This window comes from Diospyros lotus, chromosome 5 (assembly GCF_014633365.1).
Source record: "Diospyros lotus cultivar Yz01 chromosome 5, ASM1463336v1, whole genome shotgun sequence".
NCBI classification, from domain to species: Eukaryota; Viridiplantae; Streptophyta; class Magnoliopsida; order Ericales; family Ebenaceae; genus Diospyros; species Diospyros lotus.
The window spans coordinates 13,314,400-13,386,488 of record NC_068342.1 but is presented as its reverse complement, the minus strand read 5'-3'; the positions used below and the strand labels follow the sequence as shown (position 1 = coordinate 13,386,488).

The window sequence follows — 72,089 nt, the reverse complement described above, 5'->3', positions numbered from 1 at the left end:
CAAAGTGGGGAACCTCATGCATTGAAAATGCCCTTTTTCTATATATTTATATATGCTTGGGCAGAACAACTAATTATATCCAATCTGTTGGCGTGAACATTATTGTAAGCATTATTCGATTAAAACCAAATTTTTGAAACTGAAAAGATTAATTTTCGATTAACTCAGTTCAGGTTTTTAACAAATCCGGCCTGGTTTGGTTTTGTTATACCACAAATTTGGTTTTCAATTCAATTTTGTTATACAAAAAAAAAAAAAAAAAACATTTCTCAGTCTGATTTTACCCAAATAAACTAAAATATATACTACCTGATGAAGTCCCCCTAAAATTTAGCTTATTTACAAAATGCCATTGGCTATAGAGTCGCTTTTTAGTTAAAATCTTAATAATTCAGTTATTTTTTGCTAGTATAGTAAATCAGTTTTTCAAATTCCAGTTTGGTTTTATTTTATTATAGCTTAATTCAGTTCAGTCTTAAAACCCCTTCATAACCAACTAAAATAACCAACTGCACACCCTAGCAATCATCCAATCAGTTTCAAGGAGCTTCATTTTTCATGATTGCAGCATTTCCTTGCAGCATGCACTATGAAAAAAGGCTAACTAGAATCATGGGTCTGTACTTCCAAATTGAACTCAGTTAAGTGTTCATTCTTATTGATTGCAGCAAATGCCGACAGCCTCTATCATTGAGGGGGCAAAGAAGATCAATAGTACTAGAGAAAATTACTTCTATGCTTGCAGTGATTTATTCCTATATAAAAAAAGAAAACAAAAAGATAGAAATATCACAAAAAGTGGAACAAATGGAACCAAAATGTTCTGCAGAGTTAATATTACAACAAAGGAATTATCTTCTGCTTACTCTAACTTGGACTGGTCTGAATTCCCTGAAATATTTTGGACATCTATGATCATGCTCTCACTGCAGAGGCTTGCTGAAAGCCCCAAAGCCAGAGCAGAAGAAAAGTACCATAATTGGGTGTATAATTTTGTTTTGCTAGTTTAAATCCATTTTAGTGCTTCAGCAATCCACACAGTACATTTACAATTTTTGTGGGGAAAATTACCTTTATTTTTTTAAAGACAGTTGAACTGCCCTCTCGCTGTGCACCAGATAATAAACCATTGAATGCATGCTTAACTCATTTTTATGCATGTCTTTTCTCCCCTCTTCTTGTTTCTACTTGCTCAAACATTTTTGAAGAATTGTCACCTTAATTTTGCGTGTCCATCTAGTGATAAGCAGCATTTCTGTTACTTTTCTCAGTTTTTACTCCAAATTCAATCCTGCTAAAGAATGAAATGGCGACTGCAACTGCAATAGATTACCCATTCCATCACCAGGTTCTACTTTATAAACCTAATTACAATTTGGTTAATCAATTACTAGCTATCCCAAGAAAAAAGTGATTTCCTCACTAAGAAAGTTTAACCTGATGGACTCAATGTCAAAGTTTGCATGCACTGCATATATGATGGTTGAAATAAGGGAGTGTCCCAATGCATGAGACTTGCTGCTTTACAAGAGTTGGGGAAGGGACTTTTGGTATCAAACAAAAATGTTGAGTACTCCAAGCAAGGTTGTCAAGGCATAGCACCTCTGGGCATCCTCCAAGGTGCCTTCAATGAGGCGCTCACCTAGGCATGCCTGAGAGTGCCTCAAGGCAATAGAAAAGTTCTAAGGCAGTGGCTTGCTGAGAAGTCTTTTCAGATTCCTGTTTTACAGTTACATAATCTTAAATGTATTCTGGAAACTTTAAATATAATAAAGAGTTTAGATTTCCAAAAGACTAATTAATATAAACCTAAAAGAACCTCTTTTTCCAAGCTTGTAACTTAAAAAAGTTTCTGTTCCCAAGCAACTCCTGGAATTCTTAAAAATAATTCCTGCTCATCCATTTCTGCAATCTGTCCACTGCATTATTTACTAGCATGAAACTTCATTTGTTCTTGTCTTCAAAAATATATGTTTTATTTAAATTTCATTGTTGTACACATTTTTATATATATTTTTATAAAAGTCACCTTGGTTTGCTTAGGCAATTATTAGTGCCTAATGCCTCAGGCGATATAGGGTCTTAGAGCCTCCCTGTAAAAAGGTTTGGCATTCCAAGGTCCCTATGAAAGTGGCACATTCTTTTTTCCTGGTTGGCAATTCAAGAGACCATTTTGACAGCTAAAAGCTTGAAGAAGTGGAAGCACATGACTCTAAGTCTATCTTGAATTTGTAAGTAGGAACACGAGAGCGTTATTCACCTTCTACTGCATACTTGGTCATGTGATTTGTGCATAATTATTCCCTATTTTCAAAGTTCCTTGGTTGATGCCACCTACTGTTATATGTCCTAGTGGAGGTGGTAAGAATGTTTGGCTGACCGCCCCTTTGGATGTGATTTTATGTTGATACAAGAGGAAAAACAATCCTGTTGACAGTTGAGAGTTCTATTGTCACGAGCCTGAAAGCATTATTGTAATCATTCCTATAGAGGCAGTAGCATGTGTACTTAGTAGTTACCGCTTGAGTTGATTGTACCTATTCGGTTACGCCTAATAAGCCAAGGGTGATAGCCTATAAAAGGCATTGTAAAGAGGATGGGAACTATCAATGAAGCATTCGATTCTTTCCCTCTAAAATTCTTTCCCTCTCTTCTCTCTTTCTCTTTCTCTCTTCTTTCAAATTCTCACTCCAATTCTCTCTGATCTACGACTTTTCAAAATTGTCCAAGCCTATGATTCAAAACTTGACATTTTGATATCAGAGCCAGTAGTTCTCGGTTGTGATTCAGCGACGATAGGACGGAATTGAGTGGAATTACGGTCTGGACGGAGTCCGAGGATCGAATGGTGGAGGGCACTAAATTGAAGCAACTGGAGAACCAGATGGAGGCGATGGAGTTTGGGATGACTCAAACTCCGGAAGTAGTGCCACAAAATAGGGAGGAATTGCAAGAGGACATGGCGGCTTCCAAAGATGGAGTTTTGAGGGACCATGAAAGCCTAAGGCACCTACTACAACAAAGACTGCATACCCAGCTATAGAGGAAGGGGGTGTCAAAATTATTGGGCCTTGACTATGTGATACAGTACAGGAAAGGCAAAGAGAATGTAGTAGCAGATGCCTTATCGAGAAGAGAGGAAGAAGGGGCTTGTAAGGCTATTACAACAATGGTGCCCGATTGGGTAAAAGACCTGACTGATAGTTATGATAAATCAGAATGGATCAAGTCTTTGCAGGCTCAGCTAGCAGTTAATGCTCAAGGGTATTCAATCTCCAATGGTTTGATCAGATTTAAAGGAAGATTGGTGGTGGGGAACGACAGGGAATTGAAATCCAAGATACTACAAACACTACACAGCTCCCACATGGGAGAACATTTGGGGGTCAAGGTAACTTACTACAGAGTAAGGCAGTTGTTTTACTGGCCAGGGCTAAAAAAAGAGGTGATGGATTTTGTGGCAATGTGCATGACTTGCCAACGGTGCAAGCATGAACAAGTGGAATACTCGGGGTTGTTACAACCACTTGTTATCCCCCAACATGCCTGGGAGGAGATTTCTATGGACTTTATTGAAGGCCTTCCCAAGTCTGAAGGCAAGGACGTGATCCTAGTAGTGGTTGACAGGCTGACGGAGTTTGCTCACTTCATCAACCTCACACACCCCTTCACAGGCTAGGAAGTTGCTAGGGTGTTTCTGGACTCGGTGGCTAAAATACATGGAATCCCTAAATCTATCATATCATATCAAGATAAGATATTCACAAGTCATTTCTAATAGGAACTATTCAAGAGCCTAGGGGTAGGGCTACATATGTCAATCGCAAACCATCTTAAGACAGATGGGCAGACCGAGAGGGTCAACCAGTGCTTGAAATCATATTTGAGGTGTATGTGTTTTGCAATGCCTAAGAGATGGGGTAGATGGCTATCCCTAGCATAGTGGTGGTATAACACGAGCTACCACAACTCAATCAAGAAGACCCCCTTCGAAGCGTTGTTTGGGTATAAGATCCCCACATTACCAGTAGCAACAGATTGTCAGGAAGCACAGACCATTGTAGGGGAGTACTTAAAAAGTAGGCAGGAGATGTTGACTCTACTCAAGAAGGAATTGACTATAGCTAGAAACCGAATGAAACAAACTACCAATTGCAAGAGGAGTGACCGGAGTTTCAATGTAGGAGACCGAGTCTTTTTTAAGGTTAAGAGATTCCTTCAACATTCGTTTTTTGCAACACCCCCACCTAAGCTAAGTCCAAAATATTTTAGGCCTTATCCTATAACTAAAAGGGTAGGCAAAGTGGCCTACAAGCTGCAGTTGCCTAAAGGAGTTGAGAGCCACCATGTGTTCCATGTGTCCCTCCTAAAGAAGTATGTGGAACCTAATGCTATTGTCAGCCCTGACTTACCGCTAGTGGATGAAGATGTGGAAGTAGAGGTGGAACCACAAGCTATCGTAGATAGAAGGGTTATTCATCAGGGGCCCCTACCCCTCATTCAAGTTTTGGTGCAGTGGTCTCACTTGCACCTGAAGAATACCACATGGTACCTCCCATAACTGTTGAAATAGTTCCCATGGGCTACTCAACTACTTACCTTCCTTGGGAACAAGAAAGATTCTAAGGGGAGGGGATTGTCACGAGCCTGAGGGCATTATTGTAATAATTCCTATAGAGGTAGTAGCATGTGTACTTAGCAATTGCCGCTTGAGTTGATTGTACCTATTCGGTTACACTTAATAAGCTGAGGGTGATAGCCTATAAAAGGCATTGTAAAGAGGATGAGAACTATCAATGAAGTATTCGGTCCTTTTCCTCTAAAATTCTTTCCCTCTCTTCTCTCTTTCTCTTCTTTCAAATTCTCCCTCCAATTCTCTCTGACCTACCACTTTCCAGAATTGTCTAACCCTCAGATTCAAGGCTTGACATCTATCTTTTCTTACAAGGCTTCTACTGGCTTAGAAAGATGACTCCCTTTTATTTTTCCTCTATTATGATTTGTGGGATTTTGACACACTACTTTCATTTGCAATTTTCTACTTCATTTTTAAAACTTTGAAAACAAAAACAAATAAAATTGATGTTTGGTCACTCATTTTCATTTTCCCAGAGTGTCCAAAATTCTGAAAACTATGAAAAGAAAAATGGAGACATGATTTTCATTCTCTCCATTTTCTTTCTCATGAATCTTATCCTTTTATCCCATCCCCCCCCCCCCCCCCCCCCCCCAAAAAAAAAAAAAAACACACACACACACACACAACACAGCTCCTCTAAGCTCCCCCACAATTTCAAATCAGCCATCATTCTTCGATAACCACACTCTACCGACCTTCTCTAGTTAACACCCTTCAACATGTCACCTTCTTCTTCCTTTCTCTATTTCTTCTGACTTCCTCTCTCTTCTCCCTGTCGCTCTTCTCGTTTCTTCTTCTTTTTCCATTGAATCTAGGTCCTGGGTTCAGTAGCTGGGTTCACTAGCAATAACAAGGACTAAGAATTAACAGGTTCAAATTCTCACCAACGAACCCATTGGCTAATTGACTGGAAAAGAAGAAAAAGGATATAGCAACAACAACAATTACAAGGTAAAAATTAAGAGTGGGTGTAGTGAAAAAAGTTTGAAACAAAAAAAAAAAAGAGTAAAAAAACAAAAAGAAATAAAGAAAAATGTTTAGACATGACAAGAGAGTGACCTTATAGAAAATATGACCAACAACAACATATGAAGGCTTAATCCACTAAGTGAGGTCGGGTACAAATAAACATTTATAGAGCTAAAATTCATATAGTTGAAACCACCTACAAAGATTAAAGCTTGTGATGTTGTTGTAAGTGAAAACAAAGCATTTTTATCAATATCAATTGAATTATTACATACATTTTAACATCAAATAAAATAACAAAGTTTGTATCAAACATTATCTTCATTTTTTATTTTTAAAATTTAAAAGAAAAAACAAAATTATTTATAATAAAGTTGAGTTGCGTGAGACTAGATTAAAATAATTTGATCATGTAAGAAGAAGCCCAATAAAAGCTCCTGCGAAGAAAGCATATAGAATAGAGCCAATATTTTAGCAAAAGAGGTAGAGCAAGATCAAGAAAAACTTTGTGAGAGACACTTAAGTATATGAATTATAAGGGTGTTTTATAGAAAATAAGGACAAAAATAAAAATGACTAGTAAGCTAAAATTTATGTAGCCAACCCCACATAGTAGGTTAAATGCATGATATATTATTGTTGTTGTTTAAAATATAAAGTAAAAACGAAAACCAAAAACTGGAAGCTCTATTAAATAGAGCCTCAAATTTTGGTTCCTTTATACACCTCTATAGTTTACAGTTGTGCCCCTTGCTTTAACGAGCCACCAATGTTGCTTTTTCTTATTTATTAAACCAAATTTATCCTTCCATGAGTATACAATGATCAGCTCAAAATCACATCCATAGAAATGTTCATGCGATCCAATCACACAACTGGTTTATTTTCCATTGAGAAAACAGTTCAGTTTGTTCTCAGGAAAATTTTAGTCATTCCACCAGTGAAGGACATAACATGGGAAAAGAGCCCTTTGAGCAACCATTTTGCCAAAACCCACCATTTTCTATCTTTCTCTCCTATTTCCTTCTAATTAATTTTCCAATGCTAGTCTATTAAACACTTCATCCTCCTAAATAGCTAAACACTATAGCCTCATTCAATATCTAATTCTTACAAATATCATGGTACCAAAGCCTCTAAATATAGATGCAGATTTGTATAAGAATATAAAAATACCTATCACAAATAAGTGGGTATTATTATGAAACAAATAAATCATGAAAAATTTCTTCCTTTCAAAGTATATTATAAAAAGTTTCCCAATCACCATTTTGTGTATTAATATAGGGTTGTCCCACTTAAATTCTTCCTCTTACAATTACAATAAACCAAAGCACCAAGATACAGACACGGCTATATACATACATGTGTCCTTTTATTGTGAAAATTAGAAAAAAGAAAAACACTGAGGCTTTGTTCAGTTTCAAAAAATATTTTCTAGCTTTCTACTTCAATTTTATAACTAAAGATGTCTTAACATTTTATATTTTAAAAAGTCATAGCATTTATTTTCAAAAAATTAAAAATTACTAAAAGTGACGTTTTCTAAAGTTTTAAAAAAATTGAAATTTTAGTTTTTATTTTTAAGAGATTCAAATATTCAATAGAAAATTAAAACTAAGAAGAAGAAAATGTTTTCTACAACTGAACCAAGCCCTAAAATTTTCTTCCTCTTTCATTTTCTTGAAAGTAAAGTTAGCGGACAAACTAGTAATCAAGAGAATGAACATTTGTGCAAAAGAAAAGGGGTTAAGAAACTTAAAATTACATACTGAAGATGAGCCGGCTTGCCACATTGAGCACATGATAAGGTAGATACACTCGCATCTGATCCACCGCCTGCCATAAAAACAATCCCCTCTCTCTCTTTCCCCCTTTCTTTCTACTGCAAAAACCAATTATATTTGAATAGACGCACAAAGCAAAATATACAGCCTTATATATACATTGAGCTGAGTAAGAAGTGACAACAGAGGACTGACACTCAAATCTTGAATTGCGAAGAGTAGCATCTCAGATGGAAAGAAAGAGAGAGACTAGGGTTTGCAGAAGAACGAGTCCTTGAATAAAGAAATGCTTATGGGTGTCCTAGGGACGAATGGTGGTGGATGCATTAGTAAAGTCCCTGGGCACACGGAATTCCTATTGGATAACTTCAACAATTTTGGCCATGTGCCTTATGCTTCCTTTTTCTATTTTTAATATACAAGTAAAAATAAATTTAGTATTTTTAATAAATTTTAATATTTATCTAAATCAAATACAAGTCATTGAATTTTTTTTAACTTCATAAATTCTTGTAGCATTATCCCAAAGATATACTCTCCTGCAAGTACCTTAAATGTCGTGTCAAGAAATTTACAAGGTGTAATTTTATATTGATCTAGTTTTATTACCTTTTGCTTGCACAAATTTTTCTTAAACATAATGAGCAATCATTTAAATTTCATATAAAATATGACATTTGAACTTAAATTTCATAATGAGCAATCATTTAAATTTCTCAATTTAAATCTCGCTCCCGCTAGAATGTCAAACTGGGGGCACTTTATGACTAATTTACAATCAAATCATTGATTCATTCACTTTAAAACATGTAGAACATGTAACTAGTTATATACTAAAATTTGAAAAATATTTTCATGTGATTTACATTTAAATAATAAAGATTTTTGAAATTAAGTAAAACCTATAAAAATGTAATAATTATGTAGCCTATAAAAAATGCATGGCCAAGTAATTAGGAGTGACTTGACAATCCAAACAAATTAACCAAAATTATATAATAAAATAAAATCAAAATAAAAAATTTATCAAAATGGATGTAATCGTATTAGTTAAAATAAGTAGAATAAGCAAAAAATAACTAAATTTATTTAAAACAACATATGTTCTGAAAATTGAATCAAAATTTAAAATATTTTAGTATGTGAAATTATTGTATATATAAGTATAGGTTTATAAGACGGTGGGACCAGATAATATACCAATAGAAGCATGGAAATGCATAGGAGAAGAGAGCATCTCCTGGATAACGAAATTATTTAACGCGATCCTTAAATCAAAAAAGATGTCAGATAAGTGGAAGAAGAGTACTTTGGTTCTTATACAACAAAGGAGATATTTAAAACTGTGAAAATTACAGAGGAATTAAATTAATGAGCCATACCATTAAACTTTGAGAGAGAGTAATGGAGCAGAGGCTCAAAAAAGAAACAGATGTCTAGAAAAATCAGTTTGATTTCATGCCTGGTAGGTCAACAATGGAAGCTATATACCTACTGAGGCGCCTAATATAAATGTATTGGGATCATCAGAAAGACCTGCATATGGTGTTTATAGATCTAGAAAAGACCTATGATAGGGTCCCTAGAGAAGTATTATAGAGGGTTTTAGAGAAGAAATGAGTCCAAATAGCCTATATACAAGCTCTTAAGGACATGTATCACGGTACAGAGATAAGGGTCAGAATATGTGGAGGAGATACTAAACCGTTTAAAATTACAATGGGACTGCATCAAGGTTCTGCACTAAGTCCATACTTATTTGCTTTAGTAATGGATAAACTCACTAAACACATTCAGACAGATTTGCCATGGTGTATGCTATTTGTAGATGACATAGTGTTGGTGGATGAAACAAAAGAGGGTGTGAACACTAAGTTTGAGTTGTGGAGAAACAACTTAGAATATAAGGGATTTAAATTAAGTAGAAAGAAAACAGAATATATGGAATGTAAATTTAGTAAGAATGCAAGAGTGGAGGATGCTTTAATAAAATTGGAAGACCAAATTTTACAAAAAAAAGATCATTTTCGATATTTGGGATCAGTGATTTAAAAAGATGGAGAAATTCACGAGGATGTCATGCATAGAATTAAGGCAGGTTGGCTAAGATGGAGAAATGCATCAGGGGTGTTATGTGATGGTAAAATCCCATTAAAACTTAAAGGAAAATTCTATAGGATAGCCATAAGACTAGTCTTGTTGTATGGTTCAGAATGTTGGGTAATCAAATATTAGCATGAGTAAAAGACGAGTGTAGAGGAGATGAGGATGCTAAGATGGATGTGCGGCCATACAAGAAAAGATAAAATTAGAAATGAGGTTATTCGTAATAAGCTAGGAGTAGTGCCAATCAATGAGAAGATGAGAGACTAGACTAAGATGGTTTGGTCATGTGAGAAGGAGACCAAGAGATGAAATGGAACAACTAGTAAAAAAAAGAGGTAGAGATAGACCCCAAAAGACTTTAGGAAAGACATTAAAGTTTGATATGAAGTGTATGGATCTAAATGAAGATATGACAAAAGACAGAAATACATGAAAGTCTAGAATTCATGTAGCCGACCCCACATAATGGGATAAAGGCTGGATATGTTGTTGTTGTTGTTTTATAAGTATACGTTTATGGTAGTAACAATTTCATAAATAATCAAAATGTAGTGAAATATATATTTGTAAAATAATCATATATCTTGGTCAATTCACTTTATTTGATTAAAAATTGAAATTCTAGTGTTTAAAATCAAACAAAAATGAAATTTTTTATACCAAGAAATTGAACAAAATCAACTAAAATTAATTAATTTGGTTCAAATATGAGATTTTAACAAAATAATCCTTTAGTTTGGCCAAGCAAGTATAATCTTCATCTCCCATCCTAGTCCCCTTTCTACGATTCAAGGGTTTTTTGGTCATGCAACTATTTGTGTAGCCATCATAACCTCTCATTGGGAGTGCATTAACTTTCATTAGCTTTTTTCATCTTATTTTCGAGAGCCCCAAAGGTATCTTTTGTAGCTCCCGTCCATAAACTATAATCCAAACCTTTAAGGTTGTTAGGTGAAGTTATATGTGTTGTTCACTAGTTAATTTTCAATTTCATCATGCTTATAGTTAGACCGTTGGGCTTTTTTGGACTTTTTGGCTTGTGTTGTTCAATCTTTTGCTTTATATTAGGGATTATTTTGGTTGTGGTCATTTTTGTACTTCTTTTGTCAAATCCTTCACTTTATAGTCTCAATAATTGTTTTTTTACTTGTAATGTCACTTATTAAATTATCTTATTAAAATATTTACTTTTTATCATTAGGATGAAAGTTTAACTAGTAAGTTAATACTCTATAAAAGGGTTTCAATAATTTGATCGATTCCCCACAAGGACCTATGATACTCATCATATATATTTACATACACGTAAAATGATTGTTTTCACTTTAAGAAAGAAAAAAAAAAAAGGACCATTTTCTTTCCTTTTCCCTTGCTTTTTAAGTGTTGGGGAAATTCTACACAAATAATCAAGTTCACAACATCAAACAAATTTTCTTTTCTCTCTTGTGCAAATTAAATAGTAAACAATGATCAAAAGCAATATTAAACCAGAAATTCCAGCAATCAATATCACAACAAACATGAACATTTTTGAAGTGGAAAAACCCCTAAATTAACAGTAAAAACAACAAGATTGAAGTTGAATCAAACTTCCACTATAATCAACAATAAAAAATGTTATACTCACAAATAAGTTTGACAAATAATCCTCATAAATTGACGTGACGGGCACAAATTCATAATAGTGAGTAGATATATTGTTAATTTTAAGTATAACTATTATGAATTTAAATAGGATTATCATGGATTTGTGTGTCATGTCAGTTTGTAAGAGGTACAATCGATTTCTTCTCTAGTACACCTCTAGAGAATTAGAGAACATTAGAAATATAAAACTCCTGGCCCACAATTACAAAGATATTCATCACCCTACTACGAGGGATTTTAATATAAACTTGAGATTGAGAAAAATCTTACTAAAAACTAAGCTACTTTTAACAGTGATGAAACTGAGCGTTGGAAGGACAAAATTAACGATAAAAAACGATAGAAATCTTGTTTAGAATACTGAGAACAGCAACCTAAAAATTTAGGTAAATAGGCCAAAATCACCCACTCTTATCATAGCATCAAAGCTACTGTGCCCAGAACATATGCATTGTTTCTTAACTTCTTTATTCCAATTTCCTCACCCCACTCTCTCACGTCAATTTTACAGCCAGACACATTAAAGATGGAAATTTTTTTTTTTTCAGATAACCGGTTTTCCATTTGTTTTAAATGATTGGATCCTCCACGTAGGAGAGACCTATCCAACACTAAAAAGATCCTTGCTCCAAACAATATAGTGTTTTACAGATTAATTTATCAAGGTCGAAATGGCATCCACGCACGGAATTTATCGTTTTCCAACGACCAGGCAGGATCGTTCTGTTCACAACCTTCCCCTTGCGTTTTTATTTTCGAAGGGATTATTTCTAAAACTCAAAGTCAAACTTAAATAATCAAATCATCTGATAATATGAGATGCAACCATAAATTAAATAACATCGATATAGAAGAAAAGAGATTTCTTTGTATGAATGAAAAATTGGATTGAAGATTAATGTTCACACCAATGATTGGCAAACCATTTGCTAATTCAGGTAATTAAGGGCTCAAAACAAACACAAATGAGAAACAAGCCAGGGAAAAAATTTATATGGGTGTGTATTGCACTTCAAATGACTAAATCAACACTAGTTGAAGTAGAAACATGGAATAATAGAACTGGCAGACCAAAGTTTAGAATGAAGATATATAGAATTGGAAAGAAAGTATACCTGCAAAAAAGAAAAAGAAACAACAACGGCAGAAGGGGACAACAGCGGCGGAGCTAACGGCGGCGTCAACAGCAAGGGAGACGGACGGCGACAGCGGCGGCGGCGGCGGCGGCGAAGGCCAGGCAGACGGCTGAGATTTGAGGAAAATTGGAGAACAAGGGAAGAGGATAGGGATTAAACCCCAATACCGTGTAGAGGCAGAAATTTCTCCGTCTCTACGTGCGTCCCAGAGACGGAATCTTAATTAAAGTCTTTCCCCTTTACAAACGAAATATTTGCGTTCCAGAGACGGAAATATTTTTACCTAAGTGGGTCTCTTTTATAAGATTGTGTGGAATCGCCCTTTCCATTCTATTTTTTATTTATTATAAATAATTTATTTATTATTCTTTTTTACTCTCAAAAATTATATTTACTTTAACCACATTCCTCCATATTTCATTTGTTCATTAATAAAATTTATTTCTATTTTTTTTACATTACCTATAATTTTCACCTCTACAAAAATTTAATATTTATTTTATAATTTAATAATAAATATTACTGTATTAAATTTTAATAATATTTAATATATTTTAAAATTAATTTACTAATATTTTTTATATACAATTATTACAAAATTATTTAAAATAATTCCATAATAATAAACATAATATACAAAATCAATACACACATGCACAAAATAATCAAATACACACATATATAAAATCAATAATCAAATATACAAAACAATCAAATACACACAATAATCATGTAACATTCCGGTAATTTGGGAGCAAATAATAATTATTAGTTTTTGCATTTGAAGTGAACTATAATTTATTAGGGTTTTGTGGATTTGAATAATTTAGTGGAAGAAATAATTATTGTAATTAAGGTGATTATTGAATATTTGTGGATTTAAGAAAAATATTAATTTATTTTGTATTAAAGAGATGGGCAGATAATTGTTAAAAATTTGAAATATAAGAGTTATTATTAAATAGGGTGTGTGGTGATTTCAAGAACTTATGGAGTCTAAGTGTAAATTTCAAAAGTAGATCAAGGATCACTTTTAAGTTAATGTGGTGTGTACATATGTTAAGGAAGGCAGCTAGGGCGGGTAAGGTCATGGCGGGTCTTGGGTTCGAAAAGACGTCGTTTCAAGAAGAGGTGGGCAACCCTTAGTTGTCACGCGACTCACAGAGAGCCACCTATCTGTTGGTTTTTTTTATGCTCGGTTTTTGTCATTTTCTGGGCATATTTTGAACAGCAGTAACAACAAACGGGGGATATTAATTGAGGAGAAGTTGGGGACGAAAACAACAGTGAAGAGTGGGGAAATTCAAGATTAAACTTGGTTTAATCGAAATTTAAGTAGTCAGGTAAGTAAGAAAAAATTTATTAATAATTCCTTAAGGTTAGAATTTAATTTTGGGTGCGATTTTACTAATTTTGAGAGATTATATTATTTTGCACTATGTATTAATATAGCTGTCACGATCCGAGAATTTTTCTCATCTTTTAATTGCAATTCAACCAAAATCATACAACACACCACAACAGCGAAAGCTAGATAAATACGAGATAAACCACTTAGAGGCTTAATCATACATAACAACATAACGACTAGATAAATCAAACAAGCCACGCTATTCGAGCCCCTAATCACAACTCGCACCTCACGGATCTTTTAGTTGGGATTGCCCTGTACACACAGTTCTCTGCAACTAATACGCCAAATAGTCTAGCCACTGCGTCAGCTCCTACACCTGGAATGATGGTAAAATAAGATGAGCCACAAGGCTCAGCAAGCATAACAAAATAATGGAGGTAAGGCTGGACATAAATCTCCCACACTGGAGTGTATCCCATTAATACAGGCAAGACAAACCAAAACCCGAAATAGCCATACTCGACATACTCCTCACTAGACAAAGATAAATAAGAAATAAACTACAATCGAATTACACCTCGCAACTTAATAATAACAAAATTGGAAATACAAACCTCACCCAGAATATACCTGCACAAAGTGCAATGCAACATACGAAAATGCTACGCCATACCATGCAACAGGACATCCAGTGCTCAACAAAAATATAACGATGCACATAACAGTCCCTGGGGCCCACATAAGAAATGCACATCCTGGCACCCAAGTCCCAGCATACCAACCTGCCACAACCATGAACTGGCTGGCATAAAGTCCACAAGCCCGAAGCTCCACAACAAGATCCACACGAGTCCGAGGCTCCCATCACAATCACATATCGGAGTCCCCGAATCATCCCTATCTAGAGCCTAGCATCCACTCATAGCTATCAAGGGGTCAACTCCATACCAAAATCCTCAATCATAAACCAAATCAATGGTAACCACGCGATGCAACAGATAATAAATGCAATGGCTCTTGTAGCATTAACGTGATGACAAAACCCTATAAGCCAAGCATCAGGCCATGCTACGCCCATATAAGAACTCACACAGGCAGAATGCTCTAAATGCATATGCGCCCCTATCGTACCCAAATTGGCACTTAATAGGCCAACCGGGTTATGCCAATGAGCACACTTCCCCGTACATACAAAGCATGACCCCCAATGAATGTAAGTCCGATCCCATACAATGTAATGTTATGCAATATGCCATATAATGGCAGAGCCGGTCGACAGTGACCAGGTACATGTCGACAACCCGTGACTAGGAACAACCAGTCAACAGCCGCCCTCGGCCCGACGACGGTTCGCTCCAGTGTCACAAACAGTCAACACGTTACCTCATCGGTCAACAGCTCACGCCGCCTGTCATTACCACTCACACCTATAGGAAACCTTAACCACTTCATGATAGGTACAACACCAAGGGTAGGTGTCTGGAGGTACCAGCTTGCCCGACCTGTCTATAGTCTATCATAACAGCTGATAACTGACGCCCATACGTCCAGCTATTAACTGCCACGACCCAACGATCGACGGTCAGTACTTGTATATCCCACACCCTACAACTCACACAAATAAAACCCCAAGACTCCCAATTACCACAACTCATCCCAGAGGGTACTCATAGCTACAATTAGCTCACTAAAAACCTAGCCCAAACCAGGTTCGGTATCATTCCCAAGGAAGTAGGGGCAGTACAATACCCCGTAAGCCTTTACAGAATTAAACCCCAGAAGCCTCTTATTTAATTTAATTTAATAATTAACTATAGCGTACACAATTAATTTCTATAACCAAATCAGGTTAATGGAGGATATACAATTCACAAATCGAATGAGAATCACGAAGGGAGTAAAGCGCTTGCCTTAAATTAGCTGATTTTAGTGCTTATACGTCCACACGCAGTTAAAATAATACACGCTATAAAATAATAGTTTAATCAACTAAAAATTAATAAATTCTCACCTTAAATTAAATTTTAACCGTAAAAATTTATTCACATAACTAACACAACTTACTTAAATTTATAAACTTTAATTAAATTGAATTTCTTCTATTTTTTTCTTGATTTTTCCCCCTCATTTCCATGGTCGCGCACGACTTCATCTTCTCCAATTTTTCTCTTCACTGATGCTGTAAAAACTAACCAATTTGAGGCTAAAATCAGTTAAAAAAGAGAGCAAGAGAGGGGCTACCAGAAGTTGCCACGTGGCAGCTAGCAGACCCTACTGCCTTGCCCAAAACGTCGTTTTGGGCAAGGTTTGGCTGGAAAATTCCAGCCAAAATCCATCATAACGCGCACACTCGCAGGGGCTCGAACCCGCGACCTCACCCAGCACACGCGCACTCGCGATTGCCCGCGCTAGCCAGCTCCTTTAACATGTATGCGCACTCTATTATACTTAAAGTAATTCTTTGCTACTTCCAAAAATCGCATTTCAGCGCCCACAACTTCCGTCAATCACACACACACCCTAGAGCTCCCATTTCCATTTATTCCACTAACACTTCATATTTTCAGAAATTCACCCAAATCAACTTATTTTAATTTTTCTTTATTTCCATAAATACTCCTAGATCTTTAATAATTAATTGCCTCTTTCTTTAAATACAAAATAACTTAATATTTCCTCTAAATCATAAACACTCAATAATCACCGTAAACACAAACTAAATTAATCTTTCTTTAAACCTACAAATATTTAGTAATCACCTTAATTACAATAATTAATAATGATTAACCACTCCTATTTAAATTACTAAATATTTCCTATTTCCGATTAAATTAATAACTATTAATTATTCTCAAATTATCGGGATGTTACAATAGCGGCGTGTGAGCATAAAAAAACCTAAATCCACTACTTAAAGGCAAACTCTTTACTCCCTTTACGAGTCTCATTCGAATTATAGATTTCATCTCCTTTCTTAACATGATTTGATTCTAGAAATTATTTATATGCGTTATGGATATTTATTATATAAATTAAATTAAATTAAATATGACACTTATAGGGTTTAATTTGGTAATAGCTTGCGGGGTATTGTATCATCCTTATTTCCTTGGGAATGATGTTGAGCTAGTTTGGGACTAAATTCCTAGAGAGTTGGCAGAATTTGGTTGTGATTATGGTTTCCCGCAAGAATGAGCCGTGATAACAAGGACCTGTTGACCATTTGGAGACACTAGAGCAAATCATCGATCGGGCTGAGGACAGCTGTCGACTGGTTGTCCCTAGTCACGGATTATTGACTAGTGTCTAGTCATTGTCAATCGGCTCTGCCATTATATGACATACCATATAGCATTGCAGTGCATGAGATTGGACTTGCATTTATTGGGGGTCATGCTTGTATGTGTTAAGAGAATGAGCATTGACATGGCATAATTGGCTTGTTGAGTGCTAACTTGTGTATGTAGGCGAGCATATGCATTTAGAGCATTTGCTTGTGTGAATTCTTATGTGAGCGTAGCATAGCCCGATACTTGGCTTATGGGGGTCTTGTCATCACACGTTAATGTTGCAAAAGCCGTTGCATATATTATCTGTTGCATTACATGATTATAGTTTGATGTGGATTGTGGTTTGGAGTGGACCCTCGAAAGCTATGAGTGGAGCTAGGCTTCAGGTAGCTATGAGTCGAGAACTCTGACATATGGATTATGTTGTGGGAGTTTCGAGCTCATATAAACTATATTATGAGAGCCTCGGGCTCATGTAGATCATGTTGTAAAAGTCTCAGGTTCATGCGGATTATATTGTGAGAGGGCTCGTGTATCTTATGTTAGCCAGTCTGTGGCTGCTATAAGTTTGTATACTGGGACTTGGGTGCCAAGATGTGCATCTCTTGTGTGGGCCCCAAGGACTATTATATGTATTGGTATGTATATTTATGTTGTGCACTAGATATCTTAATGCATGATATGGTGTGGCATTATCATGTACTATACAACATTTGATAGGGAGTATTCAGTGTAAGAGGTCTGTCCCCAATCTTATCTTTATTATTCTATTATGCTTGCTGAGATTTGTGACTCAACTTATTTTTAACATCATTATGGGTGTATAGCATGCTGTCAAGATGGGATCATTTGGTGTATCGGTCCTAGATGACTATGTTTACAAGACAATCCCGACCGAAAAGATTTTTGGAGTATGAGTTGTGATCAGGGGCTCAGATAATGTATTTGTTTGATTGATGCCTGGTTATGTAAGGAAACGTCCTTGAAATGTGTATTTATAATTAATTTGCTATTGTTGTTGTATAATTATGGGACAAGATTTCAGCCCATGTATTTGAGTTGTTAGTTGATTGTAAATAGAAATTGAGGAATTTTTGAGTCGTCACAAATCAAATACACAAATACATAAAATCAATAATCAAATATATAAATCAATAACCAAATACACAATATCATTTATCAAATACACAAATCAATAAATAATTCTCCAAAATCAAATACAAACCCTATCACTTGAAGTTGCTGCTTCCGAGATTATTCCTTTCCTGTCGCTGTCTACTAGTCGTCGTTGCTACATCTTCTCACCTTCCGCTGCTAAGTGGTTGTCTTTTCCGGCCGTGTTCCTTTTTTGATTGTCGTCTCCAACTACTTGGACCTCCATCTCCAAATTTGCTGTAATCATTGGCCTTTTCTGACGGTAAATCGATTTGCATCAACGTTGAGATAGTCGTTGTGGGGAGAGATGACAAGGATTGCTTGGACGAGATGGATTGCCAAACCTAGCAAGGCAATTTTGGTTCGCCAAAAGTTTGGCGAAGGGATTTGGTGATGGCAAGTAGGGTTGGATGAGATGACATCAGCTTGCCTCACTAAAAATTGGCTTGGCAAGGGTTTTGGCGAAACGTTAGAGACAGACTAAAAAATGTAAACCTCTATCTTTACTTAAAAAATATAATATTAAAATAATTTAAATAATTTTTTACTCTTAAAGAGGGAAATTTTTTTGCCTCTAGTTATTTTTTATTTTTTAATTAGAGACAAAAGATTTTCGTCACTAAATCTTTCTTTAGGCAAAAAAATTGATATTTTAAATAGAAACGAACAAAATTTTGGCCTTAATCAAAAAAATAATATTAAGATTATAAAAAAAGGTTTTGCTTTTAGTGACAAAATATATTCCATCTTTATTTTCTTATTTTTTTAATGGAATGAAAGATTAGATTTTGTATTTTTCGATAAAGACAATTTTTTGCCAATAATCCATCTTTATTTATTTTTTTCCATCTCTGATTATTTTTTTTCACTTAGAGATGATTTTTGTATTTTTTTTTTTTTGCATAGAGAAAGAAAATTTTTCGTTATTAATTCCATCTTTTGTTCTTCTTTTACTATTAATATACAAATTGTTGATTTTTTATATAATTTGTCTCTAATTCTATCTAAGAATGCATTCGGGCCGAATCAAATTGAGCTTTGCTAAGTCAAACTTGGCTCAATAAAAAAAAATAAAGCTCAAGCTCAAAGTTCAAATTGAACTTGAGAGTCTGTTTGAGCTCAAGCTCAACTTGTTTAGCTTTTAGTGAGTTGAGTTCAAGATCACAATAAGATCAATAAGCTTTTGGAAACAATTTAGAGAATAACAAAATAAAAGGAACAGTGAGAGTACTAACAACAAATGGTGGAGGTAGCTACAATAGCGATAACAAATTGAGTTTTATTGAACTTAAGTTTAACTCATTTACAAATTGAGATTTAAAATTAAACTCAACCTTTTTATCTCGATGAACAAACTATAACAAGATCTTGTTGACTTGATCATTGAGAAGTTTGTAAATGGCTTGGTTCATTTGTGACCTTAATTTTGTCTCTATTGGAGACATGAAGATTTTTCTCTAAAATTGGTCACTATATATTGTTTTTTTATAAATTTAAAAATTACTAAAAAATATATATTTTTTATTTTTAAGAGATTCAAATATGAAATATAGTTAGGTTAAGAGGTGGGTGAATTAAGTTTACCTTAAATTTTAAATTTACTTAAATAAAACAAAATAAGAATACAGTACACAATAATTTATAGTGGTTCAGCCCAAATGCCTATTCTATTACCTTAATTTCTTGTTAAGGATTTTCAACTACTTACAATATTAGTTTTTACAAGGCTAAGTTAGAACCTATATATAATATTTCTCAGGAATAGTTGTCTCTTTTATAGAGAGCTTTTTATGATTCAAGCACTTAATCCTTCAGTTTAACAAATTAAAAGTTTTTACAAATGGAATCACTCTGAGAAACTAAACAATATTGCACTTAAAGGTGAATGAGACTTCTTTTGGATCAAATAATAGAAAGATATATCAAATATAAGCACTCACTAAAAAATAGTATAAAAGATATGACTTGAAAAGTTTATTAGTATTCTATTATTTTTGAGTCTCTCTCTATGGTATTTATAGTTTTTCCCTTTTCAATGCATTTGACTATTTGTCCAATGGATGGACATGATACCTATAACTTGCAAGAACATTATACTTTTTTACTATTTCAACGATTAGTAATAAATTCAAATGCAGCTTACATACAAATTGTATGAAAGAATGATTAGATAACATTTAATGCATGTATGATTATTTAAAAATTGAGAACTTTTAGCATTTAATGTAGTTTGTAATGGCTACAAATTTAAATTTTCATAGAACATTAGTTTAGTAAAGCAGATTATTACTTGAGTGATCTCAACAGTTAACCAATTAAGATAAGCATGACTTTACTACTAAATATTAATATTGTTCGATTAAGATTATCAACATTTTTAAAATATTTGTTATTTGACTTAAAAATGATAATACTCGATTATAAGGATTTCTTAATCAATTAACTTTTCAACCACTCGTTGGCTCAAATATATTACTTGATTAAATAATTTTGATATTCAACTAAAGAATATTATTACTTGATTAAAAGTTTCACTTAGTTAATTAATAATTTGAGTACATAGACTAACATTATATCCAATAATTATTATTTGATTAAACTTTTATGTTATTTGACTAAGACAAACATTATTCGATTAATAATAATTTCTTAGTCAATTAAAAATTCGACTACAAAAACTTGTCATTTTGTTTAGGATTTATTACTTGATTAAAATATTTTATTACTTGACTAAGATAGATGTTACTCGATTAAAAATATAACTTCTTAGTTGATTGAAAGTTTGAGTACACAGACTTGTCATTTTATTTAAAATTTATTACTCGATTAACAATATATATTACTCAACTAATATATCATTTAGTTGATTAACTTTTTAGATACTCGATTAACATTACTCCATCATTTATTTGAGTAATACAAGTGAGTAATCGGTTAATCTCCCAATCTTACTAGATTAAAAGGATAACTTAGTCAAATAAATTTCTTGTTACACGATTGAGATATTTTTTTACTCAATTAAAAAATAGTTACTCGATTATGTTTATTAATTAATTGATTAAATTTAATTGGATCTTCAAATTCTAACATTATATCTTACTTGATTAATAATATTCAATATTCGATAAATGTTTGAAAGTTAATTAAAACTGATTTTCTCAAATATAATTACTTGATTAAAATTGAGTTTTGCTTAAGTAAAAGCATATATATTGATTAATGATTATTATTATTCGATTAATAACTTGTTTTCACATTTAATCATATATTTTGTATTAAGCATCAAAAGTAAGGATTCAACAAAATATTCAATAGAAAATTAAAACTAAGAAGAAAAAATGTTTTCTACAACTGACGAGGTGTAAGTTTATATTGATTTAGTTTTATTAACTTTTGCTTAAACATAATAAACAATCATCTAAATTTCATATAAAATAAGACATTTGAACTTAAAATTTAAATCTATGTCAAACTGGGGGCATTCTATGATTTATTTACGATCAAATCATAGATTCATTCACTTTAAAATATGCTATATGTAGACCATGTGACTAATTATATCCTAAAATTTTGGAAAATATTTTCATGTGATTTACATTTAAAAAATAATGATTTTTGAAATTAAGTAAAACCTATAGAAATGTAATAATTATGTAGCCTATAAAAAATGCATAGCCAAGTAATTAGGAATGACTTGACAATCCAAACAAATTAACCAAAGTTATATAATAAGATAAAATCAAAATAAAAAATTTCTCAAAATGGATTTAATTGTATTAGTTAAAATAAGTAGAATAAAAAAACAACTAATTTTTATTTAAAACAACATATGTTATGCAAATTTGAGTCAAAATTTAAAATATTTTGGTATGTGAAATTATTGTATTTATATAAGTATAGGTTTATAGTAATAACAATTTCATAAATAATCAAAATGTAGTGGTATGTATATTTGTAAAATAATCATATATATACCTCAACAAAGAAAAAAAATACCATTTTCTTTCCTTTCCCCATTGATTTTAAGTGTTGGGAAAAGTTTACACAAATAATTAAGTTCAACAACATTAAACAAATTCTCCTTTCTCTCTTGTGAAAATTAATTGGGAAACAGGGATCAAAATTAACCAATATTAAACTAGAAATTCTAGCCATCAATACCACAACAAACAAGAACATTTTTAAAGTGGAAAACCCCCTAAATCAAACTTCTACTATAATCAATTATAGAAAATATTATATTTATAAATAAATTTGACAAATAACTCTTGTATACTAGCGTGATGAGCACAAATTTATAATAATTTTTATCAAAAATTAACAATAATTTATAGTATTAACCAGATATATTGTTAATTTTAAACATGATTATTATGAATTTAGATAGAATTATTATGAGGGGTTTATGTGTGTCATGTCAACTTGTAAAAGTTATTTGTTAAACTTATTTATAGGTATAGTATTTTTCCATCAACTATAATAGACTTACAATCCACTTCTTCTTTAGTACACCTCTCTAGAGAATTAAAAAACATTAAAATTATAAAATTCTGAGCTCACAATTATAAAAATATTCATCACCCTACGACGGATTTTAAAATAAATTCGAGATTAAGAAAAATCTTATTAAAAACTAAGCTATCTTTTAACAGTGATGAAACTGAGGGTTGGAAGGATGAGATTAATGATAAAAATAGATAGAAATCTTGTTTAGAATACTGAGAACAGCACCCTAAAATTTAGGTAAAATAGGGCCAAAATCGCCCATTCTATCATAGCATCAAAGTTACCTACTACTGTGCCCAGAACGTATGCATTGTTTTTTCACTCCCTTTATTCCAATTTCCTCACCCCACTCTCTCACGTTAGTTTTACAGCCAGACATACTAAAGATGGCAAATTTTTTCTTTTCCATTTGTTTTTAAATGATTGAAAAAAGAATAATTGTTTTTACCCTTTTACCCTTGATTTAGGGGTTATTTTTCAAACTTATTTATAAATATAATTATTTTTATTTTGTTGCACGAATAATTCTTTTTTTTCTTCTTCTATATTATTGGTTTGGTCAATAGAACCTAGGCTACCACCCCCTAGTACTTTCATTAGTTTTGGGTTGATTATTATAATATTGTTTTCTCCTCCTTAATTATTGACAATGATTTGGACTTGCCTTCTCAGCTTATCTAGCTATATGAGAAGAGCCAAGGGGTCCATGGTTGTAGGATGATCATCTGGTTGTCTTTCTTCATGTTTAGTTTCTAGATTAGGTGGATTGTTATCGATAATGGAATGATCATTAATTGGTAGGTCTATCATCTTGTTGAGTCAAGAGAAAACCTTTATTTCACAGCAAAAACCAAATTAAAGACATAAGATTCAATCACCAATTGAATTTGTAAGACTCCTCAAGTGATTTGGAACATATCCTGAATTGACTTGGCCTTGAGATTCTTGTACATGTGAACAAGAGTAAGTGCCTTGGGGCATAGCCAAGAAAATACCACTCCCATGCAAAAGTCAGCAAATAATTCTAGAGATAACTTATAAACTCAAATGAGTAGTTAGAATGTTATACATTTGGTTTATCTTTTGAGCTCTTTTTATATCTTTTGAGTTAAGATTCGTGATAAGAATCATGATGAGAATTAGTCAGTTTTACCCATGTTGTGGAGGATCAGTTAATTTTTCTTGATTTTTGCATATTTAATAATGATTTGGTTTAATATTATTAAATAAGTGCAGAATATCTCATTCTAAGTTTGTAGAGATTAGTGCGTGATTAGATTTGAAATGTATATCTTGTGTTTCTCCATATTAGTCTAAAACTTATTTATTTCCTAGATTATAAGGATTGTCTCGTGATGGAGTTTATCCTATGAAAATTGGGTTTAATAGATAGGTACTTCAAGACCTTCTTATATTTAAACCATATTTTATAAAAATTATCTCCATCCTGACCTAAAGATACTCCTGTGCCCATCAAGTTTTTTTGAATTGTTTATCTCCAAGCAATTTAGTATTATCCATCTAAGAACCAAATTTCTCCTTATATTTAGACATTCATGGTTAACTCATACGTTGGCCGAGCCCTTCAATCTTCAACATAATTTTAATAACACGACACCATCTTATGCAAATTTTTATATTTACCTAAATATCGTCAAAATTGTAGATAGTGAAGTCTCCTTGAGCGTTACTAATTTTAGTTATCGAACACGTAAGCTTTGGTGTTGCCAAGTCATGAGAACCACTTTTTTCACTGGACAACACGTTTCTCACGTCAAATTTACTATTATTTTTACATAATTTCTGTGCAAGACCAAAAAACTCTCCCAAACTAACACGTAGAGTTAGCTTTTCCTGGTTTTAAGAGATATTTTGGCATATAGGGATTAAGAAATGTAGTGAATTTTTAAATTCAGTGTAAAATTTAATCAATAAAATATTAACACTTTTGTGAATTAACCCACTGAGACACAATTCAAAAATAAGAACGAAATTAAATTCTTCGTCGTATTCAACTACTCTAAAAAAAAATTTAATGCTAAGTTACAACATGATTTCTGATTTTTTCTAAATTAACCATTAATTGTTTCCATAAACGCCAATTTTCAGAATCCATTATCCGATGAAACTTACAAAACAAGAAGCAAAATACCTCTTGTCTATCTATGTAACATGGACCATGGACCGAACCACGGTGGCACCTGGCTGCAACCACGTACGGTCCACGTGTAAGCTCGCCGAACAGCTTTTATAGCATCATCATTCACTTCTCTTCTCCAACTCCAAGCCACCGCCTCGATCGCCGCCGCCGCCGCACCGGAATGTCTACTTGGCTCCCCGCCTTTCTTTTTTTCTTAGCCACCGCCAACACTATCTCGTGCACAAGCCGGGACCGTGAACTGGTTCAAGCAGCTCTAGCCGAGATCCGCACTGCTACGGACTGGGCTCGAGCCTCCCTCGGACTACTGGATCTGGATCAAGAACGAGAGATTAATGATTACCATCATGTTGGCGTGCCTCTAGCCGACTGCTTCAAGCTGTATGAAGAAGCTGACCCGCGGCTCCGTCGGTTGGTCTCCAGCCACGGCTATACGTGGGACGATGCTGTAACGTGGCTGAGCGGCGCGCTGGCCAGCCATAGGAGTTGTTTGGATGGGCTGGAAGAGAAGGGGTTGCTGGCTCAGGCTCCGCTGGTGGCTCGTAACTTGACTGTGTTGCTGCGAGAAGGTCTGGCCTTGCATCGGACTGGTAAGTCTAATTCGAAACATCCGAGGAATAAGGGTCTGATAATTACCTCAATTTGCATATACAAATTCATAGATTTTCGATAAAGAAGAAAAAATGTGTTCAGTTAGTGCAATTAAATAAATGTTGTGTTTTTTATGATTTTAGTGGGGAGAAAGGGATATCGATCCCGCAGTAATGAAAATTATGAAGGGGTCTTAGCGTCGTGGAATGCAGCGAGCTCGAAGGCCGACCTTGTGGTGGCGCAGGACGGCTCCGGCAACCACAGGACGATCACTGCGGCGGTGGCTGCACTTGCTCATCAAGGTCGATCGGGGAGGGCAATTATCTACGTGAAATCTGGTGTTTACAAGGAGAAAGTGGAGATTAAGGGGAGCATCAAGAACCTGATGCTTGTCGGAGACGGCATCGACAAAACCATTGTCACCGGCAACAAAAATGTTGTGGATGGTGCAACTACTCTGAGTTCAGCCACATTTGGTATGTGATTTCTTACGCATAAACAAAAATCTTATAATTTACCTAAAAAAATTATAAAATTCTTAGTGTGATTTGTTCATGATTATGTCAGGGATGTTTTCAATGAAAATCGAATTAATTTAATATGATTAATTAATTAATTTTTTATTTAACTTGGTTAGAACATGTTTTATCTTGAGCTTAATTTAGAAAGAAATTATTGATTCTGAATTAATTTTTTTATATGACAATTGATTTTAGAAGCAGCCACAAAGATTACATATATTTATTAAAAAATGTTACTTTTACAAATAATTGGGTTATCAAGAGAATGACTCACCAAATGACAAAAATGCCCTCTCTTAATTTGCTGTTGTCACCTGTGTATGAAGCTCGATCGGGCTCATTCATGAATGAAGTTCGAGTGAATTTCGTGAAACAAGTTCAATTGAGCTTTATCCCAGGATGAAGTTGGATCGGGCTAAGCTTCATTAAGTCTAGTTGGGCTTCATCTGAGCCTGATCGAGCTTTGTGATTAGGCTTTAGGAAGTTTGAGCTTTTCCTATCCGGGGCGTCTTGATAATCGATAATGAATTCCATCTATGAAGTTTGATTGGATTTCATCATCAAATTAATGAGTTTGATTGGACTTCATTATCGGATGAAGTCCAATTTAGTTATCGAACTTGTCATCTCGTCAATAGATATAACTCGATTCATTTTTTAAACTAATATCATTTAGTTGAAAAAAAAATATTTTTCAACTTGCATAAAAAACAAAAACCACGCTCTCCTAAATGAAATTTTTCATAAAAATAGATCAAAACATGCTTTAATAGTTATACCATAAAATTTAATTCCATAAAAAATATAATATGTCAAATAATAAAAATAAAATTCAATTCCTCCCATGTAATATTTTCTATAAAATTTTCATCATATCAAACACATATTTTGGAACACATTTTTCCCTCCAGAAAAAAAAAACAGAATTCGTCAAGAGAGTTTCAATTTGCAGGAGTATCCGGTGACGGCTTTTGGGCGAGGGACATAACGTTCGAGAACACCGCCGGACCCCAAAAAAACCAGGCGGTGGCGCTGCGGGTGAGCTCTGACCTCGCCGTGTTCTATCGTTGCAGCATCAAAGGCTACCAGGACACTCTCTACATCCACTCCCAGCGCCAATTCTACCGCGACTGCCACATCTACGGCACCGTAGACTTCATCTTCGGCGATTCCCCCGCCGTCTTCCAGAACTGCGACATCTTCGTGCGGCGGCCAATGGACCACCAATCCAACATGATCACCGCCCAGGGCAGGGACGACCCCAACGAGAACACCGGCATCTCCATCGTGAACTCTCGCGTCGTTGCGGCGCCGGAGTTCGGCGACGTCAAAGGCCGGTTCCGGAGCTACTTGGGCCGGCCATGGAAGAGATACTCGAGGACCGTGTTTCTGAAAACCAACCTTGATGGCTTGATTGATCCCAAGGGGTGGACTGAATGGAGAGGCGACTTTGCTCTTTCGTCTCTTTACTATGGTGAGTATATGAATTCCGGCGCCGGCGCTTCTACTGCCGGAAGGGTCAGATGGCCCGGCTTTCATGTGATTAGCGATGCTAGAGAAGCTAGTTCTTTCGCCGCGAAGAATTTTATTCAGGGGGATCAGTGGATTCCGGCCTCTGGTGTGCCGTTTTGGGCTGAGGTTTGATTTTCACCGAAGATACATATGAAGATCAGGCGGCTGCAGGGACTGCAGTGCTACGTACGCTTGTGACAATGGCTTCCGTATTATATATATATACATGCATGTAATGTTTTTAGATCATAATTACATAGAACTGGATATTTAATTAGGCTGTGACATCACGAGTTTGTGATAATGAACGATATTGCACAAATTAATTTCCTCTGTTAAAAGTGTTCCATAGCTTGATAAATTAATCTGTAAGATGAACACTATATATTGTTTGGAGCAAGGACATTTTTAGTGTTGGATAGGTCCCTCCTACGTGGAAGATCCAATCATTTAAAAACAAGGATAATTTTATTCGCCCCGAAGTGGTGCCTAAAGAAGTGCCATCCCAAACAAAATTACAATTTTACCCATGGTCCAATTGACAGAAATACCCCTATTAAAATAATAGTCTTTCACTCCAACGCTCAATCTCACTTTCTTCTCTCTCACTTACTCTCTCTCTGTCCCTCTTTGTTCTCTTTTATTTGACTTTATCCATTGCGAAATCTCTCACTCTTCTCAGTATCTTCTCTCTCACTTACTCTCTTTTGTTCTTTCTAGTTTGACCTTCCCCATCGCTCAAAGAGAAACTAATCGTAATGTGACCCTTCTTAAGGGTCGTCGTCTTCGACCCGTGCGACTTCATCTCCGGCCCTTTCTTGGTTTCTTTCACTTTGAGGCATTCTGACGTCTCCATTCGCTCCGATCTACAAGGAAGGAGGTAAGTCTTTTAAACATTTTAGTCATCAGCATACATCCATCTTATATACATATATATACGTTTTTTGGCTTTGGCTGAGACTTTAAAGTTAGATTTAGGGAGATTGGGCCGTTGGATCTTGTTGATTTTTGGGTATATTAGTTGATGGGCCTTGGGTATCGGGTGGTTATCTTTGATCGTCAGAAACCACCGGCTACGGTGGCCAATGGTGGTTGACAATGCATTTTTAAGTTTAGCCAAAAATTAAAACTTAGATGTACTAAATTCTAACCATTAAATTTGTCTCATTTTTTGGTATATAAACTCTCTTGACTTGGTGTTTCTAATGGTAAGCTCTGATCATGGAAGCTTCAGCCGGCGATGGTCATCGGAGGCGTTCGTGGGGCGGTTACATATATACATATATTTATATATATTTACATATTTTCTTTTTCTTTTTTTATAATTATTTTAATTTATATTGTAAATGTTAATATTTAATTATGAATTTGTATGGAGGATGTTGAAGTTAATATTGAATTTGTATTGAATCGGTGATATTGGAATATTGTGAAGGTTGAAATTAAATTGAATTGGTTGAAATTTAAATGTTAATAAATTCAATTGGTTTGTATTTGTTTTATGAATATTTGAATTGAAATTATTAAGTTTATTTAAGAATTGAATGCTAAGTAGTTATTGTTAATTTTATTTAAATTTAAATATTTATTAATGTGCATATATATTTTAAAATTAGCTAAATATCAAATTTAAATTTATTTAATATAAGTTTATTTTAAATTTATATTAATCTGAAAATTAATAATAAAAACGATTCTTTGTAAATGATGTAATAATTATATAGCAAAATTAACACTTATGTATTATACATTTTATTAAAAAGAAAATTAATTCTTTACTCCTAAAAAAAAGTCACTAACATGGCTTAATTCATATTTACATCCACCCATTGGATTCATCTTATTTTTTTTATTTTTTAAAAATAATTTCCTAATTCACTTATTTTAAATCAAGGAAAAAATGTTTTTAATTATTTTTTTTTTCATTTACCAAAACACAAGAAGTATTTGTAAGGAGTATTTTTTTCATTTACTCTACCATCAAGGTGGGGAATGAGCTGGCAGGTCCTTTATTTACAAAAAGTATCTTTCATCTTTATCTTTTATGACTTGATAACTTGATGATGCAGAACTGATCACCCTCTTCTATCTCGGACTAAGTACCTGCAAAAAGGGTAGGGACTTGCTCCCCGTGATCCCTTCGACGCTTAAGTCAGTTCATAGGGTTATAAATTGGAGATAATAATAGAAAAAATAGAAAAGCCATTTAGGGATCAGATCCCCATACCTGTAGAGGTTATCCTTTATTTATAGATGACATTCAGCCTACCCTGATAAGATCAAATAACTTTCAGATGGAGATAAGATAACATTCAAATTGAGAAAAATCTTGAGGTGTTGGGAGATTCTTGTTTGACTGAGTCTTCCTCTCTATCTCTTCTAATTCAAAATCACAATGGAGATTATAAGGACATATGGAGCTCCCAGGAATGGACACATGGCGATCGCATATTGGTCTTTACTGGCACACATGGCTCCAAGTTAATGGTAATCTCCTAGGGATAGTACAATAAAATTGCCCCCTGTAAATATTCCTTCATCACTTACTCCCCACTCCTTGAGCTAATTGAGCGAGGAGTTTGGGCAGTTGAAGGAGTAGTAGTCATTGTTTTTCTGAATCTCTGTAAAAAAGTTCTACTAAAAATTGAGTTAGTAGTCTCGGATGTTGAATTTGCTTTTCAAGTTTCCTAGTGCCCTTTCATTCTTCCCATGCAGAGGGTGATTAGGTTGCTCGAGGTGATAGAAATGTTCGGGGATTTTCCTATAGTAGAAAGGGGCCAACTCTTAAATTAGTACATATATATATATATTTTATTGTTATTTTTGGTCTAGAACCGAGGCCATGCTGCCCGAGGCTGCGTGTCTCAGCTTCGGGGGCCTAGGGCCGAGACTATGCTGGTCAAGGCCGCGCCTCATCTTTGGGGGTCACTAGCCAAGGCTATTGTGGCCGAGGCTAAGTGCCTTATCTTCGGGGCAGCTAGCTGAGGCTGCGTGCCTCTTATTCGGAACCGTTGGCTGAAATTGTGGTGGCCGAGGTTTCCCTCTTTCGCTTGCTTTCCAAAACTCATAAAATCTAGCCCTTAATCATTTAGGTGTACTAGGAGAAGCTCTACTATCCCGATGAGGCAGCTTTTTCATGTAGCGCTGCTTGCTTAACGAGAATCTTGATCCTTTGGCTTTCGTTGGAGATTCTTTTTGAACCGAGGGGGTTACATTAAACCTTCCTTTTGTTTTGGGAGTGATTCCTGGAATTAATTCCTTAATTATTAGGGGTGGTCCCTTTTGAGCCTTCGATGGTCGAGGTTTGTAGCCCTGAACTCGTTCCTTAATTCTTAGGGGTGGTCCCCTTTGGTCTTCATTTGGCGGAGGTTCGTAGCCTCCAAACTAGTGCCTTAATTAGTAGGGGTGGTCCCCTTTGAGTCGTTCCTATTTTTTGGTCAAGGGTGGTCCCCCTAAAGATCACGTCTGATCTTATTTTTCTTTGATTTTGAGTGTTCGGGGGTTCAAGGCCCTGTGAGGATCACATTTGATCCTTTCATCTTGAGTGTTCGGGGGTTCGAGGCCCTGCGGGGATCACATTTGATCCTTTCATCTTGAGTGTTCGGGGGTTCGAGGCCCCCCGAGGATCATATTTGATCCTTTGTTTTTGAGTGTTTGGGGGTTCGGGGCCCCCCGAGGATCATATCTGATCCTTTACTCTTGCGTTGTCGAGGGCTTTCGGACCTTCGGTCTTCATGTGCATATGATGGCTTAGATTATAGTTGATGACCGAGATTTTAAAGAATATTTGATATTTTATTTTCGCAGTTCGGTGAAAGGCCTATGTCCACAATTAAAGAATAATAATATTTTATTTCCGCGATTCGGCGTACCGTTTACGTCCGCAATCAGAGTGAGTTTTGTTTTCGCGGTTCGACATAACGTCTACATTCGCAATCAAATAATACCAATATACATATATATATATATTTTTAGCGACCAGAGATTCAAGCACATCAGCTTCATCTTGTTACGATACCTGTAACTGCCGCAACTTTTGTTGCAATGTTAGCCCAACCACGATCCTCACAACATACCCGGAGGAAATTTATGGACTTCCCAGTCCTTAATATCCGTTGAGCCAGAGATTTCCATATAAAAGGAGGGAGCATTCCAGCGTGAAGCCGGTAACCCTTTGCAATTGGGCAACTGCTATCGGGGTAGCCTATATGATGCTTCTGCCATTCGGGAACTGCAAAATACGCCGATAACTGTGCTGATGCAACAAACACAATTGTATTTCAACCTAATGCCATAGACAGTCGATCCAAGCGTTCCTGCCCAACATTATAGTTACTGGTATCCCCTGCATCCTCGTGCTTAGTGTCAGACGCTCTTTCTCTGGCCTCGGCAAGGGTAATGACAAACTCAATTGCGAGGTGTCAAGTCCCCTTTTCAAGGCTTTCAACTTCTGCAATCTGCGACATAAACCCAACAACCAGAAAATATACATATATATTTTTTTCCATACCCAAAGACTCCTGAAGCTGTTGTAAGGAATGAGCGTTGGAGAAGATGAAGCTAAAGTATGTCAGATTTTGCTTCCAACGGATCTACCGTCAGCCACGCTAGCCTATAACCTGTGCACCGTCGTTGCTCTTGCCTGCTAGCAGACTGTGCACCGTTGCCCGCGGCCTCCGTCATTTGGTTCCGCTGCGGTCATGATCCGTGGTGGTCAGCCTTCCGTGGCCGTGCTCTGCCGCCAATTTTGCCTCGATCCTCTGCCGCGTTCATTGCTTACTGCGACCATTGTCTGGCTCATCCATGGCCGCTGTTGCGCTTCTGCTATTAGGCTCTTGGGTCTTTCCCCATTTTTATTGAAGCCTTTCTAGGAGCTTCTCATAATATGATATAATATAATATGCATAAGATATGCTTAATAATAACTAGTGGTTCACCCATGCCATGCATAGATATCATAAAAAAAAATAATAATTATTAAAGTGAAAGTTATATAATTTAATAGTTACAATAAATGAAAATCACAATAAAAAAATAAAAAATAAATAAAATAATTATATTACAATCATGAAAATACAACAAAAAGATTACATATTTTAAAAGATTTCCTTATATACATTTAAGGGTAAATGAACAATTAAAAGCACATAACTTTATCCTGAAATTATGTAAAAAATAAAGTTAAATTAACATATAATACAATAAATAATGTGTAAAAAATAAAAAAATTACACAATAACAGGAAAAAAAAAAGAAATAAACGATAACCAACCTCTTTATTCTGAAATATGCATTCAAGGGTAGATGTTTTTTTTTTTTTTTTTTTTCATGTGTATTTGTCTCATATGTGCTTACCATACAAACCCTCGATGCCTAATTTTTCTTAGTTGCATTTATATCACTCACTTGACAGAATAATGGTGCTATGTTATACCAGAAGACCAAACTAAGTAAACAAATACGGTTAAATTTTACTAAATAAAAGTAAAGAATAAGAAAAAATTTGAGAAGAATAATCGAGAAAGGAGAAGAGAGTAAATGGAATGGTTGAACGGGAATGGAGAAGAAGAATAGAGAGATATTTGCTTTCTTTTATTAATTTATCTTTCTTCAAATTCTCCTATTTCTCTTAATTTATCAAATTACATGCCACCATTAAGTTTCTCTTTTTTTCCCACGCTTTGCCATACAATTCGAATCTTACTTACTTAACATAATTTTTAAAACACAAATTTAATTTGTATTTAATTTCTCTAAGTCCAACATATAGCATATCTTTGGAGTAGACTAAGGGGAAAAATGAGAATTAAATAAATGACAATAATCAATTAAGTTGAAAAATAAAATTATGACATTTAAAATTATAAAAAATAAATTTAAATTAATTAAATTGTATGTAAAATAAAGATAATTTAAATAATCAATTAATTATATAAATAATAATAATCAAGTTTTCAAAATTGATTATCCATACATGACTTTACATATTTATTCTAACAATTAATTATCACATTTAAGACTGGTCAAAATTTTAAGGAACAAAAAGAAAAAAAATGTTCAAAAATAAAATTATAACATTTAAGTTATATATAAAATTATAATATTTAAAATTATAAAAAAATTAATTTAAATTAATTAAACTATATGTAAAATAAAAATAATTTAAATAATCAATTAATTATATAAATGATAATAATCAAATTTTCAAAATTGATTATACATGACTTTACATATTTCTCATCGCAATCAATAACCACATTTAAGACATGTCAAATTTTTAAGAAAGTAACCAAAAAAAAAGTTAAAAATAAAATTATAATATTTAAATTATATATAACATTTAAAAATATAAAAAATAAATTTAAATTAATTAAACTATATAAAATAAGAATAATTTAAATAATTAATTAATGATATAAATGATAATAATTAAATTTTCAAATTTGATTATTCATACATGACTTTACATATTTCTCCTAACAATCAATTACCATATTTAAGACGGATCAAATTTTTAAGAAAGCAACAAAAAAAATAAAATTAAAAAATAAAATTATAACATTTAAGTTATATATAAAATTATAACATTTAAAATTATAATAAAATAAATCTAAATTAATTAAACTATATAAAATAAAGATAATTTAAATAATTAATTAATTATATAAATGATAATAATCAAATTTTCAAAATTAATTATACACACATGACTTTACATATTTCTCCTAACAATCAATTACCACATTTAAGACATGTCACATTTTTTAAAAAATAACAAACAAAAATAGAGTTAAAAAATAAAATTATAACATTTAAGTTTTATATAAAATTATAACATTTAAAATTATAAAAAAATAAATTTAAAATAATGAAACTATATATAAAATAAAGATAATTTAAATAATTAATTAATTATAAAAATAATAATAATCAAAATTTTAAAATTGATTATCTATACATGACTTTACATATTTCTCCTAGTAATCAATTATCACATTTAAGACAGGTCACATTTTTAAAAAATAACAAAAAAATAAAATTATAATATTTAAGTTATATATAAAATTATAACATTTAAAATTATAAAAAAAAATTTAAAATAATTAAACTATATATAAATAAAAATAAAAAAAATTTACTTGGCAGTCGGTATTCGACGATATTACCAAATAATCAAGATTTCTCCCGATTTTAAAAAGTCTCATTTTTTTGTAATTTATTTCAATTAAAATTTTATGTTAATATTTAAAAATTAATAATATGGATAAATTAATAATATTTATCTTGGCTTTTCATATACCAGCATGCTAACACATTATCTAAAATACTATTCAATCATGAAAAAAAACCATTTACATGTTCCAAGAACTACACACTTTTCACAAATGTAGACTTAATTAATGACATATAAAAATTTTATTTTGGGTAAGCAAAAAAATTAAAAAAAATATAATAAAATATCAAAATAGTAACTGAAAATTGATTATCCATACATGACTTTACATATTCTTCCTAGTAATCAATTATCACATTTAAGATAGGTCACATTTTTAAAAAATAACAAAAAAATAAAATTATAATATTTAAGTTATATATAAAATTATAAAAAAATAAATTTAAAATAATTAAACTATATATAAATAAAAATAAAAAAAAATTACTTGGCAGTCGGTATTCGACAGTATTACCAAATAATCAAGATTTCTCCTGATTTTAAAAAGTCTCATTTTTTTTTTAATTTATTTCAATTAAAATTTTATGTTAATATTTAAAAATTAATAATATGGATAAATTAATAATATTTATTTTGACTTTTTATATACCAGCATGCTTACACATTCTCCAAAACACTATTCAACCATAAAAAAAACCATTTACATGTTCCAAGAAATACACGTTTTTCACAAATGTAGACTTAATTAATGACTTATAAAAATTTCATTTTGGGTAAGCAAAAAAATTAAAAAAATATAATAAAATATCAAAATAGTAATTGAAAATTGATTATCCATACATGAGTTTACATATTCTTCGTAGTAATCAATTATCACATTTAATACATGTCACATTTTTTAAAAATAACAAAAAAAAAAATTTATAATATTTAAAATTATAAAAAAATAAAATTAAAATAATTAAACTATATATAAATAAAAATAAAAAAAATTTACTTGGCAGTCGGTATTCGACGGTATTACCAAATAATCCAGATTTCTCCCGATTTTAAAAAGTCTCATTTTTTTGTAATTTATTTCAATTAAAATTTTATGTTAATATTTAAAAATTAATAATATGGATAAATTAATAATATTTATCTTGACTTTTCATATACCAGCATGCTTATACATTCTCCAAAACACTATTCAATCATTAAAAAAAACCATTTATATGTTTCAAAAACTACACGTTTTTCACAAATGTAGACTTAATTAATGACTTATAAAAATTTCATTTTGGGTAAGCAAAAAAATTAAAAAAATATAATAAAATATCAAAATAGTAACTGAAAATTGATTATCCATACATGACTTTATATATTCCTCCTAGTAATCAATTATCACATTTAAGACAGGTCACATTTTTAAAAAATAACAAAAAAATAAAATTATAATATTTAAGTTATATATAAAATTATAACATTTAAAATTATAAAAAAGTAAATTTAAAATAATTAAACTATATATAAAAAAAATAAAAAAAAATTTACTTGACAGTCGGTATTTGACGGTATTACCAAATAATAAAGATTTCTCCTGATTTTAAAAAGTCTCATTTTTTTGTAATTTATTTCAATTAAAATTTTATGTTAATATTTAAAAATTAATAATATGGATAAATTAATAATATTTATTTTAACTTTTCATATACCAGCATACTTACACATTCTCCAAAACACTATTCAATCATGAAAAAAAAAACCATTTACATGTTTCAAAAAATACACGTTTTTCACAAATGTAAACTTAATTAATGACCTATAAAAATTCTATTTTTGGTAAGTAAAAAAATTTAAAAAATATAATAAAATATCAAAATAGTAACTGAAAATTGAGAGAAAAAAAAATGACGGCTGTTTTGTTATAATATATAAATAGATGCTTACACATTCTCCAAAACACTATTCAATCATGAAAAAAAACTATTTACATGTTCCAAGAACTAAACGTTTTTCACAAATGTAGACTTAATTAATGACCTATAAAAATTTCATTTTGGATAAGCAAAAAAATTAAAAAAATATAATAAAATATCAAAATAGTAACTGAAAATTGATTATCAATACATGACTTTACATATTCCTCTTAGTAATCAATTATCACATTTAAGACATGTCACATTTTTAAAAAATAACAAAAAAATAAAATTATAATATTTAAATTATATATAAAATTATAACATTTAAAATTATAAAAAAGTAAATTTAAAATAATTAAACTATATATAAATAAATAAAAAAAAATTACTTGGCAGTCGGTATTTGACAGTATTATCAAATAATCAAGATTTCTCCCGATTTTAAAAAGTTTCATTTTTTTGTAATTTATTTCAATTAAAATTTTATGTTAATATTTAAAAATTAATAATATGGATAAATTAATAATATTTATTTTGGCTTTTCATATACCAACATACTTACACATTCTCCAAAACACTATTCAATCATGAAAAAAAAATCATTTACATGTTCCAAGAAATACATGTTTTTCACAAATGTAGACTTAATTAATAACCTATAAAAATTTCATTTTTGGTAAGTAAAAAAATTTAAAAAATATAATAAAATATCAAAATAGTAACTGAAAATGGGCGGGAAAAAAAATGACGGCTATTTTGTTATAATATATATATAGATTTTCTTTTTCCTCCCCAGCTTCCACGAGGAGCTTTACGATATAATATATATATATATATATACCATTTATACAATGCTTATTGTCTAATTCACCATTCTTGGATCGATCATCTTGCATCGCCCCGCGACCCTCGCGAATCTCCTTGCCTGCGACCACTGCAACGTCGCCACCACTCATCACCCGTGGCCCTTGCATTGTCGCTGCCTGCGGTTCTTACGCCTTCGTCGCCTGCGTGAGCGTCTCCTCCTTTGTCCATGCCAGCAGCTCGTTTGAGGCCTTTTATGGTCGCCGCTTTACCACTGTCAATAGTCTTGGTCATCGGTGACATTGTTGCGTCCTCTGCCACCGTCTCCGCTTGTTGCAGCCATCGTTTGGCTCTCCCATGATAGTTTCTGGGTATTACCTCCCCTTTTCAGAAAGTTTCCCCTTTAATATTATATATATAATATAACACCTTTGCTTACTTACTGTGCTAGGCTGCCACCATAAGCTTTTCTCTAACATATATATATATATATATAACTTGCCCCAATTTCCATAAGAACTTCTTCTTAAACATATATATATATATATAAAGAAGCTACAAAACATGCATATGAAGCGCCTCCAGGAGCTCATTTTGTATAATATATATACATATATATAGCAGTCTTTTTCCCTAGCTTCCATATGAAGCTTTTCTCAATATATTATAATATGAATGTATATGTATATGATGTATGTATGGGCGTATGATACAAAATAATGGCATAATTACTTTTTTTTTTTTTTTACCATGCCTCAACCACTTATAGCATATATATACATATACATATATGAATCTTTCAGCCTTTTCTTTCAATTATTTTTTGCATAGAACAATAATTGAAAAATAAAACTATAGCAGACATAAAAATATTAAAAGAAATGAGTGTACCAATGATGCAATCAGCACATACGTGTAATTGAGTTGAATAGGTTTCATATAGCTTGAAATTGTACTTGGCAGATAGAAAAAAAAAACGATGGCCCCACGGTGGACGCCAATTGATGACGTAGAGCCGATCACTCTATTTGGTCTCGGACCAAGTACCCGCAAAAAGGATAGGGACTTGCTCCCCATGATCCCTCCGACGCTTAAGTCAGTTCATAAGGTTATAAATTGGAGATAATAATAGAAAAAATAGAAAAGCCCTTTAGGGATCAGATCCCCATACCTGTAGAGGTTATCCTCTATTTATAGATGGCGTTCAGCCTATCCTGATAAGATCAGATAACTTTCAAATGGAGATAAGGTAACATTCAAATTGAGAAAAATCTTGAGGTGTTGGAGAGATTCTTGTTTGACTGAGTCTTCCTCTCTATCTCTTCCAGTTCAAAATTACAATGGAGATTATAAGGACATATGGAGCTCTCAGGAATGGACACGTGGCGATCACATATTGGTCTTTACTGGCACACATGGCTCCAAGTTAATGGTAATCTCCCATAGGTAGTACAGTAAAATTGCCCCCTGTAAATATTCCCTCATCATAACTCATTATGTATATATCTATAATTTATGAATCTTAGTACTAAATAAAATTTTTAAAAGAATAAAAATTTTAATTAAGAGAAATACATAATTTGTTTGATAAATTAAAGTAAAACCAAACTCAAATGAACAAATTTTTGAACAATTAGTATTACTCGTGGTGTTTCTACATTTGGTTTAAAAAAAATTAAAAAGGTACAACTCAATCTCTATGCATCACATGAAATTATTTGATTATTTTTTTAAATTTTATTTAATATAAATTTAAAAAATATATAAACATTAATAAATATCTAAATTCAAATAAAATTAACAATAACCACTTACCATTCAATTCTTAACTAAACTTAATAATTTTAATTTAAAAATTCACAAAAAAATACAAACTAATTTAATTTATTAACATTTAAATTTCATCCAATTCAATTTAATTTTAACTTTCACAATATTCAAATACCACCAATTCAATATAAATTCAATATTAACTTCAACATGTTCATACAAATTCATAATCAAAATATTAACATTTATAATATAAATTAAAATAATTGCAAAAGAGAAAAGAAAATATGCATATATGTAACCACCACCACCAATGTAATACCCCGAGAGCCCAGAGGAGTTAGTATATATCGAGAATAGTGTAAGAAATGAAACAACACCAGCTGGATACTTTTTAGGTTGAATGTTGGCAAAGAACTTCCAAGTTAAGCGTGCTTAACCTAGGGTAATCCAGGGATGGGTGACCCATTTGGGAAGTTTGGGTAGGCCCATTAGGGTAAGTTGTTCCGATCCTTCCTATCGCTCGATGTAGGATATTACAGGTGGTATCAGAGCCGACCCCCAAGCCTTTGAGCGCGGTGGTAGGGCAAACCTCAGCGAGGAGGCTGAGTCCCGAAGGGGATGTGTAGGTCCCTATGGGGGGTGCGTGTAGACACCTTAGGCGAATCCCACATCAACCATGCAAGGGGGGAGAGATCTGGGACCAGTTGTAAGGTCGCATGACGAGGACGTCATGTGCTTAAGGAGGGGTGGTATCAGAGCCGACTCCCGAGCCTCTGAGCACGGTGGTAGGGCAAACCTCAGCGAGGAGGCTGAGTCCCGAGGAGGGTGTGTAGACCCCTATGGGGGGTGCGTGTAGGCACCTTAGGCGAATCCCACATCGGCCATGCAAGGGGGGAGAGATCTGGGTCTGGTTGTAAGGTCGCATGACGAGGACGTCATGTGCTTAAGGGGGGGGGGGAGAATGTAATACCCCGAGAGCCTAGAGGAGTTAGTATATATTAAGGATAATGTAAGAAAGGAAACAACACTAACTGGATACCTTTTGGGCTAAATGTTGGCAAAGAACTCCCAAGTTAAGTGTGCTTAACCTAGGGTAATCCAGGGATGGGTGACCTCTTTGAGAAGTTCGCGTAGGCCCATCAGGGTAAGTTGTTCCAATCCTTCCTATCGCTCGATGCGGGATGTTACAACCAACGCCTTCGGCGACCACCGCAAGTCGAAACTTCTCATGATTAGAGTCTACCATCAGAAACACCAAGTTAAGAGAGTTAACATACAAAAAAATGGGACAAATTTAAAGATTAGATTTTAGTAGATCTGAGTTTTAATTTTCGGCCAAACTTAAAAATGCATTGCCAGCCACCATCAGCCACCGTAATCGGTGGTTTCCGGTGATTAGAGATAACCACCCGTTACCCAAGGGTCCATCAACCAACATACCCAAAAACCAGCAAGATCCAACGATCGAAACTCCCTAGATCTAACATTAAAGTCTCGTCCAAAGCCAAAACCCATTTAACCACTACCAGTCGCCACTGGCCACCGTGGCCGGTGGTTTCCAACTATCCGAGACAATCACCCAACACCCTTATCTCCATTGACCAACATACCCAAAACCATCAAGATCCAACACTCAAATCTCCATAGATCTAAGTTTAAACCTTCGACCAAACCCAACACTCGCATATACCTTTGCTGAAAATCATTGCTAATAAAACTAAAGACTTACCTCCTTGTAGATCGGACTCGGATCGAGCTAAGGGACGTCAGAGATGTTATCACACTAGACTGTAGAGAGAGAGAGATGACTAGAATGAGCCCAAGGGAGGCCGGAGACTCGGTCGGACGTGCATGAGAGAAAGATAAAGAGATGGCTTGAATGAGAGAAAATGAGGAATGGCATGAAGGAGGGTCACGCATGGGAGAGTGAGAGAAAAAGAAGGCTAGAATGAGAAGAAGAAAGGTCACGCAGAGAATGTGAGAGAGAGAGAGGGGAAAATGGGTCAGAGAGAGAAAAGAATTTAAATTTTGAAATTTTGTCTACCCTGTCTTTATTGAAAATATCGCAATATTTTGAAGATAATTTCGTGATATTTATGGGGTGACACTTTTTCGGGCACCACTTCGGGCCGAATAGCATTATCCTAAAAACAAATGGAAAAGCAAAAATTTGCCATCTTTAATATGTTTGGTTGTAAAACTAACGTGTGAAAGAACGGGGTAAGGAAATTGTAATAAAGAGAGTGAAAAAATAGAGAAATGCTATTCGGCCCATCACAATGCCACCCCGAAGTGCCACCCAAGAGTAGATTACAAATTTAGGCACTGTTATAATTATAGATATACCCTCAATATATATAAATCCTCAACTTATCTCTCTCTCTCTCTCTCTCTCTCTCGTGCTTCTTTTCTATTCATACTTCTTTCCCCCCTCTCTCTTTCTCTATCTCTCTCATTATCTTTCTCCCGCCAGTGCAATCGAGCTTCCCCCATTGCAGCAGCTTTGGCCCTCTCTCTTTCTCTTTCCCATAGCGCGTATATATTGGCCTCAATCTAGAAGGAGGTAAGTCTTCTAAACGTATTTGGGTTTGGCTGAATCTTTAAGCTTAGATCTACGAAGTTTTCGCTGTTGGATCTTGTTGGTTTTTGGGTATGTTGGTCGATGGGATAGGGGTGTTGGGTGGTTGCCTCTGATCGCCTGAAACCAACGGCAACGGTGGCCGATGGCGACTAGTAGTGCGTATATACGGGCTATGGGTTTGGCTGAAACTTTAAGTTTAGATCTACGGAGATTCGGCCGTTGGATCTTGTTGATTTTTGGATATGTTGGTCGATGGGCCCTTGGGTATTGGGTGGTTGCCTTTGATCGTTGGAAATCATAGGCTACGGTGGCCGGTGGTGGCTGACAATGCTTTTTTAAGTTTGACCAAAAATTAAAATCTAACCATTAAATCTGTCCCATTTTTTTGTATGTTAACTCTCTTGACTTTGTGTTTCTAATGGTAGGCTTTGATCGTTAGAAGCTTTGGTCGGTGGTGTAAACACCCCAGCCACTCGGACTACCCGAACGGGAGTGCCTATAGAAGGAGAAAGAATGGAACGTAAGACAAAAACTATCCTGGCATGCATAAACAAAAACTAAAACAGCGGAAGCTAAGCTAAACACATGCACGCATTACGGGTACTCCGTTAACACAGCGGTCACATGATAAATAAATGAATATAGACTCCTGTGCCGACATACACGAGACACAAGAAATGACCTAACACAGTCAAAATAAGAGAGAGAATCCCTCTCCAAACATCAGAGTTGATGGGGACCGACATACTGCCTGTACACCATACCGACTCTACTGTTAGAAGCTGACTCCCTTGCCCATGACCCACGCTGCTACTACTTGGAATGATAGAAAACAAAGTGAGTTGAGAGACTCAGCAAGCATAAGGATAGAAAGGCTGAAGGCTATATAAATCCAATAAACTCTTCCCAGAACACCAACCCCCAAGCATACACAAGCCATGAGACGCTACAACACAATAGTATAGCATAATAAAAGCACATACCGGTCATTGGGGCCCACACAAAACCCACGGCACCTAAGTTCTATACCAACCTACCGCTGCCCTGGAAGACAGCAAATACCTCTAGCAAATCTGTGCGCGCTATCCCGAGTTGGTGCTCCCGCCACCCGTGTGCTCGCGTCGGTACTCCCGACACCCTAGCCTCTGAATAACCGAGTCGTAGGCTCCCTCAGAATGGTCCTCCCGTCCGAGACCAGTGAACTGCCAATAATCATGCAATGCACATAAAATACAATAGCGTAGTGAGCATCAACGTGATACACTGACGCCCATACATCCAGGCATCAGCCCATGCTCTGCCCACATAGTAAACCACACGCGATGCATATGCCCGTGCCAGATGTAATCTAACCACACTAGAATGTCCGTGTCCAAGCATACTCAATAAATGAATATCCTAACATGCATCCCGTACCCATGTGCATATCAAATCATGAACAGTAATACAATGTATCTAATCATGCAGTAAATCACATACTAGTAGAGCTAGTCAGCAGTGCCCGGCACCAGTCAACGGCCAGTGACTAGGAGTGTCCACCCGACGGTCCACTTCAGGGCAGGGCCGTACAATAGTCTACCCTAATGTCACCAAATAGTCGACCCCAACCCCACTGCTCGATAACTCTAATTGAACCATAAATAAACTTGAGAAAACCGTAAATAAATCCGCACGTCTAGGAACCTATTTTCCAGGCTAGGTTTGGCATCATTCCGAAAAGACTAGGGGCGATACAAACCCCCGTAGGTTCACAACAAATAAAGTTCTAGAAGTCTCGGGTTTAAATTAAATTAAACCCAATGAATAACAACTCAATAAATAATGCTAGGCGCCGAATTAAAGTAAGGAAGGGGATAAAATACAAGAAATCACGAAGTCTCTCACGGGAATTAAAGAACACGAGGAGAGGGTTAGGAGCTTGCCTTTCAATAGCAAATTCCCACCTCCTTACTCTGTCGCTACACAAATTAACAATTTTTTACTAATTATACTAAACACTAATACAAAACCTATACGCGAATCCCTAAGAATCTGGTTAAATCGGTCTAAAATAAAAAATATTACGGGTATACGAGGTTACTAAAAATTAAAAAGTAAAAAGAGATTGTCTTATTTTATAGATTTTTAGTCTCAAATGCCCACAAACTGCAGAATAATAATATCACTAAAATAAGCTAAAATATAGTCTAAAAGTAAGATTTAATCCATAAAAAATATTTAATACAAGCTAGTTAACCTACTTGCCCCTTCAAATTCCCAATTGCACAAAGAAAAATCAATTTTCTCAAATTTTCTTTCTCTTTTCCTCTATTTTTCGCCGCTGCTTCCTTCTCCCGAACTCTCTGTTCTCTTCCCAATTTAATCTTAATTAAAGCTTCAATTGAAGCAATAAATAACAGCAAAATGGGCAGAAAGCATGGCCAATTTGGCCTTAAAATTCGTGCAAAATTAGACGGGCAGGGGAGCAGCCGCCTAGAAGCACCAGCGCGCGCCACGTGGCAGTGCAATGGGCTAGCACTGGCGCCCAAAAACGGCGCCGTTTCGGCCCCCTTGCTGCCCAAAACAATTAATTCCTTCCCCAGCGAGCGTAGGCCTCCCCCAAGGCTCGAACCCACGTTCGCGCCTGCCTTCCTCGCGCCCGTGTGCCACTCGGCCAGCCACGACCTTCACACATGTGACACACTAAATTAAATTTAAAGAAACTCTTAGCCACTTTCGAAAATTTACACTTAAACCCACAACTTCCAAAAACCTCCGCATACACCCCAAACTCCCATTTCCCTTATTACTCTTGTACTCCAAACATTCCAAAAATTCTCCCAAATTACTTTATTTTAATCTTTTCCTAAATACTCCCCAATAAATAATTATTTTATCAAAATAACATAAATAAACATTTTCTTAAATCTTCAAACACCCAAATAAATTAATATTTCTTTTTAACCCACAAATATTCAATAATCACCACAAATACGATAATTAATAATAATTAACCATTCCCAAGTAATTTAATTAATTATCTTTAATTTCTTATTTTTCTCAAAACCACATAAATAAATACTTTCGCTTAAATTCCTAGATATTCAACAATACTCTCAAACACCAGTTTGAATAATTATTATTTATTTTCAAATTTTGGAATGTTACAGTGGTTGTTGGCAGCGTTGGTGGCGGCAGTTGTGACTTCCGTCTGTATATACATACATATATTTATATATTTTCTTTTGTAATGATTTTAATTTATATTGTAAATGTTGATATTTAATTATGAATTTGTATTGAAGATGTTGAAGTTAATATTAAATTTGTTATCTTTCAATATTGTGAAGGTTAAAATTAAATTGAATTAGTTGAAATTTAAATGTTAATAAATTAAATTAGTTTGTATTTATTTTGTGAATCTTTGAGTTAAAATTATTAAGTTTATTTAAGAATTGAATGGTAAGTAGTTGTTAATTTTATTTAAATTTAGGTATTTAATAATGTATATATATATTTTAAATTTATATTAAATGAAATTTTCATAATAATCAAATAATTTCATGTGATACATAAAGATTGAGTTGTATTCTCTTATTTTTTTTTTAATTAAATGGAGAAACGCCACGAGGGATATCAAAGGCTAGCTTGTCCAAAAATTTGTTCATCTAGGTTTGGCTCTACTTTAATTTACCAAATTATGCATCTCTCTTGACTAAAATTTTTATTCTTTTAAAAATTTTATTTAATATTAAGATTCATAAATTATATATACATATAAAAAGAAAGAATACTTTTTAAGTAAAGATCAGATTGACTAAAAATTAAAAATCAGATCTACTAAAATCTAACCGTTAAATCTTTCTCATTTTTTTGTATGTTAACTCTCTTAACTTGGTGTTTCTAATGGTAGATTCTGATGGTTGGAAACTTCAACCGATAATAGTCGCTGACAGCGTTGATGGCAGCAGTTGTGACTTCCGTTTGTATATACATATATATTTATATATTTTCTTTTTTCTCTTTTCTAATTATTTTAATTTAAATATATATGTATATACAAACGGAAATCACAACTGCTGCCATCAACGCTGTCAGCGACTATTATCGGTTGAAGTTTCCAACCATCAGAATCTACCATTAGAAACACCAAGTTAAGAGAGTTAACATACAAAAAAATGAGAAAGATTTAACGGTTATATTTTAGTAGATTTGATTTTTAATTTTTAGTCGAACTTAAAAAAGCACTGTTAGCCACCATCAGCCACTGTAGCTGGTGGTTTCCGGCGATTAGAGGCAACCACCCGACACCTAAGGGTCCATCGACCAACATATCCAAAAACCAGCAAAATCAAATAGCTAAAACTCCGTAAATCTAAGCTTAAAGATTCGGCCAAATCCAATAATGCGTATATATCTTTGCTGATAAAACTAAAGACTTACCTCCTTGTAGATCGGGGCTGGAACGAGCCCAAGGGATGCTGAAGATGTTGTTGCACGGGGCTTGGGAGAGAGAGATGGCCGGAACGAGCTCAAGGGACGTCGGAGGCTCGGTTGGACGCACATAAGAGAAAGAGAGAGAGATGGCTTGAACGAGACGGAGGAACGAGCCTACTCGAAGGGGAGCATGGGAGAGTGAGAGAGAGAGAAGACTAGAATGAGAGGAAGGAAGGCCATGCAGAGAGAATGTGTGTGAGAGAGAGAGAGAGAGAAAATGGTGTGTGAGAGAGAGAAAAGTATTTGAAATTTGAAAATTTGCTATTCTATCTTAATTGAAAATATCGCGATTACTCATGGGTGGCACTTCGGGTGTCATTGTGATGGGCGGAATAGCATTACTCGAAAAACAATGCATATGTTATTGGCGCGGTAGATAGCTTTGATGCTATGATAGGATCAACGACTTTGGCCCTATATATTTACCTCAATTTTTAGGGTGATGTTCTCAGTATCCTAAACAAGATTTCTATCTATTTTTATCATTAATCTCATCGTTCCAACACTCAGTTCCATCATTGTTAAAAGATAGTTTACTTTTTAGTAAGATTTTTCTTAATCTCAAATTTATTTTAAAATCCATTTTAGGGTGATGAATATTTTTATAATTGTGAGCTCAGAGTTTTATAATTTTAATGTTTTTTAATTCTCTAGAGGTGTACTGGAGAAGAAGTGGATTGTAAGTCTATTATAGTTGATGGAAAAATGCTATACTTACAAATAAGTTTAATAAATAACTCTTGTAAGTTGACATGACACACATAAACCCCCCATAATTATTCTATTTAAATTCATAATAATCATGTCTAAAATTAATAATATATCTATTTAATACTATAAATTATTGTTAATTTTAAATAAAATTATTATGAATTTGTGCCCAAGGGTTGGTTTAGGAGAATTATTTGTTAAATTTATTTATAAATATAACATTTTCTATAATTGATTATAGTAGAAGTTTGATTGAACTTCAATCTCATTGTTTTTACCCTTGATTTAGGGAGTTTTCAATCTCATTATATATATATATATATATATATAAATCAATCCTTATCTTCTTCCTCTCCTTTCCATATACCAATATTTGCATATACTTTTAATTATTACTTTGACCAATATTTCACCATTTCTTAATTCTAATTTAACTTCACTTTTAACCAACTCCAACTAAATCAAATCCTTGCGATCCTAAAAAAATCATCACTTAACTTGTGAGCCATCTAACAAGTCACGTTTACTCGTTATAAGCTCAATTTCAAGAATTTACTATTTTGAAACTATTTTCTTTATTTTTTCTCCAAAATAATTTTTTTTCCCTATTTACTCCATTATTTCCAAAATAAGAGATAAAATTACAGATCGTTACATGAAAACATCTAAGTTTTCCAATTAGCCATGATCACCTTGTTTCACTAAGTACTTAGTTAACCTATGCTTGATTGTTTTGAATATCCTTGTATCAATAAGTTTACAAGAACTAAGGATCATATTGAACACGTGTGTCTTTATCAAGATGACATGGAAGGCTAGCAAGCCTCTGACGCCATGCTTTTTCGAGACTTTAGAGACTTTACTCAAAATTTATATAAAATGGCATGAGACTGGTGCAATACCCTCGTTAAAGGGAGCATTGAGGCATTTCCACAGTTAGAGCGCCAATTTGTTGAAAGATTCCAAGGAAATCAATGATCCTCAAACACCAAGTTTAGTGCTTCTTCAAGTCAAGCATAAGTTAGGAGACGCTAAAACAATACTTGGAGAAATTTCAAGTTGTTGCCTCTCAGATAGACAAAGTGTATGATTTATTGGCTATTGCAATCATAGCTAATGAGTTAAAGGATATAAGCTTTGGTTTCTCCATATTGAAGAATGTAAATGAGCTATATGTTTATTTTGAATAGTATATCAACCTAATAGAGAAATGCTTTGGTAGAGGAGCCTATATCAATAGCAAAAGTAAATAAAAGAGAGGATATGTCTCTTACTTGAAATACTAAGGATAAGAGGAAAGGAAACACCTCGATTTGGAAAGGAAGCAACGATTGTCAATTTCAAGCACAAAAACTTGTTAAAGGAAACATGTCAATACTAAGGTTAGATCGTACTAAATATTGTAAATACCATCACATGGATGGACATGACATGAATAATTGTTAAGAATTACAAAAAGAGATCGACAACTTATTATGCAAAGGAAGTTAACTATTGATATATTGTCAATGAACAACAAAGGAAACAAAGAGATCACCAAGGAGAAGACGACCACATTAAAAGTCTTCCTCATCTTGAACACACAAGGGTTTGCCCATACAATCTATGAAAGGCCTTCCCGGTGACACAGAGAATGAAGGTAGAGCAACAATTCATTGCACATCCTAAAAATGTATTATATGTAGAGAAGAAATTTCGAGTTAACCCCTATTTACCATCTCTTTCTTTAACAAAGATCTAAAGGGAGTGATATTAATGACCCAATCGACCCAATTGTTGGAAAAACTATCATTGATGATTATGAGGTATTTTGAATTCTTATATATATTGGTAGTTTGACTAACATTTTGTTCTCAAGAGCTTTCAACTAGTTGAAAATTTAAACCCAAAGTAGCTATAACCCTTAGGATCACTCGTTAAGTTCAATAGGTGAGTTGTAACCCCAAGAGGAGTCATTACCTTACCATTCACTATGGGAACTAAACCTTGGTGGAGAATTATTATCGCATACTTTGTGGCAGTGTGATTGCCTAATAATTATAATGCTATTTTGGGGAGGCCAACTTCAAATACCTTGGAAGTAGTTGTATCTACTTTCCATATGAAGGTCAAATTTCTAACCCTCGAAAGTGTGGGAATTATAGATGGAGATTAGAATATAATAAGAGACTATAATCTCCAATCGAAAGGAGTCATGATATCTAAAGAATACTGACAATTTCCCCCAACTTTAGTTGAGGACTTGACCCCCATATTTATAATCAAGTCAGATCCTTAGACAATAATGAATCTTGGAGCAACTCTATTCCTGGAAGTCACTCATCTACTATATTAATAAAGTGTTTCATGGGGCTAAATCTAGATATTCCATCATTGAAAAAGTATCACTGATCCTTACGAAGATGACCCAAAAATGAGACATTATTTTCAAACAAATATTGTGATAATCTTAACAATTATGCCCTTAAAGAAAGTCCTCTAAAAGCTGAACATCACAAGAAGAATGTTAGCATATATGGTTAAACTCAATGAGTTTAATATTCAATATAGACTCTGGCTAGTAATAAATCTGAAGTTGTAGTAGATTTCATGTTCGAACTTACTGAATTTAACCCAACTCAAAGAGAAGAAGAAGCAAAGACAAACTCTAAAGTCTTTCCTAACGGAATCTATATGTTGACAGAAAATCAAGTGAAAAAAATAGTGAAGTGGGGATATTGCTCATAATTCTAGAATATGATACTCTTAAATACACCCTAAGATTTGGTTTCCCAATAACTAGTAATGAAGCAAAGTGGTGAACCTCAAGGCATATTGAAACTCTTAACTAGTATGAAGTTGTCCTAATTGGACTCCAATTATTTCAAGACCTCAAAGTGGTGAACCTCAAGGCATATTGAGACTCTCAATTGGTGGTAAACCAAATATCTGACAACTCCAAGGCAAGGGATCCAAAAACTTTTAGCTACTTACACCAAGTAATTGAACTAATTTCCATCTTAAAGTAGTTCGTTATTGTGCAAATAATGCGATCTTAGAATGAGCAAGTAGATGAGATGTCTCATTTGGGTTCGTTGTTAAAAGAAAGTCTAACCCGAAGGCGTATGAGTAGAAACCCTAGCAAGACTTAGCTTCAAAGAGGAAATCCAACACATCAAAGAATAGCTTAGCTGGATTAATCCTATATTCACTTATCTTTATGAGGGGAAACTTCCCAAAGACTTATAGAGACTAAAAAGGTGAACGTTAAGGTTGCATATTACGTAATAAAGGGAGATTAGCTATACATAATATCTCATAGTCCTCCACTCCTCTAATGCCTAAGCTTAAACGAAGCTAATTGTACATTTCATGAAATCCAGAGGGAAACATGCAAGGGCCACCCCGACAAGAAGCATCTTGCATTCAAGGTACTTCAACAAGGCTATTATTGATCGAGACTCTTTGTAGATGCTATAGAGCTAGTTTCAAAGTGTGATAGTTATCAGACACATTCAAAATAGATTCATTGACCATCACAACCGATGAAATATTTACCATTGCCATGGTCGTTCTATTAATGGGGCATCGATCTTGTGGGGTTTCTCCCTTAAGTAGTAGGTCAGAGATGATATTTGATAATAGTAGTTAACTATTTCACTAAATGGGTAAAGGCAAAGCCGCTCACATAAATCAATGCATGAAGGGCTATAAACTTCCTAAACTGGTCAATTTTTGTTGGTTTAGGTTCCCAAATCATAGTTATAGATAATGGAACATAGTGTGATGATAGGCCTTTTTGAGAAATCTACGAGGTATACAACAATAAGCTACGATTTTTATTAGTAAGCCACCCTTAAGCTAATGGCTAAGTTGAAGTCACTAACAAAACCATCTTATAGAGTTTTAGAACTTGACTCGCTACAATGAAAACCCTTTAGGTAGAGTTCCTCCCATACCTATTGTGGGCTTATTGCACGTCACCATGAACAATAAACCTTCACATGTTGGTAAAGATTGATCTTCCTAGTTATAGGATATATAACTTCAATGTAGAGACCAATCAAACTGATCTTTGAGCTAACCTTAACTTTCTTAAAGAAAAATAGAAAGCAATGTTCATTTGATACGGTGCATACACCAATGAATAACTATTACAATCAAAGAGTGCTAATGCAGGACTTCGCTAAAAGATTGGGTATTTGGAAAGCTAGCTCATAAACACAACTCGAAGAACATAGAAAGTTAGTTGTTAGGTAGGAAGACCCATACTGAATCCATAGGGTTATATAACTCAACATCTACAAAATCCAAAGTCGAGAGGTATTTTTCTCCACACTTGGACGTCGAACAACGTCAACAAATAATACCAATAACTAGTTTGACCTTTTCTTATGTTTCCTTACTTCTATGCATTTTCTTTATAAGTTGTTTAGCAATTTAGTTTTTAGTCAAAAGAAATGACAACTACACCTTGCTTTAAGGGTCAATCTTTAGAGAGTAGTTCTTAAGTAATAAATATTTTACTTTAGGCTCTCACCCAATTATTATAAAAAATAATTTGGAGTTCTGAACAACTATAATAAAACGAGTTATCTTATTTCATGATCACGAGCACAAGTGTAAACTCATAACATGGGTTGTCAAAACCTATCTAATGCCTTGCATAGACAAAAGCCTTGTCATTACCCTTGTCCACAAAGGGACCAACAAATAGAGCTTGGCCAACAACTTTATCACCAAGGTGTCAAGTACCATGTTCCTAGGGATTTAAGTCTTAAAGCCCCGAAGGTGAGAATTATAACTTTAGGTAGGCAAAGAAAAACTCTAGCTAACATCAATGTGGCCTCAAAGTAAAGGTTTACCCATAGGAAAAGAAAACTTTGGGTTCAATGAATTAATGTTCCCAAGATAAAGTCTAGCTACGCCCCATTCAGTGGAGAACCGGCCCTAAATCCCCTTCTTAGGGTTCAAAGTTCTGTGGTGAAATGCTTTAAACCTTAGTACTTCGAGTAAGAATGCGTAACACATCCTCAGTAGCTTAGTAATTGGTTAGCTACTAGACTTGCATAAGGGTACAATTTAAGGGGACATCACACGTGTTAAAGTTTAGTTCCAATACTAACAAAATCTAATCTCAACATTTGCTAGATCTAATCTTATTATTGTCCAAATTTGGCCTTAGTATGTCAAAGCTCAGTTCCAATATTAGCAAAACCTAAACTCAACATTGGTCATAATCGGTTGCAAATCTAGACACAATATGTCAAAGCCCAGTTCTAATACTGGCAAAACATACATTAACACTAGTTAGAACTAGTTCCTACATCGGTGAAATTCAAGCTCAACATTAATTAACCTCAATTCCAATATTGGTAAAATGTGACCCTAGTAGTAACAAAACCTAGTCTTAGCATTAGTAAGACCTTGCGTTCAGGGTGCCATACCACTATCCATGGCATTCTAAGTACAAAATCCCTAAGAGCAAAGAAGACTCGATTGTTAGAAACACTAAAATGGGGGAGCATCAACACAGCAAGCAGTTTACCCTTAAAGAGTGTCAAACCAAAACCTCTTTTAACATTTGAACTTAGCACCCCATGTCTTTCTTTGGTTTGAACTATTTCTTCAGTGAAACTGAGTTCATCAAGGCCAAAGTCTAAGGTTTAAGTGACAACTAAGATCTTAGGAACTAAAACAACTAAGTTGACCAGGAAATATTTATGCCTAAGTATCATCGAGACTAACACTTAACCTTTTGGAGGTAGGACCCAACTATACCACCTTGGTCACTTGGGAGAACTCGCACATTCATAGGATTTGAAAAGGCAATGAAAGGCCTAACAAAGACTAAAGGAAGAAATGATAACATATATCATCCATACTAGAGAAGAGAAAGAGAAAAGAAATGTATTGTATTGATAAAAATTGTTCATCATAAAGAAGATTACAAAGTATGACAAAATTAAAAAATATCTAAGGTAAGGAGAAAAGAGCGTCTTTAGGAACAAACTTGAGTGGGTCCATATCCAAGTTTTGGTATTTTCCCTTCACAAGCTTTCACATGTACTCCACTTTGCCATGAAATAATCCCTTAAATTCTTTGGCATATAATATATATACTCAAAGGACAATCGGTACCTTTACTTAGGGTCAAATTAAGTGGTGGAGACATCATCCCAAACTCGCTAAGCCCAATCCTTAGTGTCCCAAACTTGGTCCTTGAGGGCATCGAAAGATTCCATGGCTTCATGGTTAGTGTTCTTCGCCACTTTCACCTTGTCTACCATCTTGAACCATCGGACATCTTGATTTGAAACATTAGACTTGAACCGATCAAACTCGACTTGGAGACGATCAAGATCCTAATAAAGGGTAGTGTTTTCTTAGTTAGCCTCAAGCATACCTTCTTGAAGTAAGGTTAGTCATTTACTTCAAGCATTTGTCTCCTTGTCATTTGCAATTTGGGCCTCTTCTTGAGCTTGTACCAAACATATCTCATAAATGACCAACTTATGGATTAAATCCTTTATGATTTTTCCTGCAATGGTCAGGTCCGCAGAGCTGTGTCACCTGGGCTTCTAAACTCTAAAGGTGTAGCTCAACAACCTAAAAATTTGTTAAGTTAATCTTGATCTCCAACTTGACCTCTTATGGGGTGCCACCTTATTTTGATATGCAACCAATTTTTGCCAACCAAAAATAAGACTAATGTTGAGAACATGTTTTTTCTTAAAAAAAAGAAGAAAATTGAAAAAAAAGGAAAAAAGTCTTATTGGAAGACAGTTCACAAGGTAGTCCTTTTTTGAAGTTTCCTTTGAAGTTGTAGTTGGAGCTTGGGATCCTCCTTAGGGTTAAGGATTTCTACCTTCTTAGCCATCCCCTTTGAAGGGGGAAGTGGATCCTTTACGACCTCACAACGAACCCTTTCCTTGACCTTGTGGTGAGGGATTAGGGTTACTCCCCATTGAATTCTTGACTATCAATGAATTGGGTTTAAAGGAGCAATGAGAACTAACACTACAAAAAAAAAATAATTTTTTATGGTGATTTTTTTGCGACAATTTTAAAAATTGCCTGAAAATATGATATTTTACAGTATTTTTTTAACATTTTGAGACGATTTTAAAAAATTGTTACAAAATTTAATTTAATTATTAAATTATTTTTAAAATTTTGTAATGGTTTTTGGAAAACTGCCATAAAATTTAAAATTTTAATGAATTTTGCAGTTGTTCTTCAAAATCGTTGCAAAATTTAAAAAATAATTCAATAATTAAAAAATAAAAATAAAAATTTTTCACAATTTTTGAAAAATAGTCGCTAAATTTAGAAAATAATTTAATAATTAAAAAATTAAATTAAATATATATAATTTTAATAATTATATATATTAATTAATTTATAATATTAATTAATTTAATTTAATTCAATTAATTTATTTTTAATTTATTCCATTATTCTTTTAAAAAATATATTTTTATTGTAATCAATTAATTTATTTTTTATTTATATTAAAAAATATAAAATGTAATTATGAAAAATAGTAGTTAGATTAGTATATAATTAATATGTGGGTATATAACAAGGAGGTTTCGTAGATCAGATGGTTTCGCGGGCGCATGCGCATACGGAAGGTCCCAAGTTCGAAATCGAGGAAGGGAGTGTTGGAATTAAATTTTCAGCATTGCCATGTGGCGTGCGGGCGGCTAGGCAAGCATGTGCACGAGGCTGAGAGCAATGCATGCAAGCATGCTGGAAACAACGACAGTTCTAAAATTGTTGCTAAAATTCAATGATTTTTGAATTTTTTGTGATGGTTCAGAAACAGCAACTCAATGTTTTAAAAATCGCCCAAAAAATATAATTTGCAGCGGTTACTCCAGTGGTTGTTAAAAATCGTCGCTAAATGCGCTGCTAAATTTCTTTGCGGCGGTTAAATCCAAAAAAAACTACCACTAAATGTCAATTATTTTGTAGTATAACCACAGGTCTACAACACCAACTCCCAGGGTGTCCATTTTTTTTATGAGAAAAGATGATTTTTAAGGAATAAAGAGAATTGAGGCATGAAATACCTAGGTAAATAACAACAAAAGAACTCACAGGGGATGACACCTTATCTTTTTTGGATTTTAATGAAGGTTTCTCAACCCTAGAAGTATGTCGATTTTTAGGAACCCAAGTGGTATGCCTTTTTGAGTCACAAGTCCTCCAAGGAGCCTTTACCATATCTTTCTTCAAGGCCCTTTTGTAATACCCCATGTTGCAAAGTGTTAAGTAAGTTCAAGGAATTGAAAATCAATTTGAGAATTTAGTTAACTAATTGTCTAATCGACTGGAGGGAGTACCCTAGACCCTAGATTTTTAAGAAAAATAGTATGGTAATAACGAGTAATATGAGTTATAATTTTAGGCATCAAAAGAAGTTGAATCGGGAACAGTTTCTGGTACAACTATCTACTAGGTTGAGAAAATCGAATGATCGTAAGGGATGTAATACTTGAGATTTTTAGATTCAGATACTTGAGGAAATAAGATATTTTAAGGGACTGTGGATGTTTGGAGACAAAAATTCAATTTTTGAGTCAAGGGTAAAATCGTAATTTTTGAGGTTCGGGTAAAAGTGTAATTTACCTAAAAATTAGGGGTATTAGCATAATTAATCCAGTCTTCAGGGACTAAAATGCAATTAAAAATTAACCTGGTGACCATGTTGAAAAGGGTCTAAGTGTAATTACCCAAAAGTTCAGGCTAAAGTATAATTCTTGAAACCTTTTTACTATGGACATTTGAAAGATTCAAGAAAAATCTCATAAATGACTTTAGAGATAATGATGAAGTCTCATGATGGCGTTAGAGATAAGATGAAGGCTCATGATGACTTTAAGGATAAGATTTCGATAAGATTTTGTTGGATATGTTTTGATTTGGATAAAGATTTGATTTGAATAAGATTTGACTCGAATATCAATGATTGCATAAAATCTTAGAAGATTTGGAATGATTACAGAAAATTTTAGAAGATTTAGAATGATTGCAGAAAATCTTAGAAGATTTGGAAATGATTATATAAAATCTTAGAAAATTTAGAATGATTGCAGAATATCTTAAAAGATTTGGTAATGATTATATAATATCTTGGAAGATTTACAATAATTGCAAAAGATCTTAAAAGATTTGAAATGATTGAAAAGGATTTTGAAAGATTTGAAATGATTGCAGAATATGTGTTTCTTGGTGGCTAAGTTTCCAAAACCTATAAATAGGGGTTCATAGCCAAAGGTTTCTCATTCAAAATTGTGATAAATTCGTGCTAGACAAGAGTGGTTCGGGTTTAGTGGATAGAGGGCCTTTTAAACATACGCGAATCATCACACGCACATAGCACTTGAGGAGCGCGTGAGGGCGTGTAAAGAGGTGGTTTGGTCAAAAGACTTGAGGAGTTGCACAAAAATCGAGGTTGGGCACAAGATTCGAGGTGTTCTGAGTTTCGTTCGAGGTGAGTGTTCGTTCCCAAAACTTGATTTACTGTGGGTGTTTTTACCCTAAAAACTTGGTGTTTGTTCTATCTAAATATATTGAGATTTCATGCAAAATGGTTTTGTTGCATGCAAACAATAACCGGTGACAGTTGGTTTTGTGAGGGAGATTCATCCCTAAATGTTTTGAATTTGTGCATTGCATTTTATAAAATATTGTTTATATGATGCATTGAATTGTGAAATGTGGCATTATCTTGCGTTTTGTGTATTCGTATAGAATGTCAGCCTAAGATGTTGTTTGGATAGTGTAGTCATAATTCTCCAAGGGTGTAGCGGAATAATAGGGGTATCTGATGCTGGTGTGCATGTCAGGATAGTCGCCTTGGTTTCCGTGCCGAGTCGTTTGACCAGAGAATTTGCACTAGGATGACTAGGTGGTCCATACTGTGTTGTTCATGTGAGATGTCAGCCTATGATGTTTTCTAGATAGTGTAGCCGTAATTCTCCAAGGGCGTAACGGAATAATAGGGGTATCTCGTGCTAGTGAGTATGCCGGGATAGTCGCATTGGTTTCCATGCCAGGCCGTTTGGCCAGGGAAGTTGCACTAGGATGACTAGGTGGTCCATGTGAAATTTTGGAGTTGGGATTGTATAGTGGTTCCCGGATGCTTAGAGTGGGTATGTAATCTAGAGAGATGCGTTGGCTTGCCCTCTTAAGCTAGAATCGCATCATGTTGTCGAATCAGTATGGTGGCATAGCTTTTAGAGAGATTGTTCTTTTCTTGTGGTAGTGTTAAGCACTTGGGATTGTCTTGGGTTAGGGCTTACCGGGTGTATTGGTTTATTTCATGTCTTGCATTCATTCATGAAAAATGTGTTTTGAACTCTCACTTAAATGATTCATCATTTAATATAGACTTTGTCCCTAGAATATTCAAACGTTCCAGGTGAAGGCAGTGGTGCAAAAGGGAAAGGGATCGCCGAGGAGTGACAACGATTAGTGGATAGTTTATTTTATGTCGTTTTCAATTATGTTGTTAATTTTGATGACGACATGTAAACGTTGGTTCGACTTTATAATATGAATAAAATAGTTTCGATTATGACCTGTTAAGGTTTCAATCTGTTGGAAATGTATGCCCTAAAGACACATTTTGTTTAATTTATGGTAATGATGTTTCTTTTATTCAGTTTATGGCACATATATTATTTGCATTTAATTGTTGGAAAGGTGTTCATGCTATTAAGTAAGTGATTCATGTGATGGGTCGTTCTTCACAGTTAGGCATGAATCATGGGTACTTAATAAGCAAGAAAATATAACTCTTGATCTTTTGATAGAACTGGGCATTCTATCATGATAAGATCATTGTGCAATAGATCCTAATGGAGGATGGCTTGCCTTAACCAGTAAACAGTCCGTTTGCTCTAATTGTACAAGCGCATTTGGAATGCGTAGAGTGGACCTGTGATAGAAGCTAATGACAAAGTACTAATTATCATGGAGCTAGTCTATCACTGCTACTACGTGGACGAGTACTCTAATACTTGAGTATTAGTTGGTGGTCTAGTGAACCTAGAGCTATATTCTTAGATTCATTGTAGGTGAGGTCTATCAAAGATCAATATCCTTTTGAGTTGGGAGTATGGTTTCTAATTAGCTAAGACAGACTAATACAAGATAGTTTCTGTGATTCACCCCCTTGTGATTGTCCAAGAATAATCGAATAATCCAGGGCCCTGGGAACGTGACTTAAGAGTGTGTGCTTCTGGGTAGCTCCCAGTGATAAGCAAGTACATTCGAGTAGTCACGGATTATTGGACTAGTGATCTAAGGATGGTAGAAGTCATTTAGAAAGGTGTTAGTACATTATTCCTTTCTAAATGATGGGTGTTACGCAGAGGGGTATTTTCGTCATTACACTAGTAGGTCAAAGACATGGCATATGCAAAATTATTCGTGGGGTCAGTGTTACCATATGGTGATAATTGGAACACTTAGAATGACAAAATATAGCTACTAGGTAGCAGGGATATTTTGGTCATTTTAGTAGCCGTGAATAATTTGTCTTTTGGTCCCCGGGGTAGCTCGATGTAACTCATGTATTTTTTAATACATTTGGCTTGTTGGATGAATTACATTGAGAGAGAATTATTTTATTCAGAATGGTCCATTGGGCTAGAATAAAATAATAGTTCATTAGGGTTTTTAATTAATTAATTGGGCTAACCCAATTAGAAAATTAATTAAAAGGTCTTGGCCCATTAGGGTTTGGCCCACTAGGGTTTTAACCCTAGGGTTCTCCCTATATATATCTCTCTTTAGTTGTTTTTTCATCTAAGTCGTTTTTCATTCTTCTTCACCGAAGAAAGGCCACGAGTTCGAGTCATATTCCGGAAGATCGAAAGGGTGTGTTTGATTTCTGATGCGACGAAGCCGAAGGCTAGCAGGACAGCCGTCGTCTCCACAACGCGAAGAAGCTCCCATCGCTCCATTCCGTCCGGTAATCCGCCGCAAAAGTAAGTCTCCTAGATTCTTATCAATACGAGGAACGATTTTGATTTTAAACCGCTTCCGTTGCATGCTTTGTTTCCTCGTTCATGGTCCTTCACAATCTAGCTTCCGCATTTGAGTTGATGAACCTGTCTTAGTTTATTGATGATTCATAGTTGATATACTGAGAAGGTGTAATGGGATCTTTGGGGAACGGTTTATGTTGGGTTTTCGTTGTTTGAAAAAAAAAAAATTCCCAGAATCTTACATTACGTATTACCCTGAGAAGGCGGGGTGTTACACCTTTACCTGATAACAAGTGTCAAGATCTTTAGTCAAATAACTGCTTACTTCTTCAAGTAAGTTTCATAACCTCACAAGTAGTTGAATTTGCATTCACATGCCATTTTCCCTTCCCTTGGTAGGTAGTAACAACAACCTCTTGACCAGGTGACCTTAGAAAATACAAGATCTTCCCAGTTGGTCAGTGGTAAAGCATATTCCCTAGAAATTATCAACTACAAGACAAACAACAAGGATAAGCAATTATGAAGAGAGGGAAAGGAAAAGTAAGAAAGACAAAAAGACTTACAGTTAAGGTCATTAAGCTTAAAATGTATGAGGTTTAGTCCTTGGAGCAGCTTGTTTTGGATTGGGACGCGTTATTAGGATGTAACTTTAGATTAGATGCCCTCAAAGTCAAGACATTCGTATCTACTTAGCATAGTCCATTCATTCGAAAGCAACAAAACCTTAACGATAGGATTAGGGCTTCAAGGCTGCATGAACATAAACTATCTCTTTCAATTATCAAAGTCCTTTGAGCTTCCAAGGCCTATGAGAACAATATGAGTAGCACCTAATTCCTTTAACTAGATCAGGTCATTCTCTCTCACTGTCCTCGACAATAGAGAGAACTAGCCTTTAATGTCTCAGTTAGATTGGCAGAATAAATTAAGGAGCTTCATAATTGATTCCATGCTAGCAATGAAGCATATGACAATGAACCCCATTACGTACCTCTATCTAAAGGGAGATAACTAAGATAAAGTTATGGCAAGGCGTTGAAGCAAGTCCATCACTCTTATTCTCGGTGAAAGGCAAAAACCCTAGTTGAAGGTCTCCTCATGGAAGCAAAGTATGTCAAAGACAAGATGATAGGCTTTGAGATTGGTGTTAAAACTCCACCATCCAATCTTCTAGGATATCATATGTTGATATGAAGGTCTTTCTCTCATTAGGAAAATCGAAGATAAGAGAAAGGCAGGGTGAGTCTCATATTTCAGTAGTTTAGCATTGTATTAGACTTTTTAGATCTTAAAGTCATCTCTAGAGTAAAGGAAGCAAGAAATGGATGAAAAAGTTATAAAGAATATATAGAAGGTTGTAGAAGATTGAAGAATGGAGAAAGAGCGAGTAGGGGAAGGAAAGGTAGAAAAATCCTAAATGTGGTAAGAGAAAAAGGTATATATGGGTATAAGGAAGAAGGAGACAGTATAGCTTTTGAGGAGAAATCATTGCCAAAAAAAGATGGAAAGCCCAAAAGGTAGTAATAATGGTAGAAGACAATGCAATTGCATAATGTTTAGATGGGAAATCAAAAAAGCAAGTGCATACGCCGACAGTGGAGGATGTGTTTGCAATGTAATAAATGCAACCACAAATTAACAGGCATAACATTAACTTTAAGTCTAGAAATATTAACATTTGAACTAAAGAAGTAGGGGAGTCCTAATAATGTCCAAGAAAATAAGAAAAATCCACATAGGACAAAGTACTAGGACATCAAAGCCATGCCAGAGGTCAAAACACCTGGTTAATGCACGGGTTGACTGTGAATACCTAGTTACAACGAGGAATCCAAGACTTGAACAAATAATACTCCCTAGCTGGCCAAAGATAAGCAATTTGAAAGAACCTAATTTAAGTCCAGGACGGGCACCGTAGTATCCTCTAAGTTGGGATATTCACAAAGCATGGTTAAATCAAGAAGATCTCAATGGGCTTAACCAAAGGCAATTCTCATTGGATAAACCCTCAATATGAGTCTATCCTTATATTTTAGGGAACAAATAAGTCCAAGTCTAGTATGAAGAAATATAGGATAGGCATTTCAAGTAATCTTGATATTACGTGTTCTAATCTCCACAAACATAGGATGATATATTCCTTACTTATCAAATAATCCTAATTTAAATTATCTCCTGACTAGCGAAACAAAGAGAAGTCAACTAACGAAGAGAAGTCAACTAATTCTTTATGACGTAGGCAAGGCTATCTAATTCTCATTGTGATTTGTATCACAAAATCCACCCAAAAAGTATAAAAGACCATAGAGGGATAAGTCAGAAGTATGATATTTTACACTATTTCTTCAACCCTATAAACTATCTCTAGAATTTTTTATTGACTTAAAGTATCAGAGTGGCATCTTCCTAACTAAGTTCTAGAATAATTACTCTTATTTCACATGTGTGCAGCAATCTTAATGCCAAGTCAATTCCAAATATAGTGATCTGAATCTCGTGCGAAGTGTTACAAATTCAATTGGTGATTGATTTCTATGTCATCAAATTTATATTTTTACTTGTACTTTTGAAAAATTAATAATACATTTATAATAAATTAATGACATTTACACTGAATTAATCGATAATTTTATAAAAAAAATATTACTATTTGTATCCTAAATACATAAAACAATATACAAATAATATTATTAAAAAAACTTAGAAACCAATTTTTGTTTCAAATTGCAACCGCCGATGATGACAAAGCTAAAGTCGTAAAATGCAAGCACAACGATAAGAAAATGAGAAGGAACTTCAAGATAAATATATTTTGGTAATATTGCACTTTTGTCCTCTTCTACGGGGATGAATATAATAAGACTATGGAGAGCCATGCAATGTTTAAACCAATTCTCCTTGAAATTAAAAATAAGAAAAATAATTATAGCTATTTTAATAATTAAAAAAAATGATATTTGATCTATGAAGTGTAAAATGTTAAGATTTAATATCTTAATTACTAAAAATTATCATTTTAAGTTCTTATCGTAATTAAGAGTAAACAGAGATTTTATCTACGCTACGTAAGATATTATGTTATATAAAAAAAGTCACGTTAGATTAGACTTAATATATAAATATAAAATTTGATTTCTTAACAATTAAAAAAATTTGACATTTGGTCCTTGAAAAAAAAAAATTTAAAAAAAAACCTAAATTTCATGAAAAGATTTAAAAATATTCAAAAAATGACCTAAATTTCATAAAAAAACCTAAAATTTTAATAAAAATACCTAAAAATAATAAAAGCATAAATTTTATAAAAAGATCATAAAAAGAGCTAAAAATATTCAAAAAAAGACCTAAATTTCTTAAAAATACTTAAAATTTTCATAAAATACCTAAAAATAATAAAAAGACCTAAAATTCATTTTATATTTCATAAAATACCTAAATTTCATTTTATGTGTTTTATTTAGGTCTTTTTTGATTATTTTAGGTCTTTTTTAAAGAAATTTTTGGGTATTTTGTGAAATTTAGGTCATTGTTTGAATTTTTAGAGATTTTTGTGAAATTTAGATCTTTTTCTATTATCTTTAGATATTTTTTATGAAAATTTTAAGTCTTTTTATGAAATTTAGGTCTTTTAAAAATATTTCTAGCTATTTTTTTATGAAATTTGTAGGATTTTTTATAATAAAATTTAAGTATTTTTTATTATTTTTAGATATTTTTATGAAATTTTTAGATTTTTAATGAATTTAGGTCATTCTTTTTAATATTTTTAGGTTTTGTATAAAATTTAAGTCTCTTTTTTATTAATTTTTATCTCTTTTTCATGTTAATGAGCAAATATCAAATTTTTTAATTGTTGAAAGATTAAATGTTAATTTTTTTTTAATTATTAGAGGAATTAAATGTCATATTTATATATTAAGTCTAATATGATGTCATATTTCCCTACCATTACTTCATAAATGTAAAAAGTTTTAATATGACGAAAATGTGTTACATTTTCTCTTAATCTTCTTCTTCTTTTCGTTATATTACAAATAAAGTTAAAATTTAGTTATTTATCGATATCTCTTTATCTAGTTTACGAATGGCAGAGACATAAATAGATTGATAACTTACTGAATTCTAATCAACTTGTTATTGAACAAAAAGGGAGAATATATAAAGGGATGAAAAAAATAGGAGGTATTTTCATTATTATTTATTGATAGAAAGTGAGAAAATTTATTAAAGATATAAAACTAAAACAAAAAGAACACAAATATAGTGCAATTTACGGCTCACCCGAAAATTGTCCCCGCACTCACATCAATCTTCCGCATCTGTATTTTCAATTCTATTAACATTTTTAATTATATTAATAATTTTAATAATGATAGCGGTAAAATACAATTAAAATTTAAAAGGCAAGGGAGGTCATTATTATTTATTAAACATCAGAGTTATTTTTATCTTTTTATCAAAACTAGTTCACGACCCGTGCGATGCACGTGATACAATATTCAACAAATATATATATATATAAATAGTTCAAAATATGAAATGCACATTATAATAAATTTAATATACTACATGAATTAGTGAAAAAACAAAAATTTTATTTTATTGTGATTAAAGTAAATTTTGGAAGACTTCTTTGTATACAACATTTGTGGTCGAAGTTATTTGTTCACCCTCTTTATCTCATATTAGCATCTTCAATCCACTGTGACTTGTAACTCTTGATATTATAACATAGTGTTGCATGCCCATGACTTAACACAAGTTTCTTCGAAAAAAGACCTACATGGGTCAAAGATTGGGCTTGACTCTTATTGATGGTCATGGCATACGAAACAATAAGGGAAAATTGTCTTCGTTGAAATTTGAAGGGAAACCTTGTATCGGATGGATTTAATGACATTCTCATAATTAACACTTTATGCCTTGCATTAGTACCGGACAATATTGTAGCCTCCAACACGTGACTTCCAAGTCTTGTAACAATTAGCCTAGTCTCATTGCAAAGTCCAGCGGTATGATCAATGTTCCCAACAACATAACCGGAATACCAACCTTTAATCTCAACTCGTGGTTAGGGACACCAAAACATTTGATACTGTTTAAAGATTCGGTTCAATGAAGAATATTTATCTGCTGTATTCCTAAATATTTATATGTAGTATTCAGATACCATTTAGGGAGAAGATAAATTTTTTTTGTTTGACAAACAGGTTCCAAAGATGTTTCACTCTTTTGGAGGGGTAATTTTATCTACTATTTAATGTCTAAGATATGTTTTTTTATTTTTTAATTTCTAAATATTTATCTATTGTATTTAATAAATTGAATAACTTATTTTTTTATGCATTAGAACTGTTATATTCAATAAATTGAATAATTCATTTTTTGGTGCATTGAAACTTGTTGTATTTAATAAGTTTAATCTATTATTGTTGAATACTTTATTTTTTGGTGCATTGGAATCTGCACCAAAAAATATTTATCTGCTATATTCCTAAATATTTATCTGTTGTATTTAATAAATTAAATTATTTATTTTTTAATGTATTAAAACTGCTATATTCAATAAATTGAATAAATCATAATTGAATAATTTATTTTCTTGTGCCTGTATTCAATAAATTGAATGTAAGATATTGAATTAACATTGAAATCATCATCAATCATATTTATTTGTTGTTTAATGTGTAAGATATATATTTTTTATTTTTTAATTCCTAAATATTTATATGTTGTATTTAGATGCCAGAGGGAGCTTGAATTCTTTTTTGTTTGACAAACAGGTTCCAAAGACATTCCACTCGTTTGGAGGGGTAATTTTATTTGTTCTTTAATGTGTAAGATATATTTTTTTATTTTTTAATTGTTAAATATTTATTTATTGTATTCAATAAATTGAATAATTTATTTTTTGATGCATTAGAACTGCTATATTTAATAAATTGAGTAATTCATTTTTTGATGCATTGAAACTTGTTGTATTTAATAAGTTGAATATATTATTATTGAATAATTTATTTTTTGGTGCATTGGAACTTGCACCAAAAAATATTTATCTGTTAGATTTCTAAATATTTATCTGTTGTATTCAATAGATTGAATAATTTATTTTTTGATAGATTGAAATTGTTGTATTTAATAAATTGAATAAATCATAATTAAATAATTATATATTTTATTTAATCACTATGCTGTATTCAGATGCCATAAGGAGCTTGAATTTTTTTTGTTTGACAAACAGGTTCTAAAGACGTTCCACTCGTTTGGAGGGGTAATTTTATCTGCTGTTTAATGAGTAAGATATATTTTTTTTATTTTTTAATTTTTAAATATTTGTCTGTTGTATTTAATAAATTGAATAATTTATTTTTTAATGCATTGGAACTACTATATTTAATGGATTGAATAATTCATTTTTTTGATGCATTGGAACTGCTATATTCAATAAATTGAATAATTTATTTTTTGATGCATTAGAATTGCTATATTCAATAAATTGAATAATTTAATTTTTGGTGCATTGAAACTTATTGTATTTAATAAGTTGAATAAAATATTATTGAATAATTTATTTTTTGGTACATTGAAACCTGCTATATTTAATAAACCTGTTATATTGAAACTTGTTGAATAATTAATATAAGCAGAGTAATAGTTTGGGAAAAAAATAAATATATCAGCACAATTTAGGCGAGAAATTGGGTAAGTCAACTTTTAGCCGTGACTATCTTATTTTTATATATATAAAGATTGAAGGGTGTTTAAGTGAATTTATTAATTTTAAAAAAAGTTTAAAAATATTTTTTAATTCATTTTGTAAAGTTAAAAAAAATTAAAAAACTAAGGCTCTGTTTAGTTTCGAAAAGAAATTTTTAGTTTTTACTTCAATTTTATAATTAAAGATATTCTATTATTTAGAAATATTTAAAAATTCCTATTATTTAGAGATCTCAACGACATAACTTCTTTACTTAAATATCTCATCTAAAGGCATATTTAAACTGATGGAGGAATGTTTAAATGAAAAAAAAAAAAGGTTTTAAATTATATGAAATTTTTATACAAATAATCAAAACCATTAAAAATGTAAATTGAAGAGGTGAATAGAAGAATCTCAAGCCCTTTTGCAATCATATGGAAGCCTTTAAGAATTGCAGAGTAGATACAACTTGCAAGCGTTACGTGATGAGAAGGGAAGTCCTCCTGGGTCCATGGTGGTATCAACAAAACTAACATCATTTCAATGATTGGAGACCCGAAGCCAACTTTTCCATAAACGTTCAAATTATATATATAAATTTAATTATATACAAGTACAGCACATCTTATCCTCTAGCACAAACACGTACGGCTGTTGGAGGCGTAAGTATATTAGTAATTAATGTGGGTATTGCCAGATTAACTAACCTTATAAAATTAATAAGTATTGCCATGTAATATCTCAAAATTTAAAAATAAATAATAATAAAATTAATAAGCATTGGGCGCTCTCAGCCGCCCCCATTGAAGCCTCCGTTTTGCTTGGTTTTAAGGCTAATTTCGGCTATTTTTGAAGCAGAAATCAGCAAGGAAATGCAGAGAAGAAGAAATGCGCGCCAAGGGCCATTTTTGGAGAAAAAATTGGGAATTAAACCCAGTTTAATCGCGGTTTAATTAGTCAAGTAAGTAAATAAATATGTAATAATCATTCTGTATAGTTGGAATTTCATTTTGGATCTAATTTTATTAATTTTGAGAGTTATCCTATTTTACAGCGTATATTATTTTGGTGGCATTTAAGCGTAAAAACGCTGTAATTAGCTTAAACAAGGCAAGCTTCCCTCTACCCTTATGATTTCTTTCCATTTTGTGAACCTATCGTATTTTCTTAATTCGTTTCGGTGTCACGTATTAATTATACGAATTGAGGATTTTATTAGTATGATTTAATTTAAATTAAATATGAGACTCATTGGGGTTTTATTTGTGGTGTGCTTACGTGGGATTTTAGACGGCTAAATTAATTATATTACACGGTTAGATTTAATTAATGCGAGTCATGGTTTTATTAATCGCTATTAAACGTTTTACTTCGCAGTAGGAGTGCAGGAAAGGCAAGGAACGGCTGCGTAAAGGCAAGGAACGGCTGCGTAAAGGCAAGGAACGGCTGCGTAAAGGCAAGCTCCTAACTCTCTCCTCGTGTTCTTTAATTCTCTTGAAAGACTCCGTGATTTCTCGTATTTTATCACCTTCCTTACTTTAATTCGGCAGTTAGCATTATTTATTGAATTATTATTTATTTATTTTAATTTAAATTAAATCCGAAACTTCTAGAGTTTTATTTGTTGAGTGCCTAAGGGGGTTTGTATTGCCCCCATTCATTTCGGAATGATGCCGAACCCAGATTGGGGACTAGGTTCCTAGACGTGTGGGTTCATTTACGATTTTCTTGGATTTATTTTATGGTTCGGTTAGAGCTATCGAGCAGTAAGGCAGGGGTCGGCTGTTTGGTAACATTGGGATAAACTATTGTAAGGCCTTAAAGTGGACCGTCGGGAGGACACTCCTAGTCACTGGCCGTTGATCGGTGCCGGACACTGTTGACTAGCTCTGCCGGTATGTGATTTACTGCATGATTATATACATTGTATTACTGTTCATGATTTGATATGCACATGGGTACGGGTTGCATGTTGGGATATTCATTTATTGAGTATGCTTGGACACGGACATTCTAGCTTGGTTAGATTACATCCAGCACGGGCATATGCATTGCGTGTGGTTTACTATGTGGGCAGAGCATGGCCTGATGCCTGGATATATGGGCGCCAATGTATCACGTTGATGCTCATTACGCCATTGCATTTTTATGTGCATTGCATGACTACTGGTAGTATATAGTTCTCGGATGGGAGTACCGTTCCGAGAAAGCCAATGACTCGGGTGTCGGGAGTACCGACATGGACGGGTGACGGGAGTACTGACCCGGGATAGCGGGCGTAGGTTTGTTGGAGATACATGTTGCTTCTCGGGGCATCGGCAGGTTGGTATGAGGCTTGGGTGCCGTGTGTCTTGTGTGGGCCCCAAGGACCGGTACGTGCTTTTATTATATTATGCTATTGTGTTGTAGCGTCTCATGACTTGTGTGTACCTGGGGGTTTATTATGGGGAGAGTTTATTAGATTTATACAGCCTTCAACCTTTTCTTTCTTATGCTTGCTGAGTCTCTCGACTCACCTTGCTTTCCATCATTCCAAGTAGTGGCAGCGTGGGTTCAGGCAAGAGAGTTAGCTTCTAGCGGCAGAATCGGTATGGTGTATAGGCAGTCCCGTCAATCCCTGTCAACTCTGATGTCTGAGCAGGATTTACTCTATTATTTTGTACTGTGCCAGGTCTTTTCTCGAGTCTCGTGTATGTCGGCACAGGAGTCTGTGTTCATTTATTTATCATGTGACCACTGTGCTAGCGGGGTACCCGTAATGCATGCATGTGTTTAGTTTCGTTTCCACTGCTCTTATTTTTGTGTATGCATGCCAGAGTAGTTTTTATCTGTATGTTCCAATCTTTCTCCTTTCATAAGTGCTCTGTTCAAGTAGTTCGGGTGATTGAAGATATCCTGACGAGAGTACTTACATGCCACCTAAATATTGCCATTATTAATTAGCTATGTGTATCATTTTGTGGAATTTGAAACCTGTACAAGAATGGTACAAGGAACGGACATTTTCTTCCTTTTTCTTCTTTTGTAATTAGAGAGCCCATATTAATTATTGGTCTCATAGCCGTCTATGGCGACTCCGACGTCAACCATAATAATAGGAATTATTATTGGAAGCTAGCAAATATTGAGATTGTGTAGGCTGTAAGCAATCCAATCTCTATATATAATTGAGCGAGGAATATTTTAATAGAACTCCATTATTATTGTTAGTATAATAACATTTTTAATTGATAGACAATTTGTCAGCTTAATTAAATGCAAGGAAGGAAAATTAATATTGGGATTGCATTATTGTTGACTATATATTAATTAATTAGAACTTAAAACAGGTAAAGAGAATTTAAAAGGCGTAAACATAATTATATCTAAATTATTTTAATCATCGGGTGCGCAAAATTTCTTCCCAAAAGATAAGCCAGAGAAGAATAAATGGGCGAGAAGGGATTGTCATGCTTACATTAATTTGTTGAATTGAATAACCTTCATTATAAGAAAATAAACCATAAGTTGTTGTAAATCAAAAACCAGAGGCTATGACTCAATTGCGTGTGGATGAAGCCTGAGTTGACATGGCAACCTGACCATTTAGAGCTAAGTCCTGATGACATGACATTGGAAGAAAGCTACGTGTGTGTGTGTATTGAACATTTTTAAGTATTATTAATCAATTCTTGCCTAGCCAATTAGAATGTCAACCATGCATATAACAAGCTTAAAATATAATAATATGTGTAACTAAAAAAATAAAATATTTATTTTTAAAGGATATTTTTTTAGTGATTGTAATCTAGTCTTATTAATTTTTTGGGACAAATTTAATTAAATGAAAGGAGAACTCTGATTGAATGGTAAGGTCATTTTTGTTTTATTGTAATTTGGAGATCATAGATTAAAGTCATATTGAAACAAATTATTTGAATTATATTTTTTAAAAATATATAAATATTGAACTTTTAAACAAAAACAAGAATTTCTTTTAAAATGTGACTTGAATGGCAAAATTTATTCAAAAATAAAATTAATAAATTAGTAACTCTTATTGACAAACAATTTTGTTAGACTTGTAAATGTAAATAGGCACCATAAATTTATTTGGCCTAGGCGGGTCTTGAGATTTTGGGAGCTCCAAATAAGTTCATAAATCAAAATTTTATTGGAACTTTACACTTTCAATATTTTAGATCAAATATGATATTAACGGTTTACACGATTGATTTTCAAGTTTAAAAAATTTAATTGAAAACTTTCAAAATTTAATGATTAAAGAATTAATTTTTTTTATAAAATTTTGATATAGGAATGATATTTATTATTTAAAAAATATTAAAATCTAGAAAAATTCACCAAGGCATTAATTTTTCTTACAAAATTTGTGGAATTGATATTTATTATTTAACAAACATTAAAATGTAAAAAAAATCACTAAAACATTATTTTTTCTTACAAAATTTGTGGGATTGATATTTATTGTTTAAAATATATTAAAATATAAAAAAATTCAAACGTGATGGTAGATGATTTGAACCAATGATCTAAAAAATTTTTGATTTACAACCCACCACTTTATCAACTAAATTCAAATAAAATTAGTGTAAATTATGTATTTTAACAAATATTTATTATATTTAATTTTTGAAAGGCCTTCTATATATGGATGGGGAGCCTTAGGCGACGGTCGCCTAGCTTCAGGACCCAGTCTTGATTTCCACCACCCCATTTAATGTTTATTATCCTTATTACTTATCAATTATTAATTAATGATTAATCCTAACTATACCGTTGCCAGGAAAAGGTAGAATTTGGCAAAGTCTAGTCATATGTTTTGAAAAATCTACTTTCTTTTTCCATGACTTAGAAAAACCTAAAACGATTAGGAAATTTTGACCCGTCTAATTAAATTGTATTAATTAACGCGTCTACCCTACTTTATGAAAAATATAGTTTGAATCATTTGAATAATATATAATTTATTAATGTAGTTCTAATGTCATTATCATAATTTTAATTTCATTCAAAATGATATTATATGATAAAGACATTTTGTAGAAAATAAATCATCAAAATGGCTCATAGTTATTAGAATATCACCACTACTCCTAAGTTATTATTTTATATTGTTTGTATATTTATAATTATTATGTTTTTCTGATAATTTTAACATAATTTGTGTTTTCTTTTTTTAAGTAAAATATTAAGAAAAGACTAGACATGGCCACGGTTCATGAACCGTCGGTTCCGGTTCATGAACCGCCGGTTCCGGTTCAAGAAATCTTTGAACCTGAACCGAACCGCCCAAAGGCGGTTTGGGACGGTTCGGTTCCGGTTCCGGTTCGTGCCGGTTCGGTCAACGGTTTGGACCGGTTCGGTCAATGGTTTGCGCCGGTTCGGTCAACGGTTCCTGTTCCGGTTCAAACCGATTTTTTTTAATTTTTTTTAAATATTGTTGTATTCAATTTTGGTCCTTGTTCCGTTGTTCGGTTCGGTTTGGTTTCGATTTTTAATTGTTAAATGTAATTGTAAATATAAATATTCTCAATCATATTTTTAATAAAAAAACACTACTAAAAATTGAAGAAATATAAGTAATAATTTCATTAAAAATAATTAAAACAACTAAACAAGTATGTAATAGAAGTAATTAATTTTTACAAATGTGAAAAATAAAAAATAAAAAATAGAATTAGACTTAATTTCATTAAAAAATAATTACAACAAAAATGTAATACAAGAAATTAATTTTTACAAATGTGAAAAAAAAAAAAATATGGACTTGGATGAGTTGGATCCTACGCATCTTCATTGGAGTCGGAAGTCGCCGTTGTTGAACCATCATTAACCCATTCGTCAGATGATGATGAATGGATAAGTTCTTCTTGACGTCGCATGTTAGCTCTTTCCCAATCATCGAGGCAAACTTGAGCTTCCAATGATTCTGGAGCCAATCTTGATCTTCTTTCGTCCAAAATGTTGCCTCCACTACTGAATGTTTGTTCAATGGCTACAGTTGAAGCTGGAACTGCAAGAAGTTGACTTGCAATAATTGCAAGAGTTGGAAATGTCTCCTTGTACCTTTTCCACCACTCCAAAATTTCAAAATTTAAACCTGTATCATCACCAAACTCAAAAACTGTGGTTAGATAAGTTTCGAGCTCCGAATGTGAGCTCGATCTAGGTTTTTTCCTCCTTTGATCTAAAAATTTATGACCCCATTTCATTGGTTGGGAGGAAGAGGAATGCGAAGCCATGGATGGAAATGATTCTTCACTACTAGGAGCAATAACATATGCTTCATATAATTGATTGCATAAAGTTCTAACCTTAGAAATTATAATATTCACATCAATTTCTTCATTATTTTCTAATCCTAACAACGAATAATAGTTAGACAAACACTGAATTAAACCATCAAATTTACACCTAGAATCAAATACCATAGTAACAAGATAAATTTCAGGAATAAATTGATAATAACGTAACCATTTTTCTCTCATTTCTAAAACAGCATGACAAATTTCTTCAACATTAATTCCTTCCATTAATACACCGACCACATTCATTGCTTCTATTAAAAATTGATGTGAAGTTGGTTTATAAACACTACTAAGTGTATG

The 72,089-nt window shown here is 33.3% G+C and overlaps 2 protein-coding genes across 4 annotated transcripts in view; one reads left to right on the top strand and one right to left on the bottom strand.

The window, feature by feature from the left end:
- LOC127801370 (methionine aminopeptidase 1A) overlaps positions 1 to 12,514 on the bottom strand; it is a 39,384-nt gene extending 26,870 nt beyond the window's left edge. For 2 of the 3 annotated variants that reach the window (XR_008023027.1, XM_052336399.1), the window contains exons 1-2: positions 12,264 to 12,514; positions 7,381 to 7,493 (exon numbers count right to left, since the gene is read on the bottom strand). Coding sequence is in view for 2 of the 3 variants with exons in the window: in XM_052336399.1 (XP_052192359.1) it covers positions 7,381 to 7,454 (74 nt within the window). In the remaining variant the exon portion in view is untranslated. The remainder of the gene's footprint in view (positions 1 to 7,380; positions 7,494 to 12,263) is intronic. The other variant, XM_052336398.1, reaches the window with a different exon arrangement.
- A 12,396-nt stretch (positions 12,515 to 24,910) lies between these two features.
- On the top strand, positions 24,911 to 27,577 carry LOC127802107 (probable pectinesterase/pectinesterase inhibitor 36). Its single transcript, XM_052337797.1, has 3 exons — positions 24,911 to 25,341; positions 25,489 to 25,814; positions 26,812 to 27,577. Exons 1-3 carry the CDS (start codon positions 24,911 to 24,913, stop codon positions 27,501 to 27,503), a joined length of 1,449 nt encoding a protein of 482 aa, XP_052193757.1. The 3' UTR covers positions 27,504 to 27,577.
- Positions 27,578 to 72,089: the final 44,512 nt, after the last annotated feature.

Bases quoted from the DNA above. Each gene is read 5' to 3' on its own strand.
- LOC127802107 (XM_052337797.1), top strand. From the start codon at position 24,911: ATGTCTACTTGGCTCCCCGCCTTTCTTTTTTTCTTAGCCACCGCCAAC. The intron at 25,342-25,488 runs GTCTAATTCGAA...TTTAGTGGGGAG, and splicing joins GCCTTGCATCGGACTGGTAA to AAAGGGATATCGATCCCGCA. The intron at 25,815-26,811 runs GTATGTGATTTC...TTCAATTTGCAG, and splicing joins TCTGAGTTCAGCCACATTTG to GAGTATCCGGTGACGGCTTT.